The sequence below is a fragment of the Triturus cristatus genome, chromosome 1_2, assembly GCF_964204655.1.
Source record: "Triturus cristatus chromosome 1_2, aTriCri1.1, whole genome shotgun sequence".
Lineage (NCBI taxonomy): Eukaryota > Metazoa > Chordata > Amphibia > Caudata > Salamandridae > Triturus > Triturus cristatus.
Genome location: NC_140580.1, coordinates 250,869,808 through 250,941,896, shown reverse-complemented (window position 1 = coordinate 250,941,896; position 72,089 = coordinate 250,869,808).

Here is a 72,089-nt window from a genome sequence, read left to right as displayed (position 1 = left end):
TTTTTCAATTTTTGCTATGGGGCCCAAGTACTCCTTTCATCAAAAACTACCCCTAAATAAGTAAAAGAGGGGACAGAAGACACTAGGCCTCCATTACAATAAAAAGATCTTGGTTTTGTAGGTATACGACCTGTAGACAAAACATGCGATTTACCAATATTTACAACGAAATCCGGGGACAACATAAAATCTCCAAATGCGTCTAAGAGACGCTGTAAACCTACCGCCGTTCTAGCCAGTAGTACAGCGTCATCCGCGTATAGGAGAACTGGAATTAAAGTATCACCTACACGCGGAATGTCCAAACTCGCTTTAACCAGAGTTTTATCCAGGGCATTAATGTATAAGGTAAAAAGCAGGGGTGCCATGATGCACCCCTGTCGAACCCCTCTCCTGGATTTAAAAGATTTAGAGCACCTACCGTCCTGGGACAACCTGATCGAAGCAGTAAGATCACGGTGGAGATCTACTAAAAAATAAACCAAAGCTGGATCCAGACCCATTTCTAGCAAAATAGTCGACAATTTCGACCTGTTAACCAGGTCGAAAGCTGAAGTCAGGTCCATAAATGCCAACTTCAGCGTGCCCTCCTTCGCCATAGTATATTTTCCTATTAACAGGAAAAGGTTCAAGCATTGATCCATGGTACCTCGGCCTTTACGGAAGCCGTATTGTAGGTTACTTATGACTTTATTTTCATCAGCCCAAACTGTGATCTTACCTAATATGACTTTACCTAATACTTTTATGACCGAGTCAATCAAGGATATGGGTCTATAGCACCTTGGTTCACTCCGCTGACCCTTTTTTAAAACCGGTATAATTGTTGAGTGACACCATGATGCAGGAGGCCCGATCAAGGCCACAGCATTGAGGACATTAACCAAAATCTTTGCCCAGAAGCTGGGATTATGCTTATAAATATCAGCTGGGACATGATCTGGACCAGGCGCTTTATTGCTTGAAGTATTTTTTATGGCTTTTTCTATATCCTCGACTTCAAAAGTAAGAGGGGGTAACCCTTGCTGCGAAAAGTTATTAGACAAGAGATCACAGGAATCGTCAGAGCCATAAATCCCTTCAAAATGGGTCAGCCATTGGGCTTCCGTAACATTATTATCCTGGCAGTTGCTATCCAGACCTGAAAAAAGGGGAGTATTAACAATGGACCAAAACTTGGCACTATCTTTTAAGATATTGACAGATAGAAGGGCATCCCAGGTTTCTGCTTTAATTTCTGACTTCCGCCTATGAATCGCAAGCTTATAAAGTTTCCTTCGATTCACTATCAAGGGCCTATCTTGTGGAGAAGTTTTCAAGGCTAGAATTAAGGCACGATGCGCTTGCGAGCAATTTTCATCGAACCATTTTTCTTTCAATTGCACTTTCCCTTTAGACTTAGTAATCAGATCTGCAGCAATCTGAGAGCAGATACCCACAAAAGCCCCCAGTGTAACGACCTCTGGGTTTGTAGGATCGTTACATAATGTTATGCGATCCCTGGTATTCGTACATAAATCATAAAAAAATGTGGTAGGTAACACTTTAGTCCACTTGAGCCTCCTATCTTGATCACGGGTTACCATGTTGTTAGGACCTAGTGTTCCCCCTCCAATTCCTAAAAACCCACAATTGCAAGCCAATTCCAGTAGGACAGAATTATGATCGCTAAAAGGCGAAAATATAGCATTATAATAAATTACCTTGTCAAGCAGATTAGGAGACAGAAAAATATAATCAATGATTGTCTCACTATTCTTAAATGTATGATAACGATCAGCAAAGTTTACAAAAGAGGGTTCAATAAGATCAGTTTCAGCCAGGAGGCTCTCCAGGGCAGCACCCCGAGAGGAATGCTCAAAATGAGGGGTCTCTGAATTAATATGAACCAAGTGGTCAGAGATATAGCAATGATGGTCACATAAATGTATATTAAAATCACCTAAGAGTAATATGTGATAAAATGTGGATTGATTTCTCCTATACTCAACTAAAAAAAGGTTCAATTTATTCAAGTGCTCATTGCTTACTTCACTATCACTTGAATTATAGAAATTGATAAGTAACAATTTAAAATTGTTTGGACGGCTTACTTCTAATACCAATAAATTGGCAGAATTGACCTCTATTCTTGTTAACGAGCCTTTAAGATTGTGGGATAGAAGGAACATCAATCCGCCCTTGGCTCTACCAGCCATCGATGGGCATGCCGGTAGGGAAAAAGATCTATACCCATCCATCCAAAAACCGTCCCCCTTATCCCATGTTTCTTGGAGGGCGATTATATCATATTGTTTTATAGCATTCAGCCATAAAGGATCATCTCTCTTAGAATTAAGGCCAGCGATGTTCCAGGTAATGATTTTGCAGTTTGGGCTGGGATCTACTCTACTATCAACTGGTTCTTGGGCCATAGGAATCAAGTCTACTCTGGGCACCCCTGACACCAGTGGTCAATCATTCTGTTCCATCAGGGTAAGGGGAAAAAATCTATTAGAGGCCAACGGCCCTTTATCCCTTGGTGTGGGCAATAAAGATGGCTTTTTAACTGGTAATATTTCTGCTTTACCATCCCTACCATTGAATGGTCTACTAGCGCGATTATGGGGAACAGACCGGCCCAATTGAGGAAGGCTAATGGAATCATGCGGTCTCCTAGGGGGGGGGATAGAAGAACCCCAAGGGAACAGCTCTAATATCCCCACCAAAGGGATCAGTTGCATTCCAAAACATTCTACCGGCTATTTTGTGGTTATTAAAATTGACTATAATACAGTCCCCAGAGACACATTTGGGGCCATTACCCACCCATCCAACTCGTCTAGCCATGATAATATTAGCGGAAATCCCAGCGGAGCCAGAAGAGTGACGCTCGCACCAATACTTAGTCTTTCGCAATAAAGCCACTGTAGATTCAGTATCATCAGCTGATAAAGGTGGGACCCCAACTAGAACTGCAACCAAAGGAGTAGCCTCTGGCGGTAGATTGATTATGCATGTATTAGGAGACGGTGTTTTACCCTGCTGCTCTACAATCCTATTACATGTGTCATTCCTGCTACCCACAGCACGGTCAATACAATTCTTGTCACCAGTTAATAGAAGACCTTCACCAACATCTCGGACATTAGATTCTAATTGACTAACTGCAGCCTCGAGATTTGGCTTAACCAAAGATGTTGGCTGATATCCCAAAGAACAATTCCTTTGTGGAACTACATCAACGAAATCAGCCTTAGGACAGGGGCGCAGAGATGAATTAAGCCGCACATTATCCTGTAAAATACATCTTGCATCAGATCTAAATGAGTCAATCATAGAGTCCAAACGGTCACATTTTCTCCTCAGATCCGCAACACACGTGTTCATAGTGTCAATAACATCCTACGTTAGTCAATATGGCCTCAAAACGAGAGGAGAAAATCTCTTCCACCAGGTTCCGTAGCACCAGTTGTGTGTTACCGTCCAACACAGAAACGGGCTTTACAAGACTTGCTTTAGAGCCCCTTTGTTTTTAACTGGCTTTTTTCGCCCTCCTTAGAAGTTAGACCCAGTTCCCTTTCGGCAACCTCAATTTCATTATTCAAAACTCCCACAGCTGAAGTCAAATAGGAGATAATAGAGGAGTATTTGCGAGGTACTTTGGCGTTGGAACCCCCCTGTACCTGATTTCTGGCCAGCTTCCTCTTACCCATTTTGCAGGTGATAGGGACGTGGCCCAGCCCAGCCTCCTCCGGACTCCGACGGGCGCGGACGGGCCCGCCCTTGCCCCGGGCTTTGCCTGGGCAGCGCCCGGGCACGCCCGCTCGCGTCCCGCGCTTCGTTGTCCCCTCGCGGGCTTTGAGGGCTCCAGGCGCCGTCTCTCTGACGCTGGAACTGTGCGCGATCCCGGGGCTTCTGGGGAATGTAGTTCTCAAAGTGCAAGTATGCCGTTCACCTCACGGCGTTGCAGAGGACAGAAGAGCCGTTCCCCTCACGGCAACGTTGCAACGGGAGTCTGCCCGAGCACCAAGCAACCACTAGCAGGTCTGTAATCACTTGTTAAGTTGGTGTAGACAGGTGTAGTTAGTTAGTTAGTTAGAAAATATTTGATAAAGCGCACTGTGACCAAACGGCTTCCTGGCGCTAGAGTGGCACTGAGGAGCAAAGAGAGTCTGCCAAAAGAGAATCAGCAGGAGTACGCCTGAGAGAACAGGAAGGTCTTAAGGGCCCTGCGGAAATGCAAGTAATCTGGGGTAGATCTAAAGAGCAGAGGGAGACTGTTCCAGAAACGGGGGGCCAGTACAGAGAATCTGGTCCCACCGGTCTTAGATCTACGAAAATGAGGGACAGTGAGAAGAGCCTGATTGGAAGAGCGGAGGGTGCGACTGAGAATGTAGGAGTTAATGAGAGAATTAATGAAAGCCGGAGCGGTGCGGGCACGGGCCATAAAAGCCAGACATCCCAACTTAAAGAGGGATCTCTGGCAAATGGGGAGCCAATGAAGGGACTTCAAAACAGGGGTGATGTGGTGGAGCTTGGGAAGGTGATAAATAAGGCGGGCTGCCTGATTCTGAATAGACTGAAGACGACGTAGTTCGTAGGCCGGAATGCCCGATAGAGGCTATTCCCGTAGTCGAGACGGGAAAGAATCATTGCGAAAATGATAAGTTTAAGAGCATCGGGGAAGAAAAAACGGGACACCTTCCGAATGATCCGGAGGGAAAGAAAACAAGAGGAGACAACTGAGCTAATCTGGGCATGCATGGAGAGGTCCCGACTGACTTTAATTCCCAGGGTCTTTGCAGAAGCCGCCGATATAGGCGAGGGGCCGAGGGTGGAAGGCCAGAAGGCGGCAGACCAAGGGGAGATGATAGGGCCAGTCAGGACTAACTCCGTCTTGTCCAGATTAAGTTTAAGTTGGTTAGTATTCATCCACTCGGAAATAAAAACTAAAGTAGAGTGAAATTTAGGCAGAGAGTCCGAAGGAGAGGAAAGATCAAAGACCAGCTGGAGGTCATCTACATAATTATATACGGAGACCCCCATATCAAGGAGAGAAAGAATAAGGGGATAAATATAAAGATTAAAAAGAAGAGGAGATAGGGAGGAACCCCGCATGAAACCAAGCGGGTAGGGGATGAGAAACCAGAAAGATGGACCGCCTGAGTCCGTTCTTTCAGAAAGGAGGCGAGCCATGAGAGGGCAGTGCCCCGAACGCCCGCTGCACTGACACGGCCAAGAAGGATGGAGTGATTGACCGTGTCAAATGCAGCGGACAAATCAAGGAGCACCAGGGCTTGGGGGAGGTTGGAGTCAGCTTTACTCTTGAGCTCATCAAGGACGGACAAGACTACCGACTCAGTAGAGTGGGCCGGGCGGAAACCCACTTGGTGGGAGGCCAATCGATGGTTGTCCTCAATGAAAGTGGAGAGACAAGAAGTGACATGACTCTCCAAAATCTTCCCTAAGTATGGAAGAAGCGAAATAGGTCGAAAGTTAACCGGAAGAGAGGGGTCTAATCCAGATTTCTTCAAAATGGGGAAGACTATGGCCGATTTGAAGAATTTCGGGACTAGGCCTAAAGCAATAGAGGCATTAAGGAGGGAAAGAGGAGGGTCAGGACAGTGAGTGAAGAGCTCTCTCAGAATGCGAGCTGGAACGCAATCAGCTGGGGAGCCTGACTTCACTTTTTGGAGTAGAGCAAGGAAGGAATCCAGGAGAATAGGGGAAAACTGATCAAGGAAGGAAGAGGGCGGAGGAGGGACAGAAGAAAAAGATGGCGAAGGAACTGAAGGAATGTTAGATTTAATCTTCGCAATCTTCTCTATAAAAAAATCGTTCAAAGATAAACAGAGAGCTTGGGATGGAATGAGATTAGGGTTGGCCCTATCGGAGGCAACTAAATTCCGAACTATAGAAAAAATCTCTTTAGGCTTATTGACGGATGATGTAATTTTTTCCGAAAAGTAGATGGTTTTGGCTGTAAGAATAGCCTTCTTATAATTAGCTAAAAGAGACTTATATTTAGCTCGCAAAAGAGGGCAGTAGTTACGTCTCCAAAGGCGTTCGGAGCGCCTAAGATCTAATTTAAGAATTTTCAGCTGGTCCGTAAACCACTTATGGGCATCATGGGGGCGGCAAGCCTTAACTTTTCTGAGGGGGGCAACTAAGTCACAAGATGAGGACAGCCAATGATTCACGGCGTCAACTTGGAGATCAATAGGGAGATTAGAGAGATCAGGAGAAGTGGAACTGAGGGAAACACGGAGAGAATTAAAATCCACCCGGTTCCAATTACGAGCAGAAACATTCTTGGGTAGGAGAGGTTTCTCTGGTACGCCGAGCTCAATGGAGAAGGAGATCAGAGAATGATCGGACCATGTGCATGGAAGAATAGAGGGAGAGAGAATAGTGCGGCTAGCTGACCATATTTGATCTAAAATATGACCATGAGCATGAGTAGGGGAGTGGACATGAGAAAAGAAATTGAGACACTGAAGAGTAGCTGAGAAATCCTTAGAGAACTGGTCTTCTCTGGGATCGCCTGGCCAATAATTAAAGTCGCCCAAGAGGAGCACGGACGAATTGTTGACCACAAGCGTAGCCAGGAGTTCCTGCAGAGCGGGGACAAAGGTAGGCATATTCTGAGGAGGACGATACACCAGAACTATTGTAAGGGGAACCAAGAGATTGACTGAGCGAGCAACTAAAAAATCAACACCAGGCATAGGAGGATGAGGAAGAGGTTGAAACTGGAAACTGGAGCGGGTGATCATAGCCACACCTCCACCGATTTTGCCATCAGGGCGATCCGCCCGAAGGGCATAGTAAGAGTCAGGGAGGGTGGATAATAGATCGGGGAGGGAATCAACAGAGAACCAAGTCTCTGTAAGAAACAGAAAATCAGGGGCTTCAGTGTCCAGGAGATTGAAAAGCTCAAGCTGATGCCTGCCTGCTGAGTGAGTATTTAGAAGGTAGGCGGTGGCCACAGTGGGTGAAAGAGGAGAGGGTGGAACAAGGAGAGAGGGAGCATTTAACGAAGGAGCATGACAAGCAGAACCAAACGAAGGGGGCGAGGGGGCAGAAATGCCCAGAGCGGCTATATGCTGGAACAAGGAGGGGGCAATAGAGTGAATCGAGTTAAGGGACAGCAGTTGAGCAGAAGTGTAAACAGAGACCAGTGCAGGGTACGTGGCCCCTGGTCCCGGTCGGTCGCGGACGGGCGCAGACGGGCTCGCCTTAGGCGCGCCTTCGGTGCGCTGACGGCGCGCCCGCTGCACGGCCGGGAACTGCACATAATATATCAAGAAAAGAGGCGAGGTGTATCAGGACGAACTGTAATTTGGGTTTCAAGAGGAATGAGTTCCATGGCATTGTTGCTTAGTCCTTCATTTCTTACCGTTGGATTCTCAATGGTGATGAGTCTTTCAGTTTGAACCTCTTGGATAGTAGCTAGAGGAGTTTGTCTGCTACTTGGTCGGAGTCCACATGGCCTACTGCTTAGTATCGGCCACATAGTGTGGTTTGATGAGGTCGATGGACACAAATCTTTTCTCCTTTTTTCCAGCAAGGGGCGGCAGAAGTACTGTTCTTGATCCGTGGATTGCTAGGACAGGTAACGGTTATCTGTAATAAGGCCCAAATTGCTTCTTGACTGCGATCTTCTCTCTGACTAGATGCCGAGCTTTGGGATCCAGACTGGCCTTGCTGGGACGGCTGGATTTTCCCCAGTGATGGTTTGTTTCAGGAACACGTTGCTTTGTTTCGATCTTAGTTCATTTAACTTCTGTAAAACAGCCAAACGATCTTTGATATCAAATGGCTTATTTTCCACCACTGTGCCTTTACATTTGAGATCAGGAACCCACATTCCTGTCCCAAATAGGACCTCATATGGAGTGATACCTCCTAGAGAACTTCTAGGCAAATTGTTTAATGAGCGTTGGACCCCATAAAGATGTTCAAGCCACCCATCACCCGAACCTAATACCCTAGCTGTTATAGACCGCTTTATGTCCCGGTTTTTCCTTTCCACAACAGAATTTCCCTCAGGATGGAATGGAGAGGAGTACCGCAATGCAATGCCCAAACTGGCCATGGCTTCTTTGTTAGCCCGAGAGCTAAACGCAGGGCCCTGGTCAGAGTGTAGCGGGCCTATTGCGTATGTGCCGATAAAGACTCGCAAATCTTTTATAACAGTTCGAGCGTCGGGCGAGCGCTGAGGCCACATCCATCGGAACCTTGACTTAGTATTTGTGTGATTGCATTTGCCCAAAAGGACACCTGCGCATAGATAGTCTAATGCTGTCTAACAATGGTGTCTGTACTGGGCAGGCTACTTCGTAGTCTGGTGTCTGGTGGCGTTCTGCACTGCGATCTCTATTGCAGTCTATGCAGTTATTGATGAAGATGTGAATCAGTGTATTCATTCCAGGCCACCAGTACATCTCTTTTAATGTTAATATTGTTTTAGAGATCCCCTGATGTGACAGACCCTTTCCCAGATGTGCTTCATAAATCAAGGCTGTTTTACGTTCCATGTTTGGAATTACCCTATCCCCCACTCCAGGGATTCGAGCAAATGGAATGTTGTTTGCATCAATTATTTACGAGTATTTGAGTGGAAATTTTTTAGGTAACGCTGCACCACTGCCTTTGCTTGAAGCATTGACAGCCAACAATATCTCACTGTCTATTCTCGTTTTTGAACGAGTGATCGCAGCTACAGAAGCAATTTGCACAGCCCCCTTTGCGGCTTCGTCAGCCAATGAATTCCCTGCAACGTGAACATAATCACATTGATGACTCAGCGTGTGTATCACGTGAGTGTTTAGTAGTCCATCTCGCAACTGAACTACTTGTTCCCAAAGCGCTTTATGCTTGGTTGTGCCACCTTTTGCATCTTTGAAACCATGTTGAAGCCAATTCTGTAAATATTCATTATATGATTGAACACAGTAAAAAGAATCGCACACTATAAGTGTGGGGAATTCACGATCCGTATTTTCAAGTGCCAATTTGAATGCTTGTAGTTCAGCTCGCTGAGCTGTACAATCTCCTAGAGATTGTGTTTTTGTCACCATTGGTCGGAATTTACCATTGCGTATACGACCTTTAACAATCGCGCATGCTGCACTGTAAGCTTGCTTACTTTCCGTAGCGGGTTGTGCTGATCCATCAGTATAAATTATAAATTCATACTGGTCAAGGGGAGAATCTCAATAGGCAGAGGACATTCGTGTTTGTACTGCAGGAATGCTTGTGTTTTTAAATTAGGAACAAAAACATATTCAACATCTGTTGCAGCAAGAGAATTAACCCATTGTATCCATCTTGGATGTTAAGCTTTTGCATTCGGAATGCTCGCTTTTGTAACTGCCTCTAAGGCTGGTGCCGGAGTCACGACAATAATGCGTTTCCCCTGAGCTAGAGCACTTTCTTTTGCTACAGCGGTTTGAACTGCTGTCTGATTTTTTTCTGTCGAAGTGAAGCGCATTTCTGCTTGTGTATACAAATGTGATTTGTATGCAATTGGTACTTTTTCACCTTCATTAAAAGTTAAGTAGGTGAATCCGCATTGACCCGAAATTATTCATATCACTAAATTGCGTGTATTTACGCGTGTTTTTAAGTGATTTGTTGCTAACATGTCAGCTTGAAGTGAACGCAGGATTTCTGTGTGTTCCTGTGTCCAATATTTTCTTTTTAAATCAGGTTTGATTAATTCATAGAGAGGTTTAACCCTTTCAGCGTAATTTAGAATTTTAGATTCTTCCAAAATTTAGGAAATCTAGAATCAACTGTAAATTTTTCTGCGTTTTTGGAGGTTGGAGCAGCTCACACTTTTTTAAAAAGTTAGCTGCCAGGCTTTTGCCTTCACTTGAAAGCTCATATCCTAGGAAAAAGACATTGAGATGGGCAATTCTAGATTTGTTAAAGTTGAATTTATAGCCCTCAGAGGCGAAGCCCAGTATAATGGTGCTCACCCTGTTCAAGTGCCTATCTAGGTCATTGCCTGTCAGATAGATATCATCGACATATGACAATGCCTCGTCATCATAAATTTGTAGTAACTCTGTTACTCTTGCTGAGAATAACCCCGGGCTGTTCTTGAACCCTTGTGGGAGTCGACAAAAGTGACGCTGAGTCCCTATTATTGAGAAAGCTGTCAAGTAACTACTTTCAGGTGCTATGTTTTGACAAAAGAAACCATTTGAAATGTCTACTGTGGTTTTATATTGTTTACGCACAATGTTATTCATTAATGCTGTACTGTGTGCATTTTGCACTGCAAATGTCCTAGAACAAGTGTTCAGGTGTCTGTAATCCAAAACTAGACAATATGTATTGTCTGGTTTGGAAACAGGAAACAAAGGATTGTTCATTGATGAGGTGTGTGTTTCAATCACCCCTTGGTATTCAAGTTGATCTAAGATCTCCCTGACCTGTTTTTCAGCTTCTTGCTTAATTGGGTACTGCCTTTGTGCAGTAGGTTAACATTTTAATTGGATTTTATGGTGAGGTGAGTCCTCATCCCATCCTACATGATTTTTGTATAATGCTGGGGCCTGGGCAACTGCCCATTTCCTAGCATAAGCATATTTTAAATTTATAGGAACATGGTTGGAGAAGGCTGGCATAATGATGTCTTCGCCATGTGGGCACTCCCTGACAAATTTTGGTGGCCAGTCTTGTTCTGCTAGAAGTATATCATAACCCCTTGAAAGTTTTTCCCAAAAGAGTGCATTCACTTTTCTTGGTATGTCTCCCTCCATTCGGAGTGTTATTTCATATAACTTTTGTGGAGAACCAACCCTGGTGTCTACAGTCTCAACTGTGATGTACTCATTCAAGTCCACTATCTCCAGAAGTTCCTTCAGGTTCTGGCAAGCTATTGTTACTTCTGCTGCACTGTCCAGCATTGTCTGAGCCCATTCTCCGTTCTTGAATTGTGTTCTCAGAATTCTCGGCATGTCTGATCTTCAGACCTGCTACCTTCTTCTTAGTGAATTGAGGTTTTGGTTTGTTTTTCTGAACGTGTTGATCGTCTTTGGACTTCACATGGTTCTTCTTCGTGATTTGACCGTCCTCTTCTTTCGGATGTCTGTGAAGATGTCTGAAAGGTATGAGAGGAACGTGTATCAGTACCTTGATACCTGTCAGGTTTTCTCAAATTATCCCTATTCCTGAGGTTATACCTCCTTTCAGAGTGCTCCTTTTGAGGAGACCTACCTCGGGATTGAGAACGTTTCTCTTTTGAATGTTGTTTGTTGTTTCTCCACTTCTTTTTAGAAGATGTAGGATTGTGTTTAATTGAGTCCTTTTCAGGACCTTCAGACAGTTGTGGTTTAACTGTGTAATTCTATCAATTCTTGTATTTGATAAAGTAATTCCTTATCTGACATTGCTTTAATGTCAGGATGAGGTATGTAGCCGGCTAAAATCGGCCATGTTGCCCCTGGTCTTCCTAGTGGACCGAGCCTGGTAATGTGATTGTAATGTTTTAGGGCGCCTTTAAACCAGAGCTGATGCTCCTGGTATGTGAGTGGAATTTCAACATCCTCGAAGGGAATGTATTCCTCAGATGGTTCATCTTCTTTGAAGAAGTGAAACACACGTGTTACTGGATTTGATTCTGGGAATATAATCCACGAATAGAATACCTCTGTCTGAAAAGATTAATGTGCCTCTATCACAAAAACTGCTCTACCACCTTGGTGTTAGGCCATGTTTTATAAGTTTGTGGCTCTCCTTAAATTTGGTGGGATGTGTACAACACGCACATCGGTTTCATTTAAACCTGTAGTATTAAAAGCTGCTACGACTTGGTCAGCCGCAGCCTCTGTATCAGACATTTGTTTAATGAAAAATGTAGAACAAGTTTCAAGGAAACAAAGATAAGGTGCACAATATTTTGGAACACTGCATCCTTCAACGTTGAACAAACCAAACAGCTAATTCATAGGATTCTCGTCCTACTCAGCTATGGCGGATATTATCCCTACCCACTCCAGACGTCTTATGGAGTAATATGAGTAGGGGTCTCTGAGAAAGCACGACTGAGTTACTTCAGTATCTAGTGTTAAATTAGTGCCTTACCAAACGTTGGGCGCCATGTAGTGTAGTTCCTATTTCCCTTATAGACTCTGCGCATTGGACTAATATACACTATAGTTTTTGCATAGGACTAAGGTCAGTATGCTCCTATCGAGTACATTAAACTTAATTACTTGTGTGTGCCAGCTAACTCAGAGGTCACTAGAAAGTTCTCGAATAAAAAAGAAGGGATTAGTTTCTGACAACCGCATAAACATGACAACTTTGTTTCCCTTAGAATCGGAAGGCGTCTCAGAATCGTGGAAACTATAGATAACAGTTTCACTCAGTCAATCGTGCATGCTTAGTTTCTTCAGAGTTACACAGAAATAGATAGAGGGACGTTTCAATAAAAGGATTTATTGAACAGTCTTGTTTCTCGTGTAAGAGATATGAGCTGTTACAATCCTTAGACAGTATGCAAAATATAATACGCACAGCGTAAGCAGTAAGTAGAAATAATACTGCAATAGCCTCTTCTTTTAGCTATGACATATATGCATATACAGATACATAAATAACACAGGCTAAAAAGTGAATACTTGTCTGATGCTTCTAAATAGTTCTACCCCAGTGTACCTAACTTAAGTGTAGTGCGAGGTAAAAGTAGGTGCTGTTTTCTATAGTATGGTATATACTAGCATTGTATACCAAGTGTCCCTCTAGGTTCTAGTCAGCTCCATACCTTTAGAATGAGAGAGATGGGATTCTCTTTCCGGGACTCAAACTCTAACACCCCGCGAAGGGAGTCAGAATACTGGAAGCTGGATTTCCTGTGAGCAGGGATGACCGCGTCTGGTCAGTGCGTCAGGCCGGGATACAGTCTCTTCCGAACTTGCCGTGGGGAACTGTGCAGCCAAGTCGTGCTGAGCCCTGCCGTGGTTTGCCATGGTAAGGGAAGGTATATTTATATCTGGAAGGTGCTTAGGAATGCTAGCATTGACGTAAAGTCGGGCAGAGGAAGACGTCATGGATGAACCCCTAAGGAATAGTAGTTCATGCATAATGGATGAGTTTTTGGAAAAATCAATAATCCTAGCTAGGGAAAGTCCCGATGGCTTAAGTGTCTCCTTTCTAAGAACTCGTTGTGACGTGGGATGGACGGATGTAGGTGACCATGCCTGTATTTGGATAGCATGGCTAACGCCTAAATAAGGACTGGGATTCTATGCCCAAATAGGGGCAATGCGAATTGTGCCTATATAAGGACATGACTTGGGGAAACCTATGTACGGGCATCTAAATCGAAACACAACAGAGGGAAGATAAGTGCAGAAAGAAGCAACACAATGTGCTGAAAGAGCCAAGAGAGGTGCAGAAAAAGGCAAGTGAAGTGCAGAAAGAGGCAAGTGAGGTGCAGGAAGAAGCAAGAGCAGTGCAGAAAGAACAAACAGAGGTGTAAAAAGACACAGAAAGGGGTAGGAAGGGTGCGCAAAGAGGCAAGAGAGCTACAGAAAGAGGCAGGAGGGGTGCAGAAAGAAGGAAGAGACGTGCAGAAAGAGGCAAGAGAATTGCTGAAAGAAGCAACAGAGGTGTAGAAACAAGCAAGAGAAGTGCAGAAAGAGGCAAGTAAGGTGCACATAGAAGCAAGAGCAGTGCAGAAAGAACCAACAGAGGTGCAGAAAGAGGGAAGAGGGGTGGAGAGAGATGCAAGAGGGGTGAAGAAAAAGGTAGGATGGGAGCACAAAGGCAAGAGAGGTACAGAAAGAGGCAGGAGGGTGCAGAAAGAAGCAAGACAGATGCAGAAAGAAGCATGGAAAGTGCAGAATGAAGCAACAGGGGTGCAGAAAGAGGCAAGTGAAGTGTCGAAACAGGCAAGAGAAGTGCAGAAAAAGGTAAGAAAAGTGCAGAAAGAGGCAAAAGAGGTACATAAAGAGACGACAGGGATGCAGAAAGAGGTACAAAATGGGGTGGTGATGGACGGAGCATCAGAACCAATCAAACACTCACACCCAGTCAACAGATCTGGGTTTGATCCATCACCATTCTTTAGCCCACTCTGCCACCCCAGTTCAGACATGGCCATATGCAAATCAGTCTGACCCTGTGCCTCATGGGAACAGTCCAGCCCGAACTGCCAAGCCATGCCTTCCCTGGACCGGAAACAAGCTTCCTAGGACCGGTTTCTGGCATTTCAGCCGTCTTCAGCCAGGCTTGCTTGAATCCAGTGGCAAAGTGAGCAAGGGACTCACGTCTGAGCATACCCTGCCAACTTATGGAGAACAAAGTGGTACAAAAGGGGGTGGTGATGGATGGAGCATCAGAACCAATCAAACACTCACACCCAGTCAACAGATCTGGGTTTGATCCATCACCATTCTTTAGCCCACTCTGCCACCCCAGTTGAGACATGGCCATATGCAAATCAGTCTGACCCTGTGCCTCATGGGAACAGTCCAGCCCGAACTGCCAAGCCATGCCTTCCCTGGACCGGAAACAAGCTTCCTAGGACCGGTTTCTGGCATTTCAGTCGTCTTCAGCCAGGCTTGCTTGAATCCAGTGGCAAAGTGAGCAAGGGACTCACGTCTGAGCATACCCTGCCAACTTATGGCGAACAAAGCGGTACAAAAGGGGGTGGTGATGGACGGAGCATCAGAATCAATCAAACACTCACACCCAGTCAACAGATCTGGGTTTGATCCATCACCATTCTTTAGCCCACTCTGCCACCCCAGTTCAGACATGGCCATATGCAAATCAGTCTGACCCTGTGCCTCATGGGAACAGTCCAGCCCGAACTGCCAAGCCATGCCTTCCCTGGACCGGAAACAAGCTTCCTAGGACCGGTTTCTGGCATTTCAGTCGTCTTCAGCCAGGCTTGCTTGAATCCAGTGGCAAAGTGAGCAAGGGATTCACGTCTGAGCATACCCTGCCAACTTATGGCGAACAAAGCGGTACAAAAGGGGGTGGTGATGGACGGAGCATCAGAACCAATCAAACACTCACACCCAGTCAACAGATCTGGGTTTGATCCATCACCATTCTTTAGCCCACTCTGCCACCCCAGTTCAGACATGGCCATATGCAAATCAGTCTGACCCTGTGCCTCATGGGAACAGTCCAGCCCGAACTGCCAAGCCATGCCTTCCCTGGACCGGAAACAAGCTTCCTAGGACCGGTTTCTGGCATTTCAGCCGTCTTCAGCCAGGCTTGCTTGAATCCAGTGGCAAAGTGAGCAAGGGACTCACGTCTGAGCATATCCTGCCAACTAATGGCGAGCAAAGCGGTACAAAAGGGGGTGGTGATGGACGGAGCATCAGAACCAATCAAACACTCACACCCAGTCAACAGATCTGGGTTTGATCCATCACCATTCTTTAGCCCACTCTGCCACCCCAGTTCAGACATGGCCATATGCAAATCAGTCTGACCCTGTGCCTCATGGGAACAGTCCAGCCCGAACTGCCAAGCCATGCCTTCCCTGGACCGGAAACAAGCTTCCTAGGACCGGTTTCTGGCATTTCAGTCGTCTTCAGCCAGGCTTGCTTGAATCCAGTGGCAAAGTGAGCAAGGGATTCACGTCTGAGCATACCCTGCCAACTTATGGCGAACAAAGCGGTACAAAAGGGGGTGGTGATGGACGGAGCATCAGAACCAATCAAACACTCACACCCAGTCAACAGATCTGGGTTTGATCCATCACCATTCTTTAGCCCACTCTGCCACCCCAGTTCAGACATGGCCATATGCAAATCAGTCTGACCCTGTGCCTCATGGGAACAGTCCAGCCCGAACTGCCAAGCCATGCCTTCCCTGGACCGGAAACAAGCTTCCTAGGACCGGTTTCTGGCATTTCAGCCGTCTTCAGCCAGGCTTGCTTGAATCCAGTGGCAAAGTGAGCAAGGGACTCACGTCTGAGCATATCCTGCCAACTAATGGCGAGCAAAGCGGTACAAAAGGGGGTGGTGATGGACGGAGCATCAGAACCAATCAAACACTCACACCCAGTCAACAGATCTGGGTTTGATCCATCACCATTCTTTAGCCCACTCTGCCACCCCAGTTCAGACATGGCCATATGCAAATCAGTCTGACCCTGTGCCTCATGGGAACAGTCCAGCCCGAACTGCCAAGCCATGCCTTCCCTGGACCGGAAACAAGCTTCCTAGGACCGGTTTCTGGCATTTCAGCCGTCTTCAGCCAGGCTTGCTTGAATCCAGTGGCAAAGTGAGCAAGGGACTCACGTCTGAGCATACCCTGCCAACTTATGGCGAACAAAGCGGTACAAAAGAGGGTGGTGATGGACGGAGCATCAGAACCAATCAAACACTCACACCCAGTCAACAGATCTGGGTTTGATCCATCACCATTCTTTAGCCCACTCTGCCACCCCAGTTCAGACATGGCCATATGCAAATCAGTCTGACCCTGTGCCTCATGGGAACAGTCCAGCCCGAACTGCCAAGCCATGCCTTCCCTGGACCGGAAACAAACTTCCTAGGACCGGTTTCTGGCATTTCAGCCGTCTTCAGCCAGCCTTGCTTGAATCCAGTGGCAGAGTGAGCAAGGGACTCACGTCTGAGCATACCCTGCCAACTTATGGCGAACAAAGCGGTACAAAAGGGGGTGGTGATGGACGGAGCATCAGAACCAATCAAACACTCACACCCAGTCAACAGATCTGGGTTTGATCCATCACCATTCTTTAGCCCACTCTGCCACCCCAGTTCAGACATGGCCATATGCAAATCAGTCTGACCCTGTGCCTCATGGGAACAGTCCAGCCCGAACTGCCAAGCCATGCCTTCCCTGGACCGGAAACAAGCTTCCTAGGACCGGTTTCTGGCATTTCAGCCGTCTTCAGCCAGGCTTGCTTGAATCCAGTGGCAAAGTGGGCAAGGGACTCACGTCTGAGCATACCCTGCCAACTTATGGCGAACAAAGCGGTACAAAAGGGGGTGGTGATGGACGGAGCATCAGAACCAATCAAACACTCACACCCAGTCAACAGATCTGGGTTTGATCCATCACCATTCTTTAGCCCACTCTGCCACCCCAGTTGAGACATGGCCATATGCAAATCAGTCTGACCCTGTGCCTCATGGGAACAGTCCAGCCCGAACTGCCAAGCCATGCCTTCCCTGGACCGGAAACAAGCTTCCTAGGACCGGTTTCTGGCATTTCAGCCGTCTTCAGCCAGGCTTGCTTGAATCCAGTGGCAAAGTGAGCAAGGGACTCACGTCTGAGCATACCCTGCCAACTTATGGCGAACAAAGCGGTACAAAAGGGGGTGGTGATGGACGGAGCATCAGAACCAATCAAACACTCGCACCCAGTCAACAGATCTGGGTTTGATCCATCACCATTCTTTAGCCCACTCTGCCACCCCAGTTCAGACATGGACATATGCAAATCAGTCTGACCCTGTGCCTCATGGGAACAGTCCAGCCCGAACTGCCAAGCCATGCCTTCCCTGGACCGGAAACAAGCTTCCTAGGACCGGTTTCTGGCATTTCAGCCGTCTTCAGCCAGGCTTGCTTGAATCCAGTGGCAAAGTGAGCAAGGGACTCACGTCTGAGCATACCCTGCCAACTAATGGCGAACAAAGCGGTACAAAAGGGGGTGGTGATGGACGGAGCATCAGAACCAATCAAACACTCACACCCAGTCAACAGATCTGGGTTTGATCCATCACCATTCTTTAGCCCACTCTGCCACCCCAGTTCAGACATGACCATATGCAAATCAGTCTGACCCTGTGCCTCATGGGAACAGTCCAGCCCGAACTGCCAAGCCATGCCTTCCCTGGACCGGAAACAAGCTTCCTAGGACCGGTTTCGGCATTTCAGCCGTCTTCAGCCAGGCTTGCTTGAATCCAGTAGCAAAGTGAGCAAGGGACTCACGTCTGAGCATACCCTGCCAACTTATGGCGAACAAAGCGGTACAAAAGGGGCTGGTGATGGACGGAGCATCAGAACCAATCAAACACTCACACCCAGTCAACAGATCTGGGTTTGATCCATCACCATTCTTTAGCCCACTCTGCCACCCCAGTTCAGACATGGCATTATGCAAATCAGTCTGACCCTGTGCCTCATGGGAACAGTCCAGCCCGAACTGCCAAGCCATGCCTTCCCTGGACCGGAAACAAGCTTCCTAGGACCGGTTTCTGGCATTTCAGCCGTCTTCAGCCAGGCTTGCTTGAATCCAGTGGCAAAGTGAGCAAGGGATTCACGTCTGAGAATACCCTGCCAACTTATGGCGAACAAAGCGGTACAAAAGGGGGTGGTGATGGACGGAGCATCAGAACCAATCAAACACTCACACCCAGTCAACAGATCTGGGTTTGATCCATCACCATTCTTTAGCCCACTCTGCCACCCCAGTTCAGACATGGCCATATGCAAATCAGTCTGACCCTGTGCCTCATGGGAACAGTCCAGCCCGAACTGCCAAGCCATGCCTTCCCTGGACCGGAAACAAGCTTCCTAGGACCGGTTTCTGGCATTTCAGCCGTCTTCAGGAAGGCTTGCTTGAATCCAGTGGCAAAGTGAGCAAGGGACTCACGTCTGAGCATACCCTGCCAACTTATGGCGAACAAAGCGGTACAAAAGGGGGTGGTGATGGACGGAGCATCAGAACCAATCAAACACTCACACCCAGTCAACAGATCTGGGTTTGATCCATCACCATTCTTTAGCCCACTCTGCCACCCCAGTTCAGACATGACCATATGCAAATCAGTCTGACCCTGTGCCTCATGGGAACAGTCCAGCCCGAACTGCCAAGCCATGCCTTCCCTGGACCGGAAACAAGCTTCCTAGGACCGGTTTCGGCATTTCAGCCGTCTTCAGCCAGGCTTGCTTGAATCCAGTAGCAAAGTGAGCAAGGGACTCACGTCTGAGCATACCCTGCCAACTTATGGCGAACAAAGCGGTACAAAAGGGGCTGGTGATGGACGGAGCATCAGAACCAATCAAACACTCACACCCAGTCAACAGATCTGGGTTTGATCCATCACCATTCTTTAGCCCACTCTGCCACCCCAGTTCAGACATGGCCATATGCAAATCAGTCTGACCCTGTGCCTCATGGGAACAGTCCAGCCCGAACTGCCAAGCCATGCCTTCCCTGGACCGGAAACAAGCTTCCTAGGACCGGTTTCTGGCATTTCAGCCGTCTTCAGCCAGGCTTGCTTGAATCCAGTGGCAAAGTGAGCAAGGGACTCACGTCTGAGCATACCCTGCCAACTTATGGCGAACAAAGCGGTACAAAAGAGGGTGGTGATGGACGGAGCATCAGAACCAATCAAACACTCACACCCAGTCAACAGATCTGGGTTTGATCCATCACCATTCTTTAGCCCACTCTGCCACCCCAGTTCAGACATGGCCACATGCAAATCAGTCTGACCCTGTGCCTCATGGGAACAGTCCAGCCCGAACTGCCAAGCCATGCCTTCCCTGGACCGGAAACAAACTTCCTAGGACCGGTTTCTGGCATTTCAGCCGTCTTCAGCCAGCCTTGCTTGAATCCAGCGGCAGAGTGAGCAAGGGACTCACGTCTGAGCATACCCTGCCAACTTATGGCGAACAAAGCGGTACAAAAGGGGGTGGTGATGGACGGAGCATCAGAACCAATCAAACACTCACACCCAGTCAACAGATCTGGGTTTGATCCATCACCATTCTTTAGCCCACTCTGCCACCCCAGTTCAGACATGGCCATATGCAAATCAGTCTGACCCTGTGCCTCATGGGAACAGTCCAGCCCGAACTGCCAAGCCATGCCTTCCCTGGACCGGAAACAAGCTTCCTAGGACCGGTTTCTGGCATTTCAGCCGTCTTCAGCCAGGCTTGCTTGAATCCAGTGGCAAAGTGAGCAAGGGACTCACGTCTGAGCATACCCTGCCAACTTATGGCGAACAAAGCGGTACAAAAGGGGGTGGTGATGGACGGAGCATCAGAACCAATCAAACACTCACACCCAGTCAACAGATCTGGGTTTGATCCATCACCATTCTTTAGCCCACTCTGCCACCCCAGTTCAGACATGGCCATATGCAAATCAGTCTGACCCTGTGCCTCATGGGAACAGTCCAGCCCGAACTGCCAAGCCATGCCTTCCCTGGACCGGAAACAAGCTTCCTAGGACCGGTTTCTGGCATTTCAGCCGTCTTCAGCCAGGCTTGCTTGAATCCAGTGGCAAAGTGAGCAAGGGACTCACGTCTGAGCATACCCTGCCAACTTATGGCGAACAAAGCGGTACAAAAGGGGGTGGTGATGGACGGAGCATCAGAACCAATCAAACGCTCACACCCAGTCAACAGATCTGGGTTTGATCCATCACCATTCTTTAGCCCACTCTGCCACCCCAGTTCAGACATGGCCATATGCAAATCAGTCTGACCCTGTGCCTCATGGGAACAGTCCAGCCCGAACTGCCAAGCCATGCCTTCCCTGGACCGGAAACAAGCTTCCTAGGACTGGTTTCTGGCATTTCAGCCGTCTTCAGCCAGGCTTGCTTGAATCCAGTGGCAAAGTGAGCAAGGGACTCACGTCTGAGCATACCCTGCCAACTTCTGGTCCTAGGAAGCTTGTTTCCGGCCCAGGGAAGGCATGGCTTGGCAGTTCGGGCTGGACTGTTCCCATGAGGCACAGGGTCAGACTGATTTGCATATGGCCATGTCTGAACTGGGGTGGCAGAGTGGGCTAAAGAATGGTGATGGATCAAACCCAGATTTGTTGACTGGGTGTGAGCGTTTGATTGGTTCTGATGCTCCGTCCATCACCACCCCCTTTTGTACCTCTTTGTTCGCCATAAGTTGGCAGGGTATGCTCAGACGTGAGTCCCTTGCTCACTTTGCCACTGGATTCAAGCAAGCCTGGCTGAAGACGGCTGCAATGCCAGAAACTGGTCCTAGGAAGCTTGTTTCCGGTCCAGGGAAGGCATGGCTTGGCAGTTCGGGCTGGACTGTTCCCATGAGGGACAGGGTCAGACTGATTTGCATATGACCATGTCTGAACTGGGGTGGCAGAGTGGGCTAAAGAATGGTGATGGATCAAACCCAGATCTGTTGACTGGGTGTGAGCGTTTGATTGGTTCTGATGCTCCGTCCATCACCACCCCCTTTTGTACCGCTTTGTTCGCCATAAGTTGGCAGGGTATGCTCAGACGTGAGTCCCTTGCTCACTTTGCCACTGGATTCAAGCAAGCCTGGCTGAAGACGGCTGCATTGCCAGAAACCGGTCCTAGGAAGCTTGTTTCCGGTCCAGGGAAGGCATGGCTTGGCAGTTCGGGCTGGACTGTTCCCATGAGGCACAGGGTCAGACTGATTTGCATATGGCCATGTCTGAACTGGGGTGGCAGAGCGGGCTAAAGAATGGTGATGGATCAAACCCAGATCTGTTGACTGGGTGTGAGCGTTTGATTGGTTCTGATGCTCCGTCCATCACGACCCCCTTTTGTACCGCTTTGTTCGCCATAAGTTGGCAGGGTATGCTCAGACGTGAGTCCCTTGCTCACTTTGACACTGGATTCAAGCAAGCCTGGCTGAAGACGGCTGCAATGCCAGAAACCGGTCCTAGGAAGCTTGTTTCCGGTCCAGGGAAGGCATGGCTTGGCAGTTCGGGCTGGACTGTTCCCATGAGGCACAGGGTCAGACTGATTTGCATATGGCCATGTCTGAACTGGGGTGGCAGAGTGGGCTAAAGAATGGTGATGGATCAAACCCAGATCTGTTGACTGGGTGTGAGCGTTTGATTGGTTCTGATGCTCCGTCCATCACCACCCCCTTTTGTACCGCTTTGTTCGCCATAAGTTGGCAGGGTATGCTCAGACGTGAGTCCCTTGCTCACTTTGCCACTGGATTCAAGCAAGCCTGGCTGAAGACGGCTGAAATGCCAGAAACCGGTCCTAGGAAGCTTGTTTCCGGTCCAGGGAAGGCATGGCTTGGCAGTTCGGGCTGGACTGTTCCCATGAGGCACAGGGTCAGACTGATTTGCATATGTCCATGTCTGAACTGGGGTGGCAGAGTGGGCTAAAGAATGGTGATGGATCAAACCCAGATCTGTTGACTGGGTGCGAGTGTTTGATTGGTTCTGATGCTCCGTCCATCACCACCCCCTTTTGTACCGCTTTGTTCGCCATAAGTTGGCAGGGTATGCTCAGACGTGAGTCCCTTGCTCACTTTGCCACTGGATTCAAGCAAGCCTGGCTGAAGACGGCTGAAATGCCAGAAACCGGTCCTAGGAAGCTTGTTTCCGGTCCAGGGAAGGCATGGCTTGGCAGTTCGGGCTGGACTGTTCCCATGAGGCACAGGGTCAGACTGATTTGCATATGGCCATGTCTCAACTGGGGTGGCAGAGTGGGCTAAAGAATGGTGATGGATCAAACCCAGATCTGTTGACTGGGTGTGAGTGTTTGATTGGTTCTGATGCTCCGTCCATCACCACCCCCTTTTGTACCGCTTTGTTCGCCATAAGTTGGCAGGGTATGCTCAGACGTGAGTCCCTTGCCCACTTTGCCACTGGATTCAAGCAAGCCTGGCTGAAGACGGCTGAAATGCCAGAAACCGGTCCTAGGAAGCTTGTTTCCGGTCCAGGGAAGGCATGGCTTGGCAGTTCGGGCTGGACTGTTCCCATGAGGCACAGGGTCAGACTGATTTGCATATGGCCATGTCTGAACTGGGGTGGCAGAGTGGGCTAAAGAATGGTGATGGATCAAACCCAGATCTGTTGACTGGGTGTGAGTGTTTGATTGGTTCTGATGCTCCGTCCATCACCACCCCCTTTTGTACCGCTTTGTTCGCCATAAGTTGGCAGGGTATGCTCAGACGTGAGTCCCTTGCTCACTCTGCCACTGGATTCAAGCAAGGCTGGCTGAAGACGGCTGAAATGCCAGAAACCGGTCCTAGGAAGTTTGTTTCCGGTCCAGGGAAGGCATGGCTTGGCAGTTCGGGCTGGACTGTTCCCATGAGGCACAGGGTCAGACTGATTTGCATATGGCCATGTCTGAACTGGGGTGGCAGAGTGGGCTAAAGAATGGTGATGGATCAAACCCAGATCTGTTGACTGGGTGTGAGTGTTTGATTGGTTCTGATGCTCCGTCCATCACCACCCTCTTTTGTACCGCTTTGTTCGCCATAAGTTGGCAGGGTATGCTCAGACGTGAGTCCCTTGCTCACTTTGCCACTGGATTCAAGCAAGCCTGGCTGAAGACGGCTGAAATGCCAGAAACCGGTCCTAGGAAGCTTGTTTCCGGTCCAGGGAAGGCATGGCTTGGCAGTTCGGGCTGGACTGTTCCCATGAGGCACAGGGTCAGACTGATTTGCATATGGCCATGTCTGAACTGGGGTGGCAGAGTGGGCTAAAGAATGGTGATGGATCAAACCCAGATCTGTTGACTGGGTGTGAGTGTTTGATTGGTTCTGATGCTCCGTCCATCACCACCCCCTTTTGTACCGCTTTGTTTGCCATAAGTTGGCAGGGTATGCTCAGACGTGAGTCCCTTGCTCACTTTGCCACTGGATTCAAGCAAGCCTGGCTGAAGACGGCTGAAATGCCAGAAACCGGTCCTAGGAAGCTTGTTTCCGGTCCAGGGAAGGCATGGCTTGGCAGTTCGGGCTGGACTGTTCCCATGAGGCACAGGGTCAGACTGATTTGCATATGGCCATGTCTGAACTGGGGTGGCAGAGTGGGCTAAAGAATGGTGATGGATCAAACCCAGATCTGTTGACTGGGTGTGAGTGTTTGATTGGTTCTGATGCTCCGTCCATCACCACCCCCTTTTGTACCGCTTTGCTCGCCATTAGTTGGCAGGATATGCTCAGACGTGAGTCCCTTGCTCACTTTGCCACTGGATTCAAGCAAGCCTGGCTGAAGACGGCTGAAATGCCAGAAACCGGTCCTAGGAAGCTTGTTTCCGGTCCAGGGAAGGCATGGCTTGGCAGTTCGGGCTGGACTGTTCCCATGAGGCACAGGGTCAGACTGATTTGCATATGGCCATGTCTGAACTGGGGTGGCAGAGTGGGCTAAAGAATGGTGATGGATCAAACCCAGATCTGTTGACTGGGTGTGAGCGTTTGATTGGTTCTGATGCTCTGTCCATCACCACCCCCTTTTGTACCGCTTTGTTCGCCATAAGTTGGCAGGGTATGATCAGACGTGAGTCCCTTGCTCACTTTGCCACTGGATTCAAGCAAGCCTGGCTGAAGACGGCTGCAATGCCAGAAACCGGTCCTAGGAAGCTTGTTTCCGGTCCAGGGAAGGTATGGCTTGGCAGTTCGGGCTGGACTGTTCCCATGAGGCACAGGGTCAGACTGATTTGCATATGGCCATGTCTGAACTGGGGTGGCAGAGTGGGCTAAAGAATGGTGATGGATCAAACCCAGATCGGTTGACTGGGTGTGAGTGTTTGATTGGTTCTGATGCTCCGTCCATCACCACCCCCTTTTGTACCGCTTTGTTCGCCATAAGTTGGCAGGGTATGCTCAGACGTGAGTCCCTTGCTCACTTTGCCACTGGATTCAAGCAAGCCTGGCTGAAGACGGCTGCAATGCCAGAAATCGATCCTAGGAAGCTTGTTTCCGGTCCAGGGAAGGCATGGCTTGGCAGTTCGGGCTGGACTGTTCCCATGAGGCACAGGGTCAGACTGATTTGCATATGGCCATGTCTGAACTGGGGTGGCAGAGTGGGCTAAAGAATGGTGATGGATCAAACCCAGATCTGTTGACTGGGTGTGAGCGTTTGATTGGTTCTGATGCTCCGTCCATCACCACCCCCTTTTGTACCGCTTTGTTCGCCATAAGTTGGCAGGGTATGCTCAGACGTGAGTCCCTTGCTCACTTTGCCACTGGATTCAAGCAAGCCTGGCTGAAGACGGCTGCAATGCCAGAAACCGGTCCTAGGAAGCTTGTTTCCGGTCCAGGGAAGGCATGGCTTGCCAGTTCGGGCTGGACTGTTCCCATAGGCACAGGGTCAGACTGATTTGCATATGGCCATGTCTGAACTGGGGTGGCAGAGTGGGCTAAAGAATGGTGATGGATCAAACACAAATCTGTTGACTGGGTGTGAGCGTTTGATTGGTTCTGATGCTCCGTCTATCATCACCCCCTTTTGTACCGCTTTGTTCGCCATAAGTTGGCAGGGTATGCTCAGACGTGAGTCCCTTGCTCACTTTGCCACTGGATTCAAGCAAGCCTGGGTGAAGACGGCTGCAATGCCAGAAACGGTCCTAGGAAGCTTGTTTCCGGTCCAGGGAAGGCATGGCTTGGCAGTTCGGGCTGGACTGTTCCCATGAGGCACAGGGTCAGACTGATTTGCATATGGCCATGTCTGAGCTGGGGTGGCAGAGTGGGCTAAAGAATGGTGATGGATCAAACCCAGATCTGTTGACTGGGTGTGAGCGTTTGATTGGTTCTGATGCTCCGTCCATCACCACCCCCTTTTGTACCGCTTTGTTCGCCATAAGTTGGCAGGGTATGCACAGACGTGAGTCCCTTGCTCACTTTGCCACTGGATTCAAGCAAGCCTGGCTGAAGACGGCTGCAATGCCAGAAAGCGGTCCTAGGAAGCTTGTTTCCGGTCCAGGGAAGGCATGGCTTGGCAGTTCGGGCTGGACTGTTCCCATGAGGCACAGGGTCAGACTGATTTGCATATGGCCATGTCTGAACTGGGGTGGCAGAGTGGGCTAAAGAATGGTGATGGATCAAACCCAGATCTGTTGACTGGGTGTGAGCGTTTGATTGGTTCTGATGCTCCGTCCATCACCACCCCCTTTTGTACCGCTTTGTTCGCCATAAGTTGGCAGGGTATGCTCAGACGTGAGTCCCTTGCTCACTTTGCCACTGGATTCAAGCAAGCCTGGCTGAAGACGGCTGCAATGCCAGAAACCGGTCCTAGGAAGCTTGTTTCCGGTCCAGGGAAGGCATGGCTTGGCAGTTCGGGCTGGACTGTTCCCATGAGGCACAGGGTCAGACTGATTTGCATATGGCCATGTCTGAACTGGGGTGGCAGAGTGGGCTAAAGAATGGTGATGGATCAAACCCAGATCTGTTGACTGGGTGTGAGCGTTTGATTGGTTCTGATGCTCCGTCCATCACCACCCCCTTTTGTACCGCTTTGTTCGCCATAAGTTGGCAGGGTATGCTCAGACGTGAGTCCCTTGCTCACTTTGCCACTGGATTCAAGCAAGCCTGGCTGAAGAAAACTGCAATGCCAGAAACCGGTCCTAGGAAGCTTGTTTCCGGTCCAGGGAAGGCATGGCTTGGCAGTTCGGGCTGGACTGTTCCATGAGGCACAGGGTCAGACTGATTTGCATATGGCCATGTCTGAACTGGGGTGGCAGAGTGGGCTACAGAATGGTGATGGATCAAACCCAGATCTGTTGACTGGGTGTGAGCGTTTGATTGGTTCGAATGCTCCGTCCATCACCACCCCCCTTTTGTACAGGGATGCAGAAAGAAGCAAGACAGGTACAGAAAGAAGAATGGAAAGTGCAGAATGAAGCAACAGGGGTGCATAAAGAGGCAAGAGAAGTGTAGAAAGGAGCAAGTGAGGTGCAGAAAGAGCCAACAGAGGTGCAAAAAGAGGCAAGAGAGGTGCTGAAACAGGCAAGAGAAATGAACAAAGAGGCAAGAGAATTGCTGAAAGAAGCAACAGAGGTGTAGAAAAAAGCAAGAAAAGTGCCGAAAGATGCAAGTGAGATGCAAAAACAGTCAGGAAAGGTACAGAAAGAGGGAAGGCGCGTTCTAAATTGGGGGATTAAGTCCCCTTGAATACTGAGGGTCCCTGGGGGCCAACTAGCCCACCAGGTACCTCCAGTAAGCACCACACAGCTGGATTGCAGAGAGGTGGTCCAAGGCCACGTTGCAAACGCGGCTTCTGCGCTCGGAGGATGAAGTCCACTTGTGTCCTGACGTCCTCAGGACACAAGAGGACCTCATCACCCCACCAGCAGTGCACCAGAAGCCGCGTTTGCAGAGTGGTGTAAAAAAGGGTGTGGCCTCGGACCACCTCTCTGCAACGCAGCTCTGTGGCGCTTACTGGAGGTACCTGGTGGGCCCCCAGGGACCCTCAGGATTGAAGGGGACTTAATCCCCCAATTCACAATGCGCCAGGGGGGCGGTTTGCACAGTTGTTATATCAGGCCCCGCCCCCTCCCTGCACCACTGTGCCCCTGGCGTGTTGTAACTTGGGGGATTAAGTACCCTTGAATCCTGAGGGTCCCTGGGGTCCAACTAGGCCATGCCCCTTTTTACACCTCTCTGCAACGCAGCTCTGTGGCACTTACTGGAGGTACCTGGTGGGCTAGTTGGATCCCAGGGACCCTCAGGAGTCAAGGGGACTTAATCCCCCAATTTACAATGCGCCAGGGGGCGCGTTTGCACAGTGATGCAGGGAGGGGGCGTGCCTGACATAACGTGTGCAAACGCGTCCCCAGGCATGTTGTAAATTGGGGGATTAAGTCCCCTTCAATCCTGAGGGTCCCTGGAGGCCAACCAGCCCAACAGGTACCTCCAGGAAGTGCCACAGAGCTGCGTTGCAGAGAGGTGGTTCGAGGCCATTCCCCGTTTTACACCTCTCTTTAACGCAGCTCTGTGGGGCTTACTGGAGGTACCTGGTGGGCTAGTTGGCCCCCAGGGACCCTCAAGATTCAAGGTGACTTAATCCCCCAACTTACAACGCGCCAGAGGGTCCATTTGCACAGTGGTGAAGGGAGGGGGCTGGCCTGATGTGACAAGTGTGCAAACGCGCTCGTGGCATGTTTTAAGTTGTGGGGATTAAGTCCCCTTAAATCATGACGGTGCCTGGGGTCCAACTAGCCCACCACATACCTCCAGTAAGCGCCACAGTGCTGTGTTGCAGAGAGGTGTAAAAAGGGGCGTGGCCTCGGACCACCTCTCTGCAACACAGCCCTGTGGCACTTACTGGAGGTACCTGGTGGGCTAGTTGGAACCCTCAGGATTGAAGAGGAATTAATCCCCCAACTTAAAACCCGCCACTGGCGCGTTTGCACAGTGGTGCAGGGAGGGGGCGGGGCCTGTGAGGTGCTGGGTGGGTGAGGGCTCGGAGTGCTGCAGAGAGGAGCTGAGTCGGTGAGAGCTTGGAGAGCTGCAATGCCAGAGAGGTGCTGGGTGGTTGAGGGCTCGGAGTGCTTCGGAGCCAGAGAGGTGCTGGGAGGGTGAGTGCTCGGAATGCTGCAGTGCCGGAGAGGTGTTGGGTGAGTGAGGGCTCACACTGCTTCGGTGCCAGAGCGGTGCTGGGAGGATGAGGGTGAGGGCTCGGAGTGCTTTGGATTCAGAGAGGTGCTGGGTGGGTGAGGGCTTGCAGTGCTGCAGAGCCTGAGAGGTGCTGGGTGGGTGAGGGCTCGGAGTGCTGCAGCGCCATTGAGGTGCTGAGGGCTCGGAGTGCTGTATAGAGATGAGGGGTGAGGGCTCTGAGTGCTGCAGAGAGGTGCTGAGGGGTGATGGCTTGGAGTGCTGTAGAGAGGTGCTGAGGGATGAGGGCTCGGAGTGCTGCAGAGAGGTGTTGGGTGAGTGAGGGCTCGGAATGCTGCTGAGCCAGAGAGGTGCTGGGTGGGTGAGGGCTTGGAGTGCTTCAGAACCAGAGAGGTGCTTGGGGGGTGAGGGCTAGGAGTGCTGCAGTGCCGGACAGGTGCTGGGTGGGTGAGGGCTCGGAGTGCTGCAGTGCCAGAGAGGTGCTGAGGGGTGAGAGCTCGGACTGCTGCAGAGAGGTGCTGAGGGGTGAGGGCTCGGAGTACTGCATAGAGCTGATGAGGGGTGAGGGCTCGGAGTGCTTCAGAGAGGTGCTGAGGGGTGAGGGCTCGGAGTGCTGCAGAGAGGTGCTGAGGGGTGAGGGCTCGGAGTGCTTCAGAGAGGTGCTGAGGGCTCGGAGTGCTGCAGAGAGTTGCTGAGTCGGTGAGAGCTCGAGTGCTGCGATGCCAGAGAGCTGCTGGGTGGGTGAGGTCTCGGAGTGCTTCGGAGCCAGAGAGGTGCTAGGTGGGTGAGGGCTCAGAGTGCTGCAGCACCAGAGAGGTGCTGAGGGGTGAGGGCTCAGAGTGCTGTAGAGAGGTGCTGAGGGCTCGGAGTGCTGCATAGAGCTGATGAGGGGTGAGGGCTCGAGTGCTGCAGAGAGGTGCGGAGGGGCAGGGGCGGTGCACCCATTGTGGCGTTGCCCCACTAACCACATGGCCCACGGAGGAAGATTATCACTGCCAGGCGCTTCCTGACTTGAAATCCGAGTCAGTCAGGAGGACGCGTCGCTGAAGGGGATGGGGCAGCACTGGAGGGTTTGGTTTGTCGTGACGTTGACTTCACTGAGTGACAGGCAGCAGCAGGGCAGGCCCAGTGCGCATGTTCAGGTTTGGGCTGATCATTTTTCTGACCAGCCCGAACATGCGCACTAGTATAGCCTGCAGTGCCCTGCATTAGGAGAGCGAGCGAGGGTGAGGGCTGCTACTGGCCAGTGGCCGCAGCCCCGGTCTCCTATGCGCGGAGACTGTCCATGCTCTAGCCAATCCTGGCGCTGCTGGAGCAGCGTCTGGATTGGTTGAGCGCTAAGAGGGGTTGCACGGTGCACCAGCCACCCACGAAGGTGCCAACACGGCACGGACCCGGCGGCGGTCAGGTAAGTTTTCACTTTTTTTAAACTTTATTTTTAAAGTGCTTCACTCAGGGTAGTAACGCTTTAAACAGTGGTTCCTTGCAACGGAGATCTAGATCAATGCGCAACTGACCAGTGCAGTAAGGCTAGTACTGGAGTACTTCCAATCCACCCCGAGGGTCTTTGTGGACCTGGCGATTGCTTTTTGAATACGGATCTGCATGGCACCATTTTATTATTTCACAACTGTTATCCCTGTCTGTGGAGGTTAATGCTTTTCACCATGAAGTTTCTTCTGGGTATTTTCACGAATACCACTCGGGCTCGGCTCATTATGTGCATCAAGGAAGGACTGAAGAGTGAGATGGGCAGGCTGCCTTTCCTCGTGAGCTGGGGATTGCGAGGGTCAGTGGGATGTGGGACTCTGGGGCCCGAGGGTCAGGGATGTGAGGGCAGAAGGGTGCACACTGCCGTGCAGCCCTCCAGATCAGGTATGTGCTCGGCTCCTACATGGGGTTCTCTGCGGGTGGCCACATTACACCATCTGCCCAGATGCGGGGGACTGTGGTGAGGGCGAGGTTGGCGGAGCGGAGCTGGCAGGTTCGGGGTGTAGAAGCTGAGTCATCGGTTGAGGCATGCTGGGCCGGTGTTGTGGAGTGCCTTGTGTGCATGGGTGAAGAGCTTGAAGGTGATCCTCTTGTTGACCGGGAGACAGTGCAGGTCTCTCAGGTGGGGTGTGATGTGACTGCGGCGAGGGATGTCGAGGATCCGGCGTGCAGAGGTGTTTTGAATGCGTTGAAGTCGTTTCAGGAGTTTGACCGAGGCTCCTGCGTAGAGGGTGTTTTCGTAGTCCAACCTGCTGCTGACGAGGGCCTGGGTGACCGTTCTCCTTGTTTCGGTGGGGATCCACCTGTAGATCTTGCGGAGCATGCGGAGGGTGTTGAAGCCGGAGGACGAGATTGCGTTGACCTGCTTTGTCATGGAAAGGGTAGAGTCGAGGATGAACCACAGGTTGTGTGTGTGGTTGGTGGGTGTTGGAGCTGTTTCCAGTGCGGTCGTCCACTAGGAGTTGTCCCAGGCCGAGGGGGTGGAGCCGAGGATGAGGACTTCCAGCTTGTCCGAGTTTAGCTTCAGTCGGCTGTTCTTCATCCACTCTGCGACGGCTTTCATTCCTTCATGGAGGTTGGTTGTGGGGGTGAGGGGGTCCTTGGTGAGGGAGAGAATCAGCTGGGTGTCGTCGGCATAGGAGATGATGTTGAGGTTGTGCAGTCAGGCAACGTGGGAGAGCGGTGACATGTAGATGTTGAACAATGTCGGGCTGAGGGATGAGCCCTGGGGTACGCCGCACATGATTTCGGTGAATTCAGAGCGAAAGGGGGGAGGCGGACGCTCTGGGTTCTGCCGGAGAGGAAGGAGGTGGTCCAGTCCAGAGCCGTGTCTCAGATCTCCGCGTCGTGGAGGCGTGTGCATAGGGTGCGGTGGCAGACAGTGTCGAAGGCGGCTGACAGGTCCAGGAGGATCAGGGCCGCTGTTTCTCCGTTGACCAGCAGGGCCCTGATGTCACCGGTAGCGGCGATGAGGGCAGTTTCGGTGCTGTAGTTGCTGCGGAACCCGGACTGGGATGGGTCCAGGGTGCTGTTCTCCTCGAGGTAGCGGGTCAGTTGACGGTCTTCTCGATGATTTACTCCCGGAACGGGAGCAGGGAGATGGGCCGGACGTTTTTGAGGTCCTTGGGGTCATCCTTGGGTTTTTGGAGTAAGGCATTGATCTCGGCGTGCTTCCAGCTCTCTGGGAAAGTTGCAGTCTCGAAGGAGATGTTGATGGATTTCCGGAGATGGTGTGCAATTGTGGTGCTGGCTTTGTAGAAGATGTGGTGTGGGCATGGGTCTGACGGAGATCCGGAGTGGATGGGGTTCATGATTTTGATGGTGACGGCCTCGTTTATGTTGGTCCAGGAGAGCAGGGGGTCAGTGCGGATGGTGTCTGTAATTTGGGTTTCAAGAGGAATGAGTTCCATGGCATTGTTGCTTAGTCCTTCATTTCTTACCGTTGGATTCTCAATGGTGATGAGTCTTTCAGTTTGAACCTCTTGGATAGTAGCTAGAGGAGTTTGTCTGCTACTTGGTCGGAGTCCACATGGCCTACTGCTTAGTATCGGCCACATAGTGTGGTTTGATGAGGTCGATGGACACAAATCTTTTCTCCTTTTTTCCAGCAAGGGGCGGCAGAAGTACTGTTCTTGATCCGTGGATTGCTAGGACAGGTACCGGTAGTCCAGTTCTGTAAGAAGGCCCAAATTCCTTCTTTGATATCAAATGGTTTATTTTCCACCACTGTGCCTTTACATTTGAGATCAGGAACCCACATTCCTGTCCCAAATAGGACCTCATATGGAGTGATACCTCCTAGAGAACTTCTAGGCAAATTGTTTGATGAGCGTTGGACCCCATAAAGATGTTCAAGCCACCCATCACCCGAACCTAATACCCTAGCTGTTATAGACCGCTTTATGTCCCGGTTTTTCCTTTCCACAACAGAATTTCCCTCAGGATGGAATGGAGAGGAGTACCGCAATGCAACGCCCAAACTGGCCATGGCTTCTTTGTTAGCCCGAGAGATAAACGCAGGGCCCTGGTCAGAGTGTAGCGGGCCTATTGCGTATGTGCCGATAAAGACTCGCAAATCTTTTATAACAGTTCGAGCGTCGGCCGAGCGCTGAGGCCTCATCCATCGGAACCTTGACTTAGTATTTGTGGGATTGCATTTGTCCAAAAGGACACCTGCGCATAGATAGTCTAATGCTGTCTAACAATGGTGTCTGTACTGGGCAGGCTACTTCGTAGTCTGGTGTCTGGTGGCGGTCTGCACTGCAATCTCTATTGCAGTCTATGCAGTTATTGATGAAGATGTGAATCAGTGTATTCATTCCAGGCCACCAGTACATCTCTTTTAATGTTAATATTGTTTTAGAGATCCCCTGATGTGACAGACCCTTTCCCAGATATGCTTCATAAATCAAAGCTGTTCTATGTTCCATGTTTGGATTTACCCTATCCCCCACTCCAGGGATTCGAGCAAATGGAATGTTGTTTGCATCAATTATTTACAAGTATTTGAGTGGAAATTTTTTAGGTAATGCTGCACCACTGCCTTTGCTTGAAGCATTGACAGCCAACAATATCTCACTGTCTATTCTCGTTTTTGAACGAGTGATCGCAGCTACAGAAGCCATTTGCACAGCCCCCTTTGCGGCTTCGTCAGCCAATGAATTCCCTGCAACGTGAACGCAATCACGTTGATGACTCAGTGTGTGTATCACGTGAGTGTTTAGTAGTCCATCTCCCAACTGAACTACTTGTTCCCAAAGCGCTTTATGCTTGATTGTGCCATCTTTGAAACCATGTTGAAGCCAATTCTGTAAATATTCATTATATGTATGAACACAGTAAAAAGAATCGCACACTATAAGTGTGGGGAATTCACGATCCGTATTTTCAAGTGCCAATTTGAAGGCTTGTAGTTCAGCTCGCTGAGCTGTACAATCTCCTAGAGATTGTGTTTTTGTCACCATTGGTCGGAATTTACCATTGCGTATACAACCTTTAACAATCGCGCATGCTGCACTGTAAGCTTGCTTACTTTCCGTAGCGGGTTGTGCTGATCCATCAGTATAAATTATAAATTCATACTGGTCAAGGGGAGAATCTCAATAGGCAGAGGACATTTGTGTTTGTATTGCAGGAATGCTTGTGTTTTTAAATTAGGATCAAAAACATATTCAACATCTGTTTCAGCAAGAGAATTAACCCATTGTATCCATCTTGGATGTCAAGCTTTTGCATTCGGAATGCTCGCTTTTGTAACTGCCTCTAAGGCTGGTACCGGAGTCACGACAATAATGCGTTTCCCCTGAGCTAGAGCTCTTTCTTTTGCTACAGCGGTTTGAACTGCTGTCAGATTTTTTTCTGTCGAAGTGAAGCGCATTTCCGCTTGTGTATACAAATGTGATTTGTATGCAATTGGTACTTTTTCACCTTCATTAAAAGTTAAGTAGGTGAATCCGCATTGACCCGAAATTATTCATATCACTAAATTGCGTGTATTTACGCGTGTTTTTAAGTGATTTGTTGCTAACATGTCAGCTTGAAGTGAACGCAGGATTTCTGTGTGTTCCTGTGTCCAATATTTTCTTTTTAAATCAGGTTTGATTAATTCATAGAGAGGTTTAACCCTTTCTGCGTAATTTAGAATTTTAGATTCTTACAAAATTTAGGAAATCTAGAATCAACTGTAAATTTTTCTGCGTTTTTGGAGGTTGGAGCAGCTCACACTTTTTTAAAAAGTTAGCTGCCAGGCTTTTGCCTTCACTTGAAAGCTCATATCCTAGGAAAAAGACATTGAGATGGGCAATTCTAGATTTGTTAAAGTTGAATTTATAGCCCTCAGAGGCGAAGCCCAGTATAATGGTGCTCACCCTGATCAAATGCCTATCTAGGTCATCGCCTGTCAGATAGATATCATCGACATATGACAATGCCTCGTCATCATAAATTTGTAGTAACTCTGTTACTCTTGCTGAGAATAACCCCGGGCTGTTCTTGAACCCTTGTGGGAGTCGACAAAAGTGACGATGAGTCCCCATTATCGAGAAAGCTGTCAAGTAACTACTTTCAGGTGCTATGTTTTGACAAAAGAAACCATTTGAAATGTCTAGTGTGGTTTTATATTGTTTACGCACAATGTTATTCATTAATGCTGTACTGTGTGCATTTTGCACTGCAAATGTCCTAGAACAAGTGTTCAGGTGTCTGTAATCCAAAACTAGACAATATGTATTGTCTGGTTTGGAAACATGAAACAAAGGGTTGTTCATTGATGAGGTGTGTGTTTCAATCACCCCTGGTATTCAAGTTGATCTAAGATCTCCCTGACCTGTTTTTCAGCTTCTTGCTTAATTGGGTACTGCCTTTGTGCAGTAGGTTAACATTTTAATTGGATTTTATGGTGAGGTGAGTCCTCATCCCATCCTACATGATTTTTGTATAATGCTGGGGCCTGGGCAACTGCCCATTTCCTAGCATAAGCATATTTTAAATGTATAGGAACATGGTTGGAGAAGGCTGGCATAATGATGTCTTCGCCATGTGGGCACTCCCTGACAAATTTTGGTGGCCAGTCTTGTTCTGCTAGAAGTATATCATAACCCCTTGAAAGTTTTTCCCAAAAGAGTGCATTCACTTTTCTTGGTATGTCTCCCTCCATTCGGAGTGTTATTTCATATAACTTTTGTGGAGAACCAACCCTGGTGTCTACAGTCTCAACTGTGATGTACTCATTCAAGTCCACTATCTCCAGAAGTTCCTTCAGGTTCTGGCGAGCTATTGTTACTTCTGCAGCACTATCCAGCATTGTCTGAGCCCATTCTCCGTTCTTGAATTGTGTTCTCAGAATTCTCGGCATGTCTGATCTTCAGACCTGCTACCTTCTTCTTAGTGAATTGAGGTTTTGGTTTGTTTTTCTGAACGTGTTGATCGTCTTTGGACTTCACGCGTTCTTCTTCGTGATTTGACCGTCCTCTTCTTTCGGATGTCTGTGAAGATGTCTGAAAGGTACGAGAGGAACGTGTATCAGTACCTTGATACCTGTCAGGTTTTCTCAAATTATCCCTATTCCTGAGGTTATACCTCCTTTCAGAGTGCTCCTTTTGAGGAGACCTACCTCGGGATTGAGAACGTTTCTCTTTTGAATGTTGTTTGTTGTTTCTCCACTTCTTTTTAGAAGATGTAGGATTGTGTTTAATTGAGTCCTTTTCAGGACCTTCAGACAGTTGTGGTTTAACTGTGTAATTCTATCAATTCTTGTATTTGATAAAGTAATTCCTTATCTGACATTGCTTCAATGTCAGGATGAGGTATGTAGCCGGCTAATATCGGCCATGTTGCCCCTGGTCTTCCTAGTGGACCGAGCCTGGTAATGTGATTGTAATGTTTTAGGGCGCCTTTAAACCAGAGCTGATGCTCCTGGTATGTGAGTGGAATTTCAACATCCTCGAAGGGAATGTATTCCTCAGATGGTTCATCTTCTTTGAAGTAGTGAAACACACGTGTTACTGGATTTGATTCTGGGAATATAATCCACGAATAGAATACCTCTGTCTGAAAAGATTCATGTGCCTCTATCACAAAAACTGCTCTACCACCTTGGTGTTAGGCCATGTTTTATAAGTTTGTGGCTCTCCTTAAATTTGGTGGGATGTGTATAACACGCACATCGGTTTCATTTAAACCTGTAGTATTAAAAGCTGCTACGACTTGGTCAGCCGCAGCCTCTGTATCAGACATTTGTTTAATGAAAAATGTAGAACAAGTTTCAAGGAAACAAAGATAAGGTGCACAATATTTTGGAACACTGTATCCTTCAACGTTGAACAAACCAAACAGCTAATTCATAGGATTCTCGTCCTACTCAGCTATGGCGGATATTATCCCTACCCACTCCAGACGTCTTATGGAGTAATATGAGTAGGGGTCTCTGAGAAAGCACGACTGAGTTACTTCAGTATCTAGTGTTAAATTAGTGCCTTACCAAATGTTGGGCGCCATGTAGTGTAGTTCCTATTTCCCTTATAGACTCTGTGCATTGGACTAATATACACTATAGTTTTTGCATAGGACTAAGGTCAGTATGCTCCTATCGAGTACATTAAACTTAATTACTTGTGTGTGCCAGCTAACTCAGAGGTCACTAGAAACTTCTCGAATAAAAAAGAAGGGATTAGTTTCTGACAACCGCATAAACATGACAACTTTGTTTCCCTTAGTATCGGAAGGCGTCTCAGAATCGTGGAAACTATAGATAACAGTTTAACTCAGTCAATCGTGCATGCTTAGTTTCTTCAGAGTTACACAGAAATAGATAGACGGACGTTTCAATAAAAGGATTTATTGAACAGTCTTGTTTCTCGTGTAAGAGATATGAGCTGTTACAAATTTTAGACAGTATGCAAAATATAATACACACAGCGTAAACAGTAAGAAGAAATAATACTGCAATAGCCTCTTCTTTTAGCTATGACATATATGCATATACACATACATAAATAACACAGGCTAAAAATTGAATACTCGTCTGATGCTTCTAAATAGTTCTACCCCAGTGTACCTAATGTAGGAGAGTAGGGTCTGCTTTCTATGTTCACCCCCACATTTTGCTTTTGCTTTACTGGTTTTCGACTTAGATGTGGCTGTGGGCCTGCTAATCAGACCCACAGCCCGGCTGTTCTCTCTCTAAATTAATACTATGTACTATAGGTGCATAACCCAATTGGATAGGATCACCTTATTGGCCCCTGTACAGTGTACCTTAGGTACCCAGGGCATAGGTGTACCCTAGGCCTACCAGGGGCTGCAGCATGTATTATGCCACCCCTGGCCTGGCCTTCCATTATGACACAACTGGCTGATCACTCAGCTGGGGCAAGGTCGTGTAATCACCCCTTTCTTAGGTGTAGTATTCCTATACCTACCTTCTATATAGACACATGTGTACCTATCAGTCACTCCTATGGCAGGCCTTAACAATCCTGGAGGCAGAGTGCTTGGTAACATGTGAGATGGTGCTCTAGCATGAGCTGAGCCTGTCTGCAGCTTTCGGAACCAACGGTTATGGTAACTATGGTTTGGCTTTATCAAAACATGTCGTGTAAGGTGTCTAACACTTTGGAATAAAACCCCCATCCCATTTCTGGGGATGAGGATATTATCCCTCCCTTCTAGAGGGAAAAGACATGTTGAAACCTACTTACCCGGTTAAAGTTAACCAGAGCCCCAGCATCACAAAATGGATGCTGCTGCCACGACACAAGCCTGACCTCCTGCTGCTGGGAGTGATCCCGGCACGGGAGGCTTGGACAATAGGTTTCCTGCCTTGGGAGGTGCGAGCACCACCCCAGACAGGCCTTAGTGTATTGGGGCAGGGAGGGATGAAAGAAACGAGACACTGCCTGGGGCACACAAGGTGTCCCATGCATAGTCCAGTTCAAACTGGTGCTGGGAAACACCAGCCCCAGTCCTGGCGCATAACTGGACAAAGGGAAGGGGGTGTAACCACCCCCCTCCCAGGTCCCACCCATAAGGCGTGACCTAGCAGGCAACCCAGCCCCCCAGATTAGTATAAGAGTGGTAGCTGGGCCCCAGGAGATTAGATTATCCTGAACCTGCAACTTGAACAGAAACTCGACGAAAGAAGAAGACTGAAGAATCTCCCTTGTGGCCAAGGAGTGGCTACCCTGTGCAAACAGGCACCATCAAGAGACTTACTCTTTGCTTTGCTGAAGTTCTACGAGGGACCGACTGCAGAGCCCGACCAGAGCCTTGACTTCCAGACTTCTCCGACCCTGATCCACATCCACAGCCGAGCTGAGATCCGTGGAGGCGACGAGAGACGTGGGACCGGCTACCTGGGAAAAGTGGCGAGTATCTTCCAGCGCAGCTTCTGAGGCACCCTCGAAGTTGTGCACCGGGGATTGAGAAGCCCCAACCCCAAGCACCATCTGCACCGAAGATCAGCCCCCCACACTCCACGAGTCCTGCTTTGGGCCCTTCTGCATTTTCCTGCTTGCCGCGTCTGTCCGGTTGCTTGCCCGTTGGCTAGCGGCCTTTGCGACGACACACCTTTGAACTTCCACTGCTGGTTTGCCTCCTCCAGACTGGCTCCTGCTCCTCTGCAAAAGAGAAGCACCCCAGACCTTCCTGGTCTGCAACAGAAGCAAGTCCTCCATTCTTCGTGGGTTCCGCTTGCCAAGGCTTGGTGAGTCCTAGTTCGACTTCGACGCCGCCGACAGCAAGAGCCTTTGTGGGACAGCTCGCCTCCTGGTCCTGGTTGTCCTCGATGTCTCCTGGTACCCGTGGCTGCTGCGACAAGCTTCACCTCTTCACCTGCAATCTTCACGACATCGCCTGATTCCTTCCTGGTTCCACGTGGTCACTGGCTAGTGACCCTGACTCTGTCCCTTCTGCTTGCAGGTACCCTTCCTTCTTGATCCCGGCCTTGGGATCCACCGGACACTCTTCACTGACTGCCTGTCAGCAACTTTCCTTCAGGCATCAATAGAAGTCCACGACGAAACCCGACGCAAGTTCACACCTATGCACCCGCAGCCCGTGGGCTAGGTAACTTGGGTACTTCGGTGCTCACAAGGGTATTGACTATCCTAGGGTCTAGTTTCTGAGTCTCGACTTTCTAGCTATACCAGAAGTGTCCTAAAACTGCTTATTTCAGAACTGTACTATTTCTATCGATTATACGCATTGCGCGTGAGTGTTTCCACTCTGCACCTGAATCCCGTGGGCCTCCCACTTCCTAACTGTTGGTAGTGTAGTGTAGCCCCAGCGATTCCCTAGGCCTAGGCCTATTCTATTCCCGTGACAGTGGTCCTTATACCACTTCTTTAGTATATGGTTTGCGTGGCCCCTAGGGTCTAACTGTATTACTTACCTGTGTGACTTAATGTATGCTTGAATAAGACTGTGTTGTACTTACCGCGAATCTCATAAAGAGTGCTGAGGGTTTGACTAGAATAAATACACTTTATTTTATATATATATCTATTGTGGTGTCCTTTCATTTGGTATTCAAGGGATTATATATGGTATCACAGCTGGCTTCACATGCCATTCAGAGTTTAGCCTAAGACTGCTCTTGTCCATGCTACCACTAGGATAGCTGGTCTATAAGGTTGACTTTACAACCAATCACCATAAGGGTTGTTTGGACTGATATAAGGTGTACACTAGAACTAGTGACATCATACATCAGGCCAACTTCTCACACCTAACTTAAGTGTAGTGCGAGGTAAGAGTAGGTGCTGTTTTCTATAGTATGGTATATACTAGGATTGTATACCAAGTGTCCCTCTAGGTTCTAGTCAGCTCCATACCTTTAGAATGAGAGAGATGGGATTCTCTTTCCGGGTCTCAAACTCTAACACCCCGCGAAGGGAGTCATAATACTGGAAGCTGGATTTCCTGTGAGCAGGGATGACCGCGTCTGGTCAGTGCGTCAGGCCGGGATACGGTCTCTTCCGAACTTGCCGTGGCGAACCGTGCAGCCAAGTCGTGCCGAGCCCTGCCGTGGTTTGCCATGGTAAGGGAAGGTATATTTATATCTGGAAGGTGCTTAGGAATGCTAGCATTGACGTAAAGTCGGGCAGAGGAAGACGTCATGGATGAACCCCTAAGGAATAGTAGTTCATGCATAATGGATGAGTTTTTGGAGAAATCAATAATCCTAGCTAGGGAAAGTCCCGATGGCTTAAGTGTCTCCTTTCTAAGAACTCGTTGTGACGTGGGATGGACGGATGTAGGTGACCATGCCTGTATTTGGATAGCATGGCTAACGCCTAAATAAGGACTGGGATTCTATGCCCAAATAGGGGCAATGCGAATTGTGCCTATATAAGAACATGACTTGGGGAAACCTATGTACGGGCATCTAAATCGAAACACAACAGAGGGAAGATAAGTGCAGAAAGAAGCAACACAATGTGCTGAAAGAGCCAAGAGAGGTGCAGAAAAAGGCAAGTGAAGTGCAGAAAGAGGCAAGTGAGGTGCAGGAAGAAGCAAGAGCAGTGCAGAAAGAACAAACAGAGGTGTAAAAAGACACAGAAAGGGGTAGGAAGGGTGCGCAAAGAGGCAAGAGAGCTACAGAAAGAGGCAGGAGGGGTGCAGAAAGAAGGAAGAGACGTGCAGAAAGAGGCAAGAGAATTGCTGAAAGAAGCAACAGAGGTGTAGAAACAAGCAAGAGAAGTGCAGAAAGAGGCAAGTAAGGTGCACATAGAAGCAAGAGCAGTGCAGAAAGAACCAACAGAGGTGCAGAAAGAGGGAAGAGGGGTGGAGAGAGATGCAAGAGGGGTGCAGAAAAAGGTAGGATGGGAGCACAAAGGCAAGAGAGGTACAGAAAGAGGCAGGAGGGTGCAGAAAGAAGCAAGACAGATGCACAAAGAAGCATGGAAAGTGCAGAATGAAGCAACAGGGGTGCAGAAAGAGGAGGCAAGTGAAGTGTAGAAACAGGCAAGAGAAGTGCAGAAAAAGGTAAGAAAAGTGCAGAAAGAGGCAAAAGAGGTACATAAAGAGACGACAGGGATGCAGAAAGAAGCAAGACAGGTACAGAAAGAAGAATGGAAAGTGCAGAATGAAGCAACAGGGGTGCAGAAAGAGGCAAGAGAAGTGTAGAAAGGAGCAAGTGAGGTGCAGAAATAGCCAACAGAGGTGCAAAAAGAGGCAAGAGTGGTGCTGAAACAGGCAAGAGAAATGAACAAAGAGGCAAGAGAATTGCTGAAAGAAGCAACAGAGTTGTAGAAAAAAGCAAGAAAAGTGCCGAAAGAGGCAAGTGAGATGCAAAAACAGTCAGGAAAGGTACAGAAAGAGGGAAGGCGCGTTCTAAATTGGGGGATTAAGTCCCCTTGAATACTGAGGGTCCCTGAGGGCCAACTAGCCCACCAGGTACCTCCAGTAAGCACCACACAGCTGGATTGCAGAGAGGTGGTCCAAGGCCACGCTGCAAACGCGTCTTCTGCGCTCGGAGGATGAAGTCCACTTGTGTCCTGACGTCCTCAGGACACAAGAGGACCTCATCACCCCACCAGCAGTGCACCAGAAGCCGCGTTTGCAGAGTGGTGTAAAAAAGGGTGTGGCCTCGGACCACCTCTCTGCAACACAGCTCTGTGGCGCTTACTGGAGGTACCTGGTGGGCTAGTTGGCCCCCAGGGACCCTCAGGATTGAAGGGGACTTAATCCCCCAATTCACAATGCGCCAGGGGGCGGTTTGCACACTTGTTATATCAGGCCCCGCCCCCTCCCTGCACCACTGTGCAAACGCGCCCCCATGGCGTGTTGTAACTTGGGGGATTAAGTACCCTTGAATCTTGAGGGTCCCTGGGGGCCAACTAGCCCACCAGGTACCTCCAGTAAGCCCCACAGAGCTGCGCTGCAGAGAGGTGTAAAAAGGGGCATGGCCTCGAACCACCTCTTTGAAACGCAGCTCTGTGGCGCTTACTGGAGATACCTGGTGGGCTAGTTGGCCCCCAGGATTGAAGGGGACTTAATCCCCCAATTTACAACATGCCAGGGGGTACGTTTGCACACTTGTTATGTCAGGCCCCGCCCCCTCCCTGCACCACTGTGCAAACGCGCCCCTCGTGCTTTATAACTTGGGGGATTAAGTCCCATTGAATCCTGAGGGTCCCTGGGGTCCAACTAGCCCACCAGGTACCTCCAGTAAGCACCACAGAGCTGCGTTGCAGAGAGGTGGTCCGAGGCCATGCCCCTTTTTACACCTCTCTGCAACGCAGCTCTGTGGCGCTTACTGGAGGTACCTGGTGGGCTAGTTGGATCCCAGCGACCCTCAGGAGTCAAGGGGACTTAATCCCCCAATTTACAATGCGCCAGGGGGCGTGTTTGCACAGTGATGCAGGGAGGGGGCGCGCCTGACATAACGTGTGCAAACGCGTCCCCTGGCATGTTGTAAATTGGGGGATTAAGTCCCCTTCAATCCTGAGGGTCCCTGGAGGCCAACCAGCCCAACAGGTACCTCCAGGAAGTGCCACAGAGCTGCGCTGCAGAGAGGTGGTTCGAGGCCATTCCCCGTTTTACACCTCTCTTTAACGCAGCTCTGTGGGGCTTACTGGAGGTACCTGGTGGGCTAGTTGGCCCCCAGAGACCCTCAAGATTCAAGGTGACTTAATCCCCCAATTTACAACGTGCCAGAGGGTCCATTTGCACAGTGTGAAGGGAGGGGGCTGGCCTGATGTGACAAGTGTGCAAACGCGCTCGTGGCATGTTTTAAGTTGTGGGGATTAAGTCCCCTTAAATCATGACGGTGCCTGGGGTCCAACTAGCCCACCACATACCTCCAGTAAGCGCCACAGTGCTGTGTTGCAGAGAGGTGTAAAAAGGGGCGTGGCCTCGGACCACCTCTCTGCAACACAGCCCTGTGGCACTTACTGGAGGTACCTTGTGGGCTAGTTGGAACCCTCAGGATTGAAGAGGAATTAATCCCCCAACTTAAAACCCGCCACTGGCGTGTTTGCACAGTGGTGCAGGGAAGGGGCGGGGCCTGTGAGGTGCTGGGTGGGTGAGGGCTCGGAGTGCTGCAGAGAGGAGCTGAGTCGGTGAGAGCTCGGAGAGCTGCAATGCCAGAGAGGTGCTGGGTGGGTGAGGGCTCGGAGTGCTTCGGAGCCAGAGAGGTGCTGGGAGGGTGAGTGCTCGGAATGCTGCAGTGCCGGAGAGGTGTTGGGTGAGTGAGGGCTCACACTGCTTCGGTGCCAGAGAGGTGCTGGGAGGATGAGGGTGAGGGTGAGGGCTCGGAGTGCTTTGGATTCAGAGAGGTGGGTGAGGGCTTGCAGTGCTGCAGAGCCTGAGAGGTGCTGGGTGGGTGAGGGCTCGGAGTGCTGCAGCGCCATTGAGGTGCTGAGGGCTCGGAGTGCTGTATAGAGATGAGGGGTGAGGGCTCTGAGTGCTGCAGAGAGGTGCTGAGGGGTGATGGCTTGGAGTGCTGCAGAGAGGTGCTGAGGGATGAGGGCTCGGAGTGCTGCAGAGAGGTGTTGGGTGAGTGAGGGCTCGGAATGCTGCTGAGCCAGAGAGGTGCTGGGTGGGTGAGGGCTCGGAGTGCTTCAGAGCCAGAGAGGTGCTTTGGGGGGTGAGGGCTAGGAGTGCTGCAGTGCCGGAGAGGTGCTGGGTGGGTGAGGGCTCAGAGTGCTGCAGTGCCAGAGAGGTGCTGAGGGGTGAGAGCTCGGACTGCTGCAGAGAGGTGCTGAGGGGTGAGGGCTCGGAGTACTGCATAGAGCTGATGAGGGGCGAGGGCTCGGAGTGCTTCAGAGAGGTGCTGAGGGGTGAGAGCTCGGAGTGCTGCAGAGAGGTGCTGAGGGGTGAGGGCTCGCAGTGCTTCAGAGAGGTGCTGAGGGCTCGGAGTGCTGCAGAGAGGTGCTGAGTCGGTGAGAGCTCAGAGTGCTGCGATGCCAGAGAGCTGCTGGGTGGGTGAGGTCTCGGAGTGCTTCAGAGCCAGAGAGGTGCTAGGTGGGTGAGGGCTCAGAGTGCTGCAGCACCAGAGAGGTGCTGAGGGGTGAGGGCTCAGTGTGCTGTAGAGAGGTGCTGAGGGCTCGGAGTGCTGCATAGAGCTGATGAGGGGTGAGGGCTCGAGTGCTGCAGAGAGGTGCGGAGGGGCAGGGGCGGTGCGCCCATTGGGGCGTTGGGGCGTTGCCCCACTAACCACATGGCCCACGGAGGAAGATTATCACTGCCAGGCGCTTCCTGACTTGAAATCCGAGTCAGTCAGGAGGACGCGTCGCTGAAGGGGGTGGGGCAGCACTGGAGGCTTGGGTTTGTCGTGACGTTGACTTCACTGAGTGACAGGCAGCAGCAGGGCAGGCCCACTGCGCATGTTCAGGTTTGGGCTGATCATTTTTCTGACCAGCCCGAACATGCGCACTAGTATAGCCTGCAGTGCCCTGCATTAGGAGAGCGAGCGAGGGTGAGGGCTGCTACTGGCCAGTGGCCGCAGCCCCCGTCTCCTATGCGCGGAGACTGTCCATGCTCTAGCCAATCCTGGCGCTGCTGGAGCAGCGTCTGGATTGGTTGAGAGCTAAGAGGGGTTGCACGGTGCACCAGCCACCCACGAAGGTGCCAACACGGCGCGGAGCCGGCGGCGGTCAGGTAAGTTTTCACTTTTTTTTTTTTTACTTTATTTTTAAAGTGCTTCACTCAGGGTAGTAACGCTTTAAACAGTGGTTCCTTGCAACGGAGATCTAGATCAATGCGCAACTGACCAGTGCAGTAAGGCTAGTACTGGAGTACTTCCAATCCACCCCGAAGGTCTTTGTGGACCTGGCGATTGCTTTTTGAATACGGATCTGCATGGCACCATTTTATTATTTCACAACTGTTATCCCTGTCTGTGGAGGTTTATGCTTTTCACCATGAAGTTTCTTCTGGGTATTTTCACGAATACCACTCGGGCTCGGCTCATTATGTGCATCAAGGAAGGTCTGAAGAGTGAGATGGGCAGGCTGCCTTTCCTCCTGAGCTGGGGATTGCAAGGGTCAGTGGGATGTGGGACTCTGGGGCCCGAGGGTCGGGGATGTGAGGGCAGAAGGGTGCACACTGCCGTGCAGCCCTCCAGGTCAGGTATGTGCTCGGCTCCTACGTGGGGTTCTCTGCGGGTGGCCACATTACACCGTCGGCCCAGATGCGGGGGACTGTGGTGAGGGCGAGGTTGGCGGAGCGGAGCTGGCAGGTTCGGGGTGTAGAAGCTGAGTCATCGGTTGAGGCATGCTGGGCCGGTGTTGTGGAGTGCCTTGTGTGCATGGGTGAGGAGCTTGAAGGTGATCCTCTTGTTGACGGGGAGCCAGTGCAGGTCTCTCAGGTGGGGTGTGATGTGGCTGCGGCGAGGGATGTCGAGGATCCGGCGTGCAGAGGTGTTTTGAATGCGTTGAAGTCGTTTCAGGAGTTTGACCGAGGCTCCTGCGTAGAGGGTGTTTTCGTAGTCCAACCTGCTGCTGACGAGGGCCTGGGTGACTGTTCTCCTTGTTTCGGGGGGGATCCACCTGTAGATCTTGCGGAGCATGCGGAGGGTGTTGAAGCCGGAGGACGAGATGGCGTTGACCTGCTTTGTCATGGAAAGAGTAGAGTCGAGGATGAACCACAGGTTGTGTGCGTGGTTGGTGGGTGTTGGAGCTGTTTCCAGTGCGGTCGTCCACTAGGAGTTGTCCCAGGCCGAGGGGGTGGAGCCGAGGATGAGGACTTCCAGCTTGTCCGAGTTTAGCTTCAGTCGGCTGTTCTTCATACACTCTGCGACGGCTTTCATTCCTTCATGGAGGTTGGTTGTGGTGGTGAGGAGGTCCTTGGTGAGGGAGAGAATCAGCTGGGTGTCGTCGGCATAGGAGATGATGTTGAGGTTGTGCAGTCAGGCAACGTGGGAGAGCGGTGACATGTAGATGTTGAACAATGTCGGGCTGAGGGATGAGCCCTGGGGTATGCCGCACATGATTTCGGTGGATTTAGAGCGAAAGGGGGAGGCGGATTCTCTGGGTTCAGCCGGAGAGGAAGGAGGTGGTCCAGTCCCGAGCCGTGTCTCAGATCTCCGCGTCGTGGAGGCGTGTGCGTAGGGTGCGGTGGCAGACAGTGTCGAAGGCGGCTGACAGGTCCAGGAGGATCAGGGCCGCTGTTTCTCCGTTGACCAGCAGGGCCCTGATGTCACCGGTAGCGGCGATGAGGGCAGTTTCGGTGCTGTAGTTGCTGCGGAACCCGGACTGGGACGGGTCCAGGGTGCTGTTCTCCTCGAGGTAGCGGGTCAGTTGTCTGTTGACGGTCTTCTCGATGATTTACTCCCGGAACGGGAGCAGGGAGATGGGCCGGACGTTTTTGAGGTCCTTGGGGTCATCCTTGGGTTTTTGGAGTAAGGCATTGATCTCGGCGTGCTTCCAGCTCTCTGGGAAAGTTGCTGTCTCGAAGGAGATGTTGATGGATTTCCGGAGATGGTGTGCGATGGTGGTGCTGGCTTTGTAGAAGATGTGGTGTGGGCAGATCCGGAGTGGATGGGGTTCATGATTTTGATGGTGATGGCCTCGTTTATGTTGGTCCAGGAGAGCAGGGGGTCAGTGCAGATGGTGTCCGTGGGGACAGAGGTCTCAGTGGTTGTTGGTCCAGCCGTGACGTTGAAGCTGTCATGGATGTCTGCGTTCTTGCGATGGAAAAAGGTGGCAAGGGAGTCGCACAGGTCTTGCAAAGGTGGGTTGTCGTTGGTGTTGGAGAGTTCCTTCACGATGTTGAAGAGCTCTTTGCTGTTGTGTGCGTTGTTGCCTAGGCAGTCTTTGAAGGAGGTCTTTTTGCGGATCTGATGAGGTGATGGTGTCTGCGGGTGGCGTTCTTGTGGGCTACATGGCTGTCCGGTGTCTGTTTACGGTGCCATTTCTTCTCTAGCTTTCGGCAGATTTGCTTGTAGTCCTGGAGGTCTTCAGTGAACCAGATGGCTTTCTTGTTGGTGTGTCTGTTTGAGGGTTTCGTGATCGGGGAGAGTGTGTTGGCGCAGTCGTCGAGCCATTGTCTGAGGTTGCGGGCGGTGGTGTCGGGGTCGGTGTGGTCGGTGGGTGGGCTACGGGCGAGGTTGGTGGTCAGCTGGTCTTCGGTGACTTTGCTCCAGCAGTGGCGGGGGATCTGTTGGGTGCGGTGGTGTGTGGTGGGGTTCCGGAAGGTGAAGTGGATGCATAGATGGTCGGTCCAGTAGAGTTCGGTGGTGTGGTTGAAGGAGACGTGGGAGCTTGCGGAGAAGATGTGGTCAAGCGTGTTGCCGGCAGAGTGGGTGGGTGTTGTGACGAGTTGTCTGAGTCTGAGGTTGACGAAGCTGTCAATCAGGGCGGTGGAGTTGGTGTCGTTGTTATCCTCGAGGTGGAAGTCCAGGTCCCCGAGAAGGATGTGGATGTGAGGGTGTGTGTACTGACGAAGTAGGCGATGGAGTCGCTGAACTGTGGTTGGGGTCTGGGGGGTCTGTAGACGATCGTTCCTCTGAGGGTGGTGTTGAGATTGGTGTGGATAATGAAGTGCAGGTGTTTGGCGTTGCTGAGGATGTCGTCAGTGTTGGTCGAGACTCTGAGAGTGTTCCTGTGGACGATGGCAATTCCTCCTCCTACTCCGTTGGTGGGGTCCCTGCGGGTGATCTTGTAGCCGTCCAGGATGGCTATGGCGATGTTGTGTGCCGAGGAGGGGTTCAGCCAGGTCTAAGTCAGGAAGGCAACGTCTGGGGATGTTGAGTCGAGTAGGTCCCAGAGTTCAACGGCGTGTTTGCGGGCGGAGCGTGTGTTGAGAAGAATGCATCTGAGGTAGTTGGGTTCTTTCCCGGTGGGTGGATTTGCGGATCAGATGCTGGTGGAGCTGCAGTTCCGGCATGAGAAGGGTCCTTGTGTGTGTTTTGGTCCGGCCAGGAAGCAGGTGTGTGATCGTCCGATGTTGAGTGCGTGGAGGGTGCTGGCATCGTAGCGGCGTCTGGTGTCGTGGCATTCGCGGGGGCCAGGCGTTCTGGCACTGTGCGCAGTCCAGGCGCGGACAGGCGCAGACGGGCTTGCCTTATGTGCGCCTTCGGCGTGCCAGCGACGCGGACATGCAGCGCCCGCCATAAGAAGGGGAGGTGGGAGGGAGGAGCAGCTGGGCGGGGGAGCGGGACGAATGGCCGTGCGGGGAGGCGTGGCCGCAGGGGATGCTGCTGTGGGAATTGAGGGCGGAGACGGGCAGAAAAAAGCCAGACACAATACAGGCGAAAAACGAAAATGAGGAATACTACCAAATCAAGCAGAAGAGGGTACAGTGGGCAAAACAAAATTACACTGGCAACGAAGGTACAGAAGGCAGACGGTGAAGAAGGGGCACAGGGGATAAAACAAGATTACACGGGCTAAAATGCTGTGCCCACATTGATCAGATAGCACAATCTAGCAATGTACCAACTTTGACCCACGCCCATTGAGGAAATATGCATGTGTGATAATATGTACAAGTCTGTCGCAGGACACAAGTAGTGTCACCCTGAAGGATAGCAAACCATAATCTCCTGGCATATCTACTTACACTGGACGTGGTGGACAAAGATTGTGACATTGCGCATTGCATATCACATCCCTAGATGTGGAACACCAGATTCACATTGATGAGGAGACCTAAGGGCACATGTCTAAAATACATATATGGAACTACAAAGTAATCCACACTGTAGTTGAGTTTACAATAGTGACGGTAGCCAAAGTGCAAAGCGTCAGTCAGCCCCTACCTGTACACAAACAATGCCTAACAAATTCAGAGCCCTCTCATGCTATGCCCACTGTGAGCATATTGGCCAATGTGTCCATGGATGTCTGTTGAACTGCACTTAGCATATAGTCTTATTCAGTGGCAACATTTCAAGTGTGTCATCACTATGAGCCAATACCAAAAGTAACAACTGGGATGAGTGGCTATGACACTGTCGGTACAGGGAGCAATGCAACATGTCACCACGTGTGTGCAGCAGAACAGTGTGCCTGCAACAAAACGTCATCAGTGACTAAAGCATAACTTATTAAGGGTGTCACAAAAGGAAGATAGTAGAAGTTAAGTCAGTATACCTAACAGTGCAAATCCTAAATGACATCTGTGAATGACCTCAATTCCAAAGTCATAACTCGGTCCCACATTACTCATGTGAATCACAAACACTGTTGTGCCATGTGATGTTGCCAATGGACACACATTTGACCTACATCATGCATGTAAAGGAGATTGGTCGTCCATACACCGGAACATGTAAGGCAAAGTAAGCTGATGCACTGGCACCACGCATCAAGTGTGCCAAGGTCTGTGCAATGGAGATGGACTCAGAGCCTGGAGCATCTGATATGCATTTTTTGACGCTATATGTGGTAGCCGGGGCATACATACATCTCCATGATGGATAACTGTTGCAAGTTTGATAGACTCACAATGCTATGTACCTACGTTGAGTTGTAAATGTGCAACAATGTGCAGTAAAAGTCTGTGCATCACACTTAAGATGTTGGACGTCACAATAAATTGTCCCTAGACTAGGCCGTAAACTATACTTGCAAATCTGTCAGCCATGCAAGTTCACTGTGCTCACATCTAAGGTATCCGGACACAATCCATCCTGCTAACACGACCATAGTTACACATACAAGGATTAATCCAGTGATGGTATGGGTTGCATACAATGGAGCAAGCCCCACACCCAGCATCGTCCCTGACATCAGTGCAAGCAGAAATCAAAAATAACAAGATTTATTTGACAACTGAAATGTTAGAATTCCCTACACTACCACTAATCCCTAATACTACCACTAAATCTAAACTAACTTCAAATATTTTTAATTTCCTAAACTCGCTACCCTAACTAATCACAAACACACCAAAAGAATTCGGACATCAACTCCCCACCCAAAGCAAAATGAAACTTACCCCCAAATACTATCAAATTCTGTAACAAAAAAAAGAGTCAAAATCTACAACTAACTATGCCTACGCTAAAACTACTCTACCTAAAACAGACAAAACATCACTAACACCACATTACATGTAAACATTAACATTGTGGGAAGGGAGAAGAGGGGGATGGGAGACAACATGGGGAGGAATCACTGCAGTCCAAGGTGGTCACGTATTTCGTGAATCTGCCTGTTTAGGTACAGGAGTTCACTGCGAATGTCCATTAGCAATGAATTGTTGCGAGTGACCATACGCAGGAGCTGGGCATTCGAAGCCTCCCCGTGATCCACAGATGCAGGTGGTACTGGCACCTGGGCGGGTGTGGTCAGAGGGGGATTCACAGTCTGAGAGCCCACACGGGCACCAGAGGTTGAGGGGATGGGCTGCTTGCTGATCTGGTCGTACTCCGGAAGCACCTTCCAGGTCCCTGCCTTCTTCTCGTCACGATGCCTCCTCGCCATCTGTCGATAGCCTTTGGCGACCTTCTTCACATGGAGGTAGCGGTCCTTGGCCACCTGGAATATGTATGTTGCTCAGCAGGTGTCATGTTGTCTGTAAAATATGCTCAATGTAAATTTTCAGCCCCTCACACTATGTCAAGGTCCAACATGAAATCTATATTCCAAGTTCAAAACAACATGGGAGGCAACACACCAGCTTAACTCTGTTAAGTCACAAACTGACCTGTTCAGACAAATGTACAGGCTGTGGAGACTGACAAGACAGTGCATGGCATGGGACATGTACTGACACAAAAAAATGCTAATGACACGGTCAAAATGGCACCATTGTACACCCTGACTGTGGGTGACATATACAATTGACTTGAGTAGGGAGGCATTAGCCCTCCGAGCTCAGCACCACCCTCATCCGATCCTGTGACACACTGCAGCAACTTATGTACAATCCACATGTGTGTCCCCCAGCAACTGTGTGCAGTTCACCAAGTCAGTGCCAAGACTGGCACTCTTGCACAAGAGTGCAAGGGGGGCTGTGTGCAGCTCTTGCACAAGAGTGCAAGGGGGGCTGTGTGCAGGTGTGATTGTCAACCTATTGTAAGCTCACCCTACATGCACAGGTACAAGACTGGGATAACCCTACTCACACTTACAATCATGCTGCATCATGCAGCACACATGGAAACATGTTTGTTGTATGAACGCTGACTATTGCATGATGCGCTGTTACTCACTCCAACGTTACTTTACAATATCTGACATTTTGCCAATGCAAGGGGAGACATCATTTAACCAAAACTGCCACTCATGCATGTCTTGTAACCGCTAATCTCACTCCGTAGTAGATAAGAACACGCTTGCATTAACAACGCAAACTGTTACAATGGATTCCACATTGTATTGGCACCCTGGGGTCATGAGGGTTGTGTAATTCTTATGGCTAATGCCTACTCACAGATAGTGTCGTAGAGCCCTGCATTGTTAAATCGATGTGACATCAGATAATGCAGAGGGAAGGCATGCGTTGAAAATGTGTGTTGAGTAATGTCACCAATTGTGACAGAGGAGTTTGTACACATGATCCAGAGTCAAGCATGGAATGTCCCCACGGACACAGCCTGACAACACCATTGCAGTGCACAAAGATGCAATTGCAATTAATATACACATCTTTTGAATGTGTGTGTGTAACATGCCATTGATAAGTTTGGCTCTAAGCTACACACTGCCACTTCTGTGAAGCTGCTCTGCATGCAGCATACCTTAGAAATGACTGTGCCAACATGTCTGAGCTTGCACGGTCTGAAAAGCACTGCCTCCTTGTGCACGACGCAACTCCCACTGCACGCCCCTTGGACGATATACACAGCATGAAAGTGCGCCTTATTGACTAGGCAGCGCAACGCAACAGGGGCGAAAATCCAAGGAGCCTATTGCCAACACAACTTCAGTGAAAATGACTAGTTTGCAGGATTAGGTGCTGAAATTATGCACTTGAATTGAAAGGTGTATCACTGACTGTTGATGGGCAAAGTCACAACTGTGAATAAGATGCATTGCCCCACCTTCACCTACCAATTTGTACACAAATCTGAAATACCAAATACATCTTCACATTGTAGGCAAGGGACATGCGATACACACCCATTCTGCTAATCGACAACGTGTAGCATTTGGTACAGACATTCATGACACCGCAACATGCCAATATTTATTGTCCATACTCACCAGTGGTGTGTGGGTCCCGGAATCTGTCCATGTCCCCCTGTGTGACACATACCTGGTGATAAAAGGAAGGACCCGTACTGCAGCCTGTTGCACTTCGGGGATATTTGCTGCCCCATTGCTTGGTGCTCCGTGTGCTGCCTGCTGTCTCCCCCGCCGCCGCTGCCTACAAACACCTGAGGTGCGGCCGCTGTGCGGGGAGACTACCTGGCCCAGAAGCCCCTGCAAAGAACATCGCGGGACACGCCCCCTTCGCGCCCAGTGGCGCTTAAACATCAGCTTGCCCTTCGGATTAGCGGGACACATACCTGGTGATAAAAGGAAGGACCCGTACTGCAGCCTGTTGCACTTCCGGGATATTTGCTGCCCCATTGCTTGGTGCTCCGTGTGCTGCCTGCTGTCTCCCCCGCCGCCGCTGCCTACAAACACCTGAGGCGCGGCCGCTGTGCGGGGAGACTACCTGGCCCAGAAGCCCCTGCAAAGAACATCGCGGGACAAGCCCCCTTCGCGCCCGGTGGCGCTTAAACATCAGCTCGACCTTCGGATTAGCGGGACACATACCTGGTGATAAAAGGAAGGACCCGTACTGCAGCCTGTTGCACTTCGGGGATATTTGCTGCCCCATTGCTTGGTGCTCCGTGTGCTGCCTGCTGTCTCCCCCGCCGCCACTGCCTACAAACACCTGAGGCGCGGCCGCTGTGCGGGGAGACTACCTGGTCCAGAAGCCCCTACAAAGAACATCGTGGGACACGCCCCCTTCGCGCCCGGTGGCGCTTAAACATCAGCTTGAACTCCCGCCTCGCGGGACGCGCGCGGGCAGCGCCGGGGCGAAGGCCCCTCACCCTGACTACAAAAGACACGAAAGCCCAGCGTCTGTCAGAAGATAATATCTCCTGAGGCGGAAGCCGGGAGCTTTACTTAGCGAGCACCTGTTTTTTAAAACCTTTGAAAGTCACGATTGTAATGTGTTTTTTTTAATAACTGAGAGGTACGATAGAAGTGTGTTGATTTCAAGAACTCACCGTCCTGACACTCAGTCTCCCGTTAACAGCCACGCAGCGGATCATAGCGCTGCCGAGGTGAAATCGGACAAACAACTCTTGCCGCCATTCCCGGCGCACCCTAGGGCCACGCCCCTTTTCAGAGGCCACGCCCCTCACCCTGACTACAAAAGACACGAAAGCCTAGCGTCTGTCAGAAGATAATATCTCCTGAGGCGGAAGCCGGGAGCTTTATTTAGCGAGCACCTGTTTTTTAAAACCTTTGAAAGTCACGATTGTAATGTGTTGTTTTTAATAACTGAGAGGTACGATAGAAGTGTGTTGATTTTAAGAACTCACCGTCCTGACACTCAGTCTCCCGACCACAGCCACGCAGCGGATCATAGCGCTGCCGAGGTGAAATCGGACAAACAACTCTTGCCGCCATTCCCGGCGCACCCTAGGGCCACGCCCCTTTTCAGAGGCCACACCCCCCCCCGTCCCGGCGTCCACTCCCTATAAATTATGTGCATCTTTCGAACGCGCAGCGGGCGAGCGCAGCGGGCGCGACGTAAGGCAAGCCCGTCTGCGCCCGTCCGCGCCAGCTCCGTGCCTAGGGCCAGCCATGCTGTTAATCCTCAACTCGCGCAGAGACTTACATGGACCAGGTCACAGCTTCTAGACATTGGTAAGAGGTCTTGCACTCCCGCCACCATTTGCAACCTCCCTCTTCCTAGCCCACCTCCATACAAATGTCATAACTGCCAGTTCACTCTGCGCCCCAACTGGACTTGCCCCCTGGGCTTTACAACTAGTCTACCCTCTCCCATCAAAACTTACTCAATGGGATTGGTGAACTGTCGCTCATTACCCTGCCACGCCAGTGATATCTGGCTACTACTATCTTCCACCTCCTGGGACGCACTATTTCTAACTGAGACTTGGATTAAAGACTCCTCCAACCCAGACATATCTCTTGCCGTACCCACCGGCTACCGCTTCACCGGAATATGCCGTGTAGGCTCCAAAACAGGAGGGGGAATCGCAGTAATTTTAAAAAACCACCTGAACATCACTTCTAGGAAAATTACGAATATAAAGCCCATTGAAGCATTATACTTCTCGGTCACGGACTCTACATCAACCATTGCTTCAGGGATCTTGGTTTACAACCCCCCTAACACCCCCCAATCTGCCATCTCTGAACTACTGGCCATCACCGCAGATCTCTCTATCAAACATCCCCACTTCATGGTACTGGGAGACTTCAACCTCCACGTTGATATAAGCAGCTGCAACCGCGCCTCCCATTTCCTAGAATCCATGGAAAACCTAAATCTGATACAAACAGTTAAGGGCCCTACTCATACTGCAGGACACACCCTTGACCTTATCTTTTCTAACCATGAAAAACAAAAAATCCTTCAAACCCTGCCTCTGACATGGTCTGACCATTTTCTAATTCCATTTGAGGTATCCTCAACTCAAATTGTCAAAAAGGAGTCTGCCATTAGAACACAAGACAGAAAATGGCACAAGATATCATGTTCTACCCTAGAACAACATTTCCATAACAGACTAAACCCGCTCCCTGACGATCTCAACGAAGCGGTTCTCATATTTAGCAATGATCTCACAACTGCTATTGAGGAATTAGCCCCGTTACAAACCCTCACCTCCCGCAGACAAAAACCGTCAGCCTCCTGGTTCACTCAGGAACTAAGAGAACACAGAAGTAAGTGCAAAAAGATAGAATGACAGTGGCGGCAGGCCTATGACCCAGAAGCCAAAGCTCATTACAGACAAACCCTCAAGGAGTTTCGTAAACTTAAACGTAACTCCATGCGCTCCTATTTCGCGGACACCATTGCAAAGGCAAAAAACTCTTCCAAAGTCCTTTTTAATATTGTAAAAGACTTTACCAATCCCAGTGCTATATCCACCTCAGTCCCCCCTTCCCAAGCACTGAGTGAAAATTTATCAGACTTCTTCGGAAAAAAAAATCCAACATTGCGGAAACTATTCTTCAGAACGCTACCAATACCACCAAGGAACCTGTCGTTATCAGCAAGCATGCATTTACCGTTTTCCACCCTCTCACTAAGGAGCATGCCCTGAACCTATTCGTGAAATGTAAATCCGGCTCTCCTTTGGATCCAGCCCCGGCCTTAATTATAAACGAAATAGCCCCTCTAATTATCGATCCCCTCCTTGAAATATGGAACTCTTCCCTTCTCTCAGGTATGGTCCCTTCCGCTTGGAAACATGCTATGCTTATTCCAATCCAAAAAAAAACTGGCATCGACCCCTCCTGCTTAAGCAATTACCGGCCAATCTCACTCCTGCCCAAGCCCGCTAAAGTGCTTGAGAAAGCAGTCCAAGAGCAACTATCCTACTACCTTGAATCCAACTCTTTATTTCATGATTGCCAATCTGGATTCAGACCGGACTTTAGTACAGAGTCAGCTCTTCTTGAGGTATCCGAGTTGATTCGAGAAGGCACGGATAGGGGAGAGGAGGCCATGCTGGTCCTCCTCGACCTATCCGCAGCATTCGATACCATCTCCCATGACACACTACTGACTCGTCTGCAAGAGGTAGGTGTCAGCGGAACCCCACTCACCTGGATCAAATCTTTCCTCACGAACAGATTCCAACAGGTGATGCTGGGTTCTTTCCTCTCTACCAAGAAACCACTGATCTGGGGCGTTCCGCAAGGTTCTGCTCTTAGTCCGCTTTAATTCAATGTATATTTAAAACCTCTAGCAAAAGTGATCAAATCATGGGGTGTCAAAGTAACCTTTTACGCCGACGACACCCAACTAGTGTTCTCCTTCAAAGGCCACTCCGAAAAATCTTTCCATAACTTCCGCCAATGCATGGTGAATATTGCCTCTTGGATGTCGGCTAATAACTTAAAACTTAATACGGACAAGACTGAGGTCCTATTTTTTAATCAAAAATTCCCCACACCCCCCACCCTCTGGTGGCCGACTGAGCTCAACCCTCCCCCGGACCCAGTTCAAACTGCCCGTAACCTGGGCTTCCAATTTGACACTGCCCTCTCCTGCAAGACACAAATTAATAAAGTTACCTCAGCTTGCTTTGGAAAGCTTTGCATGATAAAAAAAATCATCCCATACTTACCAATAGACTCTCGTAAAACAGTTGTCCATTCTCTCATCACAGCTCACTTGGACTACGCAAATAGTCTATATGTAGGTGCCCCGGCGTACCTCATAAACCAACTTCAGAGAGTCCAGAACGCAGCATCCATGCTGCTCTGCAACATCCCTTACCGCCACTCCATTTCCCCCCATTTGATCAAGCTTCATTGGCTCCCAGTAAGACTCTGCATTCAATTTAAAGCTTTAATCCTGGCTTTCAGAGCTATGAATGATCGAGGCCCTCTTTACCTGCGCCATAGAATTAAACTCTCACAAGCCTCCCGAAACCTCAGATCCAACCACCTCCGCCTGATGATCAGCCCCCGTTTTCGCCTGGCCCGCACAGGAGGTAGAGGCTTTGCAGTGACCACCTCCAAACTGTGGAACCAGCTTCCCACAGAGCTAAGATTCTTGACGTCAGAGCCCCTATTCCGAAAAAAACTCAAGACCTGGCTCTTCTCCCTCCTCTAAATTATCTAATCCCCACATCATGCCACGGACCCTTTGAGAGGTAATATCTTCAGCGCCGGGACACCTCCGCTGGAGGTAGCTGAGCGCCCTACAAACTACTAAATAAATAAATAAATAAAGGGCGGGCCCGTTCAAGCCCGTTAATGCCTGTTTAAGACTGGACCGGGCCCCCCTCTCTTTATTCTTCACCGACCCTGCCCGCGTATATTTGTATGTATGCTTTGCTCCTTTGAACTATAACAGCTAAGTTTTCTGAAAGCGTTTATTAATATTACTATTTAACACCATGCCCACAAGGGGTAGCAGAAGTAAAATGGTTGTGGGTGGAGCACAGGGGATAGGCCCGTTAGATAATTTTATTATAAGGGCAAATGAAGCCATAGATCAAGGCATTATCCTTCTGGAGCGCAGAGTATCCCAAGATTTAGCTTTGGCCAAACGAAGAAGCTGTACAAAAGAATTGCTTACGAATTCTAATCTTTTAACCTGCCCATGTTCAGGATAGGGTGAAAAGAGTACAAAGAAGCAGTGGTAGGAAAAGACATAGGTTGGGAAGCGGGTGCAGAAGTCAATTGAGTAGAGAAAAACGATCCCACCCATAAATGACAATGTCATGCTTGAAAAGACACTAGAAAACACGTTATTAAGAACATATAAACAACGGGAGAAAGTAGTAACCACTATTGCAAATGAAATAATAGTTTTTCACAACCCTAAGCAAAAAGCAAATGCCAAAATTATCTAGTAACATTTTTAGGGCTCAGTAATTTCAGTAATTCTTGTATGTTCAGGTGAAACAGTGGTGACCCTCATCAATGCTCTAAGGTGAAAAGGGGGTACTCTTTCCACAGAAAATAGACTTTATTCTGCTTATACTAAACAGAATAGTACTTTAAAACAATGCCAGCAAAACAATCTGTCTCCTTAACACCTACTCTATACAATCACACGGAAACCTCTTGTGAAACCACCTATGCCCAGAGTCCGTTCAAAAAGCCTCTCTGGCAGGCTTCTATTGTCCATCAAATCTTATTCTGTTGTTTTCTTTTGCATGGGCCTCTTCATTCAAGCCTTACATGAGAAAAGTACTGCTTAGTTGGAGTGCCCTCCTGGCAAACACCCACAGCTCACTCGAGAGTCTCAATGTCTCAAGGCAGTGCGCCAGTATCTTTCCTTTGCGGCAGGCACTACAGGTAGTGTGCTCTCCATTGATCAAGGGCATAGGTCATCTCGTGCAGACCTGGGACCATTCTCAGGCTCCAACACTCATCATTCAGTGTCAGAGGACGCTCGGGCTGTTCTTCCATGGGCCCTAGAATTAGTGCCTTTTGTCAATCTTGGATCCGCCGGTGCACTGCACTTCCATTGGAGCAAAGGAAAGGGGGGTGTGTGGCCAAAAACTCAGGCCCAGGGGCTCAAGGGACTGCACACTGTCAGAGGTTACCAGCACATGACAGGCGCTCTTGTGCACTGAAATTCTGGTTCTGTGGCAAAACCAGCTCCTCCATCTTTTCTGATGTTGAACGCCTTCTGATGAAGCAAGTGCAATGCTTTAAACAGTTCATTGTATAACAAGGGGACTGCAAACAGGTGGCCTGTGGTCTTTCAAAGGAGTGGCCACACGCCATGGGACAATTTTGGTCTAGAATACACTGTCATTCTCAAAAAGCAATACAAATATAAAGGCAGTAGGTAAAACAGCGTCTCTAATCTTTTCAATTGGGTTTCCGTGTGAGAGCCTCCATCATTTAAGGGTAGATAACTACACGAGAATTCTGTCTACATGGATGTCTTCACATATGGTGGCATTGTGTAATGGGGCAAACACATTTTTTTTTTTCAATGATTAGGTGTTCCTAAATTCCTTATCTAGAACATCTCAATAGAGAAATCACATGGTACAGATTATCATGGGCATGTAGGAAACTTTCACATCAGGTGCAATATGCAATACACAGGCTAATAGTCAAATATGCAAACAAAAGACAAGAACTAGAGGGTCCTGATATTTGCATGATTAGAACACATCTGATCCCACCAAAAATTAAAGCAGCAGGAACAAAAGGGTAAAAACCACATTAAAAATAGACATTGAAAATTCGTCATGTTCAAAAAGTAAACGTAAGATATCTCCTTTTGAGATGGAAAACTTGTCTTACTATAATATTGAGTCAGTTAACCAGTCTATCGCTACTCTGACAGTCAGGCTGGAAAACATTGAAGCAGGCCTAAGGAAAATTCTTGGAAACCAGTCTGGTCATACAAAAGGGAATTATACATAATATGGGGAGCCCTGGTGCATCACTGCAGTCTGGAAGTGTGTACAATACACCTACAATAATAAATGGGCTGACTGGTGAAAGGAATACGGAAAAGGGAATTGGAACTAGGACACAACTAAAATCCACAATAACTAAGCATGATGCGACATCGGTCAGGGGAGAAGCAACAAAAGAAAAAAAAAATCTATAGGAAGAACAAAAATTATTTGGGTGATAGTCAGGCATGTGACACAACATCAAGAGTACGGATGATACACAAAAGGCCGGAGTTACACACATTTTAACTCTACCGCTGGTGACTACACCATATACGATACTCCTAGGTAATATTCCAGTTCCTTCTTCAGGAAAAAATGAAAACCTGTTTTTTTTTTTAGGAACAAGAGCCATATGCAACTTAGGAAACAGAACATCATAAACTAATGTAATATAGAAATTAGGCCACCTTGAGTCACAGATCTATAATTTCATCCTTAGGTCCAATCAAGGATACATAAATGTAAGGCTGCCTGTTCCTTTAAGGGAAGGGGCAGTAACGTGACTAACTACAGGTGACACACTTTGATCCTGTATATCTCTTTTATTTGCCTTCAATACAATTATAGCCAAATAGACATGCACTGGTAAAGTGTTGTCTCTCATGTTCACAGCATGAAATATCATTAGCTGTGAAATTTAGTAACCAGAACAAGTTCAACCAATTGTTGCGTAGCGATGGGCATCGTCATGACCATCCCCTCACAACACAGGTAAACTTGTAATAGTATCAAAAGCAGCAACAAAAACAACGAAAACATGCAAAAAAAAATCAAAAACGCACAAAACGTCAAGCCATCAGATATACTTGCTGTATATCAAGCACAAAAAGCATAGGCAAATTTTAATAGCATATGTGAGTAAGCGGTGACACACAAACACCATGTCATGTACTTTATGCACTGTAAAAACTGCAGCCCAAAACCCAATATTTGGGCCTGTTTAATTTGTCAGGTTTAAAATCCTTACCCTCCTTTTTGACAGTAGATCCCCAGTCAATGGAAATCTGCTGTCAAACATAACTTTACTGTCTCTCTTCTAACATACAGGACCAGCAAGAACAATTCATGATAGGACCAAATACACAAAAATAAATTTCCATTACTTAACTGTTACCCTCTTGTTGCAACATCAAGCCACCGTAGTTTTACCTTTCTGAAAGTAAAAATCGTTACATGACACTCCATATTAATTTGGCACCTACAATTTCCACTGTGAAAAAAAAAGGTCTTAATTGGCAATGCGTTCTCACGTAGGCATGTAGCCTTAAAAAATTTTTAGAAAAAGGCTGCATCTTCTTTTCTGTCTAAGACTTAATGCAACACTTCGTTTTCTGTTAAATAACACAAATGTATCAGTTCTGCAAAGCATTTAACATGATGTTTGGGCTTTCAAAGAAAACCCCTTTTCTATATTTTCCCTTTGGAATTAAGTTCTTTAGTTTTAGTGATGTTGTTATGGAGAAACCAGAAACCCCAGCTTTAGAGGCCCGTGTAGCAAGGTCATTCTGCATTCCACAGAGGCAAGGCCCTAATTTAAAAGGTCATAAATGTCAACTCCATTGTTTACGGGAAAGATAGCATCTCAGCAGCGTGACCGAGCCAGCCTCTGCAGCTCTCCCAGCCCCCAGCTTCTGCCACTCTGAATTTGTCAAAGCCAGAAGGCCTTGCTAATTCCTCCTAACTTGCAATAATTCACTCTATTTTGAAAAATAATTTCTCCTTTTTAGGCGCTAAAAAAATTATCCCTATTCCCAGATTGTTAAACTACATGTACTGTGAATAATTCACAAAACTTAATAACACACATACCAGTTTTTAGAATAAATGCTTGTTGCAATCCTATGCAATGGTACACATTTCATCAACTTTAAATTAATGAACTTCTCAGTAGGCCCAGCTGAAGTTAGAAACTTCAACCCTGATATTAAAACAAGCCGTTGTACTGGCATATTAACTCATTGAATCATAAGAAGGCACAACCTGTAAATATATATCAAACCTAAATGTATGTATTTACTGAAGCCTGAGACACTTTAAAAAGTACTCTGAATGAAAGAAAATGCAGTTAAAACAGCGCTTTTACCCAAATTCGACTTTGATATTTTAGGTATTAAAAAATGAGTATCCTACAATTTTCTTGCATAATATGCATTACCAGAATGTCCATTACATAACCCATGAGTCAGGCATTGGAAATAATAACTTATACTTTATAAATATGAGCTTGTTTGCGCCTGCGCCAAGGGAAAATTGTACACACGAATGCTCAAATCAAATTTTAATGCTAGGAGGCCATAGTATGAGTATTAAGCTTTATAAATATCAAAAAACGATTTTGAAAAGCACTTATTTTTTTAAAATAATTTTTCCATGATTAATAATTTTCTTTAAAAAAATTCCCAATTATTCGTTTTTGTGATAATTCCATGTATAAAAAACAAGCTGCATCCCTTGCCTATCATTTTGGACACATTTAACTCACAAGCCTAAGCGCATAAGCCCAATTTGAAACGCGTCACATTTTTGCGCCACTTTCATTTAAAAGGACGGTTATGCAAAATTCCACCCGTGTTTAACTGGGAAAGTGCTGGCTGAATGAACATTCCTATCAAATATACTGCAGCTGAAAAGTTTGCCTGTGAACATCTAATACAATGCATCTAAGGAAAATGCTGTAAATTTATTTACTTTTGCAAAAATAGATAATTTCGTTTTTGGGGCCTTATTTATATCTATTGAATGTGGTTCTAATTTTATTCTTGAAGCATTTAACGGCAGTTTTGTATATGTGCACAACTGCTCATTCTATAAATTAAATAGCAACACATAGCTATTTTAGCACATCACATTGTTCATTTCTGGATTTTTCCTAAGTTTCTACTTAACATTAATTAACCAACATTTTGCTTAACAGACTGAAAACATCAGAAGACCCACAAACACATATTGAGCTCATTTCAGACATAAACGGAAAGGGGGGTCAAACAGACAATACAGCGTGCTTTAGCCATTTTTCATAAATAGCGCTGTCTTAATTTACTTACGGAAGTTGCACTAATGAGAAAACCACATAGACATTTAAACACACAGTTGACTTGCAAATCAATACGCATGACAGAAAGAAAGAACAGCTCACAGACTATACTTGAACCAAACCATTTGCAAATACTAGTTGTAAGTCATATTTACAAGAAACGCTTCTCAATAGTATTCCAAAAGGCTGCATAAACAGCCCAACAGACAGATGTATGTCCAAGAAGTAGTGAGTGCGCTCAATTCACTAGCTTTGCCTAGCAGAACACCACACAAAATCGTTCTGCATATCTTTATTCATGAAACTGCGCAGAACGAAGGATCCTTGTTTTGTATTATGTCATATTTTAATTCCCTGGGGATACAAAATCACCAAGGAAGAAATATGTTTTCAAATCTAACCGATTTTAACTATGGTACCGTCCAAAAAAGCAACACATTTTTCCATGTGAGCTTACAAACAGGCATGCAACTAAACCAAATGGAGAAATATCTCCTCATTACCTGCCTACACAAATTGCAATTCGCATATCCAAACCTATACAAACCAAAAGTTGGCCAACACAAATTTCTACATTTCAAACTTGCTAAGATCAGGCATCTTATAGCTCACTAATCTAACTTCAAACTTCAAGGGGTTATCTCTATCAATACACTCGCAAATATACGAGACCCTTGGCTATGGTAATTGCAATGACCAAATTAAAAACCAAGAAACCAACCCCTCGGCTTTGGTAATTGCGATAACCAAATCAAAGACCCAAAGAACCAAAGGAGTGGGAGCGACCCACTTATACTTAACTCTTACTTTTATTAATCAAAAGGTTATCCAAATTCTAACTGTCAAGTTCTTCATAACAAAACGTCTTTTATAATACTCACGGCAAAAAGGGTTCTAATCGGGAGTGACATCTTTTGGAGAGTCAAAGTCAGAAAGATCAGAGATATACTGGGCTACAGAGACAAAGAATCCCCCAGAACCTCGGTACCTGCTTAGTGGATTTCTGTCCTGTTCTCCCCAGTAGATTTCTGTCCTCTGACAAGATCGCTCCTCCAGATAGTCACTTGTATTGATGCCGCGCTGTCTGGCGCCAACTGAAGTACCGGGGATTTTAGGACCCCAGGGGTGCCAGGGATAGCACCCTATGACTTCGGGTTATCCTGTTGCTGTAGTATTATAAAAGACGCTCTCATGGTAATGTAACAAAGAACTTGGCAGAAGAAGCTGAAATATGAAAAAGACATCTTTATTAAACTCAAATGAGTGAGACTACGTCGCACAGAAGCCTTAGCAACTGAATGAGGCAGTCTGCAGAACAAAAACCAGTCTTCTATTTTATTCAGAATATTACGCTTTGGGCAACACCGCCCCTGTTTTACAAGTGGTCATTCACATATTTTGGCTTCAAAGAAAAGGCAGAGTCATGGTGACAATCCCACATTCCTGTTCAACCAGCCCACAATTATTTACCCAGCGAAGCTCAGATCCCACATCAGATATCGATAGGCCCCAATAAACATGAGCATCTCCTGTTTGGGAAACAAGCCATAAAGCAGGAACAGTCAGGTGTGAAAGAGATTAGCTGGAGGCTCGTGTTTAATGTAAAGGCTTTATGGTGTGTCAAGCCCTGATGCTAATCACAGGTGGCCAGAGGACGGGGAGCTCGTGAGACCGGACTGACCTGGGGCAGCAGAGCCAAGCTGCCCAGGTCATAGAGAAGTCAAAGGAAGGCACATGTGCTCTAAAGGCCCGTATTTGCTTCATAATATGTAGCCTATGTGAGGGCAACCATAAGATGGCCACCGCTCTAAGATGGAACCCACTTAGTGATGTATAATATCGTATACATAGTGCATTTATCAATGAAACGTTATATAAAGCACTTGTACATACCGCATTGGCCATTCGCGGTTTGCTAATACCGGAAGAGACAGGGGTAGGGCCCTGCCTCCTACGCGGTCCCAAATTTTAAAGTACCACACATCATGTGAAACCACAGTCTATGAACCGCAATCCTCGCCGCAAGGGATGACGTCCGCACCCTACTGGACAAAGGAAACACTGCTGCCCTCATCATACTTGACCTCTCTGCGGCGTTCAACACTGTCTCTCAACACACCCAAATATGCAGACTCCACGACGCAGTGATCCAAGACAAGGCCCTCAACTGGATCTGCTCCTTCCTCTACGGACCCTACAACAGCCACCTGTGGAGTCCACCAGGGATCCGCCCTCAGCCCTACGCTCTTCAACATCTACATGACTCCGCCTGCCACAATCGTCATAACCTATGGAATCAACATATCATACGCAGACGACAAACAACTCCTCCTCTTCACATCCACATGACACAACTCCTCCATACACAACTATTGAGAAGGCATGGAAGCCCTCGCCAAATGGATGGCAAACAGCTGCCTGCAACTAAACAACAACAAAACGTCAGTTCCCTTCATGCTCCAAAACAGCGATGCATGGATTTACACCTGGTGATCCCGCGCACTTGGAAACCCCCACGGACAACGCACGCAACCTGTGAATCATCATGGACTCAAATATCAAAATGAACCGCGAGATCTACCCCATCTCCTCTTCCTGCTTCCACACCCTCTGCCTCCTATGTTAGACCATCAAATGAATCCCACTCAAACACGCATAGACAGTCAATCATGCCCTGGGCAACAGCTCACCTAACTGCAGCACCAATCTCCATGCCGGAATTAACACAAACCACATCCGCAAGCTACAGGACATCCCAAATGCCACCGCAGGACTGATCCTCACACTGCCAGGACACTGACACATCTCCCACCACGTGCGCACACTCCACTGTCTCCACATCGGAGCTAGAGTCACCTTCAAGATGTTCACCCACGCTCACACAGCCCTCCTCAACACTGGGCCAGCATCCCTTAACGTCCGACTCACTTTCCACACACACCAAAGGACCCTACGATCAGACCATCTATCCTATGCCGTGTTCCCCCGCACCAGAGACCAGATCGTGAGTGTGCTCCTTTTCCTACCTCACAGACATAGCCTGTAACGACATTCCATTCCACCTCCGACAGACAACATTGCTCACCATCAACAATGATAACCTCTGAACATCTTTCTTCGACAGACACCCCCCTTGATGTACTTCAACATGCAAAGCCCCCCCGTGCCTTGCGACCCTTACTGCTGAGTAGACGCTCAAAATAAGCATGTGATTTTTTGGATGGGTCACACGGGAGACCTCCGTTTCAATGTGGTCTTTACAGCGCAAAACTTTTTCTACGCGGTCATTACAACGCAACTCGTCACTACAACTTGCACTGGATGGCGCTCTAAAATAAGGGATATTAGGAGTGACTATTCAAACACCTTCCTTACTGTTGCACACACTGTTGTGGGAAGACTAAGTCATACAAATCCAAAGTCCCGTGCATCATGCACAAGTGTTTTTGGTGAATTGCATTGTCTTGACCACGTTGTTACAGTGTCACGGTGTTGAGACAGCATTATGACGTCATACCTTCTTGTCACCCACGTCATTTATGTATGTAACATTAGTTATGGACAAAAATAGGCTTTGTACTTACCACCCTGTAGGTCAGGCATTACTCCTGTGAAATTGAGGAGGTCGGCCTCACATGCCAGCATGTCCTGCCAGCAGTGCATCCACTGGCGCATGGTCCGGTCCACTCCAAAGCACCGGAGCATCTGCACACGTACACGCTCCCACCACAGCTTCCGCACTGAGCGACCACTGAGCCTTTGACCAGGCTAGGTCGCCCCCACGCTCCTCTGCTGCCTGCTACCTTCCAGGTAGCCCCCACATTTCCTGGTTGCCGCTTCTGTGTTTTTCCTGCCTCGGGCGACCCAGTCGCCGCTGAGCCGCCCGCCCGCCCCAGTCTCTTCCCGCCGCTGCCTCCCTGTGGCCCCGCCCCCCGCCAGCCCATTCGCCCCCGCTCCCGCCACACTGCTGATTCTCCCTCCCGGCTCCTTACTTAAGGGGACCGCGTCCACCTGGTAGGGAGCGACCACTGAGCCTTTGACCAGGCTAGGTCGCCCCCACGCTCCTCTGCTGCCTGCTACCTTCCAGGTAGCCCCCACGCTTCCTGGTTGCCGCTTCTGTGTTTTTCCTGCCTCGGGCGACCCAGCCGCCGCTGAGCCGCCCGCCCGCCCCAGTCTCTTCCCGCCGCTGCCTCCCTGAGGCCCCGCCCGCCGCCAGCCCATTCGCCCCCGCTCCCGCCACACTGCTGATCCTCCCTCCCGGCTCCTTACTTAAGGGGACCGCGTCCACCTGGTAGGGAGCGACCACTGAGCCTTTGACCAGGCTAGGTCGCCCCCATGCTCCTCTGCTGCCTGCTACCTTCCAGGTAGCCCCAACGCTTCCTGGTTGCCGCTTCTGTGTTTTTCCTGCCTCGGGCGACCCAGCCGCCGCTGAGCCACCCGCCCGCCCCAGTCTCTTCCCGCCACTGCCTCCCTGCGGCCCCGCCCTCGCCAGCCCATTCGCCCCCCGCCCCCGCCACACTGCTGATCCTCCCTCCCGGCTCCTTACTTATGATGCCCACGCGCACGCGCAGCAGACACGCGCAGCGGTCGCGCCGATTGTGCGCCAAAGGCAAGCCCGTCTGCGCCCGTCCACGCCTGGACCGCGCCCAGCGCCAGAACCCCTGGCCCCAGCCGATGCCAGCCCACCCGCCGGACCTACGACGCCGCCACACTTAACGCACTCAACACCGGCCGGATCCCCGGTTGCTACTGAGCCTGCCAATCCTGCAAACTCTCCTGCATCCGGACCTGTACCGCACCCGCCAAGCCGAGCACCAGCAGCAACCACCTGAAGTGCATCCTGCTCAACGCCCGCTCCGTCCACAGACACGCCGTGGAACTCTGGAACCTGCTCGACACCACATCTCCAGACATCGCCTTCCTCACGGAAACATGGATGAACGCCTCCTCAGCGCCCGACATCGCCATCGCCATCCCGGACGGATACAAGATCACCCGGAGGGACCGCGTCAACCAGACAGGAGGAGGCATCGCCATCGTCCACAAGAACACCATCCGCATCACGACCAACTCCGACGACACCCTCACAGCCGCCGAGCATCTTCACTTCCAAATACACACCGACCCCAAGACCACACTCAGAGGCACCCTCATCTACAGACCTCAAGGACCTCGCACACAATTCAGCGAAGACATCGCAGACTTCATCAGCCCGCACGCCCTAACCTCCTCCGACTAAATCCTCCTAGGGGACCTCAACTTCCACCTGGAGAACAACAAGGACAACAACACCACCACCCTGCTGGACAACCTTGCCAACCTCGGACTCAAGCAACTGGTGAACACCCCCACCCACTACGCCGGACACACGCTTGACCCAGTCTTCTCCTCCAGCAAGTACATCTCCTTCAGCCACTCCACCGGACTCCACTGGACAGACCACAGCTGCGTCCACTTCAGCTTCAGAAGAACCACGACTCACCACAACCCGCAACAGGTTCCCCGCAGGAGCTGGAACAAGATCACCACCGACCAGCTCACCACATCACTAAGCCAGAACCCTCCCGCCAGCTCAACGGACCCCAACCAAGCAGCCAACAACCTTGCACAGTGGATCACCAACTGTGCTGACAACCTCGCACCTCTGAAAAACCACCCCAGCAGGTCCGGCAGCAAGAAAGCCTCCTGGTTCAACGACGACCTCAAGAAATCCTCGACGAACTGCCGTACCCTCGAGAAAGCATGGCGCATAGACCCGACTACAGACAACATGACCGCCCTCAAGCACGCCTCCCGCAAACACCACCAGCTGATCCACACCACCAAGAAGACAGCATTCAAGGAACGACTAGACAACAACACACACAACAGCAAGGAACTCTTCAGCATCGTCAAAGAGCTCTCCAAACCCAGCGCCGGAAATAACGACATCACTCCCTCGCAAGACCTCTGCGACTCTCTCGCCTCGTTCTTCCACAGCAAGATCGCCGACATACACAACAGATTCGGCACACAGACCACGCACCCAACCACCGAACCGACGCCCCCCACCACCACCCTCGGCGCCTGTACCCCGGTCAGCACTGAAGACACCATCCACACGATGAACACCATTCACTCCGGTTCACCAACCGACCCATGCCCCCACCACGTCTTCAACAAGGCCGACTCCGTCATCGTACCCCAACTCCGGGACATCATCAACTGCTCCTTCAACACCGCCACCTTCCCAGAGAGCTGGAAGCATGCCGAACTCAGCGCACCCCTGAAGAAACCATCGGCAGACCCCACCGTCCTCAAGAACTACCGCCCCATCTCGCTCCTCCCTTTTCCTGCCAAAGTCATCGAGAAGACCGTCAACAGACAGCTGGCCACCTTCCTCGAGACGAACGGATCCCTCGACCACTCGCAGTCCGGCTTCCGAGCCAACCACAGCACCGAGACCGCCCTCATCGCTGCCACTGACGACATCCGAGCCCTGCTTGACAACGGGGAAACAGCAGCCCTCATCCTCCTGGACCTCTCCGCAGCGTTCGATACTGTCTGCCACCGCACCCTAGTGCAGCGCCTCAGCAACATCGGAATCCAAGAGAAGGCACTAGAGTGGATCATCTCGTTCCTCGCCGGAAGAACCCAGAGAGTCCGCCTTCCCCCGTTCAGATCCGAGGCCACCGAAGTCATCTGCGGTGTACCACAAGGATCATCACTCAGCCCCACCCTCTTCAACGTCTACATGAGCCCCCTCGCAGCCATCGCACGCCAACACAACCTCAACATCATCTCCTACGCCGACGACACCCAGCTGATCCTCTCCCTCACCAACGACCCAGCCACTGCCAGAACCAACCTACACGAAGGGATGAAAGACGTAGCCGAGTGGATGATGAACAGCCGCCTGAAACTGAACTCAGACAAGACGGAAGTCCTCATCCTTGGATCATCACCCTCTGCCTGGGACGACTCCTGGTGGCCCCCTGCCCTGGGCAGCGCACTCAAACCAACGGACCATGCACGCAACCTGGGCTTCATCCTGGACTCCTCCCTCTCGATGACCAGACAAGTCAATGCCGTCTCATCCTCATGTTTCAACATCCTACGCATGCTCCGAAAGATCTTCCGATGGATCCCCACTGAGACCAGGAAGACGGTCACCCAGGCACTCGTCACCAGCCGACTGGACTACGGTAACACCCTTTACACCGGAACCACAGCCAAACTGCAGAAAAGACTCCAACGCATCCAGAACGCCTCCGCACGACTCATCCTGGACATCCCCCGACACAGCCAAATCTCCGGACACCTGAGAGACCTGCACTGGCTCCCCGTCAGCAAGAGAATCACGTTCCGACTCCTCACCCACGCACACAAGGCTCTCCACAACCTGGGCCCCAGGTACCTCAACAACCGCCTGACCTTCTACACTCCCACCCGCCAGCTACGATCGACTAGCCACGCCCTCGCCGCCGTTCCACGCATCAGAAGAGCCACCATGGGGGGTTTATCCTTCTCCTACCTGGCAGCCAAGACTTGGAACTCCCTCCCCGTCCACCTCCGTCTGACCCAGGATCACCTCTCCTTCAGGAAACAACTCAAGACCTGGCTGTTCGAGCAGTAGCAGACCCCCCTTCCCCAAGCGCCTTGAGACCCTCCGGGTGAGTAGCGCGCTATACAAATATATTGATTGATTGATTGTACCCTTGCAGGATACATCCTCCCCTCTCCAACATCAATGGCAGGTAAAATTGGATCATCCAAAGGAAGCCCCCCAATGCCCCCTCAGTCATCCTTCCTGACCTGCCCACAGCCGGCATCTCCTTGCACCCCAGTAACCACTCAAGCCTAACAAATAATAACCCTCTAAAAAACCTGAAATTAAATACCCTTACACAAACACAACAAGACTGAGGACAGTAGACAGTTAAAAAATTTAAAACAATACAAACTGATTTAACAGACACTTATGACAGGACACAGCAACACTCTCTAAATCTCAGGCCAACACCACAAACCACCAGACACCTCCTTCACTCAGAACAATCACCAGCAATGTGTTCGAAAGTGAAGACCACTTCCCTGTGAGACAGGAAGCATGCATACATTACTTCCTGTGTGTTTGCGGCCCGTTTTTTGGAATGCGATATAAATCTGCACGTAAATAGGCCGTAAATGTCCTTAGTCTGATACTTTGATGTGTATGCGGCCCGTTTTGTTGAATGCGATAAAAATCTGCACGCAAATAGGCGGCAAATGTCCCAGTGCTGATACAGTATTGTACAGCGATGTTTTTTCCATAGCACGGATGAGAAAAACATCGCGTGGGCGTGAAGATTTTACGCAAAGACAAATTTCATACACAGATGGACAGTCAGAGCAAATTTCAAATCAAAGCACAATAATACAATGAAAGGATTGTTTTGCACAATGAAGACAGCCTACATTTTATATTTCATGACAGTTGACAGCCTAAATTGTATGTGACATGAATCCTCATGATGATTAATATAGCCACAGAAACTTTTAATATTACTCAGCCATTTCATTCGATGAGCACCCTCCAATTTTAAAGCGTCCCTCAGTATGAGCCGATTCAAATGGCACTCGTTTGTAATCCATACCCTGTGCCACAAAAGAACCGGCTGGATTCTAATAATGTCCTCAATATATAACATGCCAAGTTCAGCGTGGATGTTATAGGTGGATGTGCTCACTGGCGTAGTTAGGAGAAATCTCAGAAAGCTATTCTCTGTCAACTGTAAACTAGTTACATTTGAGAGGCCCCAAATTCCCGCGCCATAAGTTGCTACTGCCACACAACTAGATTTGTAAATGCGCAATAGCTCATTGACTGGTTTCTTACCCATCTTTTTACTAAAAAGTTTGAGGGCCATTATGGACTTAGTGAACAACATATTTCTCCCCTTAACTGCAGAATTCCACTGGCTTGTACAGTCAAACAGAATTCCTAAATAAGGGAAGGTAAAGATGTAATCTAATGGCTTAGAATCTAAGAACATGACTTTTTTTCTCTGTTTTGTTTTGGTGCCACAATTCATAGCAAAGGTTTTAGTGCAATTCACCTTCAGATCCAAACCGGTCATGAAGGTAGAAAAAGAAGTGATCATGGTTTGCATTGCAACGGGGGTCCTTGCCATCAAAACGGCATCATCGGCATAAATTAGTGCCGGAATATGACGTTTTGATGCCGTGGGCATATCTACACAATCCCTCAGCAGAATATCTTCTAACTCATTAATGTAAATTAAAAAGAGAAACGGGGCAAGGACACAACCTTGTCTTACTCCCCTCGCAATGTTAAACATTCTAGTACACTCTCCATTTAAACCATATCTAATTGTTGCCCTAGCCCCATTATACAGATCCCTTAAGAAACAGATAATATTATCCTCTACTCCCAATCGTGTTAAAATTAACCATAATTTGCTGTGATTAACACAGTCAAAGGCGGAAGTTAAATCCACAAAGGTTAAACATAATCTCCCACCCTTAGCCTTGGTATACTTTTCCAAAAAAATAAATAGGTTGAGACCTTGATCTACTGTCCCTACCCCTCCTCTAAAACCATATTACAGGTCACTAATGATCTTATGCTCATCTGCCCATGACTGCAGCCTATCTAGGATAACCCTACCCACGATTTTAACAGTTGAATTGAGTAGGGATATAGGGCGATAGCACTTACAGCTTGCCCTGTCGCCCTTTTTAAAATTAGGTACTATAATTGATTCGTACCAAGTATTAGGGAGGCCAAGCATACAGGCAGCATTCCGGAATCTAGTTAGTAGAGGAGCCCATAATATTAAGTTATTTTTTAAAACATCTACCGGTACACTATCTGGGCCCGGTGCCTTGCCCCCCTGGCTCGAACTGATGGCCTTCAACACCTCACTCAATGTAAAAGAGAGGTTCAAGCTCTTAAAATGTGTAGATGCTTTGGGCCTATCCTGCTTAGTCAATTCCCACAGAGGGTCAGCAGGACTATAAAGGGACTCAAAATAGCTCACCCATTCATCCTCAGCAATTGCAATCTCAACCCGCGCCTTAGTATCGTCCTTAAAGTTTGGTGCGTTAACTGCCCTCCAAAAAGCTGTCATATCCAATCCAATCCAAAGAAAGCTTTATTCGACAATTGTCATAAAAGCGATACAAAACAAGTACAAAATCTATAGCAGCAATACAACATATATACAATTCATAATTACATAAAGGATCTTTAGAAAATTACTTACTTAAAAATAAAATTAAAAACCAGGCCTTAAAATTTGTGCAAGGATTAA